The sequence below is a fragment of the Triticum urartu genome, chromosome 2A (genome assembly GCF_056163025.1).
Source record: "Triticum urartu cultivar PI428250 chromosome 2A, HENAU_Tu73, whole genome shotgun sequence".
Lineage (NCBI taxonomy): Eukaryota > Viridiplantae > Streptophyta > Magnoliopsida > Poales > Poaceae > Triticum > Triticum urartu.
The window spans coordinates 551,666,789-551,738,877 of record NC_141874.1 but is presented as its reverse complement, the minus strand read 5'-3'; the positions used below and the strand labels follow the sequence as shown (position 1 = coordinate 551,738,877).

The window sequence follows — 72,089 nt, the reverse complement described above, 5'->3', positions numbered from 1 at the left end:
TCTCTCATGCTTCACTTAGATTATTTTGAGAGTCTTAAATAGCATGGTAATTTCCTTAAAATCCTAATATGCTTGGTATGCAAGATTAATAATAAAAATTCTCTTATGAGTGTGTTGAATACTATGATAAGTTTGATACTTGATAATTGTTTTGAGACATGGAGATGGTGATATTAAAGTCATCCTAGTTGAGTAGTTGTGAATTTGAGAAATACTTGTGTTCAATCTTGTGATTCCCGTAGCATGCACGTATGGTGAACCGTTATGTGATGAAGTCGGAGCATGATTTATTTATTGATTGTCTTCCTTATGAGTGGCGGTCGGGGACGAGCGATGGTCTTTTCCTACCAATATATCCCCCTAGGAGCATGCGCGTAATACTTTGCTTTGATAACTTGTAGATTTTTGCAATAAGTATATGAGTTCTTTATGACTAATGTTGAGTCAATGGATTATACGCACTCTCACCCTTCCACCTTTGCTAGCCTCTCTAATACCGCGCACCTTTCGCCAGTATCATACACCTACCATATACCTTCCTCAAAACAGCCACCATACCTACCTATTATGGCATTTCCATAGCCATTCCGAGATATATTGCCATGCAACTTTCCACCGTTCCGTCTATGACACACTCCATCATTGTCATATTGCTTAGCATGATCATGTAGTTGACATAGTATTCGTGGCAAAGCCACCATTCATAATTCTTTCATACTTGTCACTCATGCATCATTGCATATCCCGGTACACCGCCGGAGGCATTCATATAGAGTCATATCTTGTTCTAAGTATCGAGTTGTAATTATTGAGTTGTAAGAAAAATAAAAGTGTGATGATCATCATTATTAGAGCATTGTCCCAGTGAGGAAAGGATGATGGAGACTATGATTCCCCCACAAGTCGGGATGAGACTCTGGACGAAAAAAAAGAAGGAAAAGAGGCCATAAAAAAGAAAAGATAAAAGGCCCAAATAAATAAATAAATAAGAAAAAAATGAGAGAAAAAGAGAGAAGGGACAATGTTACTATCCTTTTACCACACTTGTGCTTCAAAGTAGCACCATGATCTTCATAGTAGAGAGTCTCTCATGTTGTCACTTTCATATACTAGTGGGAATTTTTCATTATAGAACTTGGCTTGTATATTCCAATGATGGGCATCCTCAAATTGCCCTAGATCTTCATGAGCAAGCAAGTTGGATGCACACCCACTTAGTTTCTTTTTGAGCTTTCATATACTTATAGCTCTAGTGCATCAGTTGCATCGCAATCCCTACTCACTCACATTAATATCTATTGATGGGCATCTCCATAGCCCGTTGATACGCCTAGTTGATGTGAGACTATCTTCCCCTTTTTGTCTTCTCCACAACCACCACTCTATTCCACCCATAGTGCTATATCCATGGCTCACGCTCATGTATTGCGTGAAGATTGAAAAAGTTTTGAGAATGTCAAAAGTATGAAACAATTGCTTGGCTTGTCATCGGGGTTGTGCATGATTTAAATATTTTGTGTGGTGAAGATAGAGCATAGCCAGACTATATGATTTTGTAGGGATAACTTTCTTTAGCCATGTTATTTTGAGAAGACATAATTGCTTTGTTAGTATGCTTGAAGTATTATTATTTTTTATGTCAACATGAACTTTTGTCTTGAATCTTTCGGATCTGAATATTCATACCACAATTAAGAAGAATTACATTAAAATTATGCCAAGTAGCACTCCGCATCAAAAATTCTGTTTTTATCATCTACCTACTCGAGGACGAGCAGGAATTAAGCTTGGGGATGCTTGATACGTCTCCAACGTATCTATAATTTTTGATTGCTCCATGCTATATTATCTACTGTTTTGGACATTATTGGGCTTTATTATCCACTTTTATATTATTTTTGGGACTAACCTATTAATCGGAGGCCCAGCCAAGAATTGCTGTTTTTTGCCTGTTTTAGGGTTTCGAAGAAAAGGAATATCAAACGGAGTCCAAATGGAATGAAACCTTCGGGAACGTGATTTTCTCACCGAATACAACTCAGGAGACTTGGACCCTACATGCAGCCAACTAACAGGAGGCCACGAGGTAGGGGGCGCGCCTGCCCCCCCCCCCCCCCGCCCTAGGCGCGCCCTCCACCCTCGTGGGCCCCCTGTTGCTCCACCGACATACTTCTTCCTCCTATATATACCCATGTACCCCAAACGATTAGATACGGAGCCAAAACCCTAATTCCACCGCCGTAACTTTCTGTATCCACGAGATCCCATCTTGGGGCCTGTTCCGGAGCTCCGCCGGAGGGGGCATCGATCACGGAGGGCTTCTACATCAACACCATAGCCTCTTCGATGAAGTGTGAGTAGTTTACTTCAGACCTATGGGTCCATAGTTAGTAGCTACATGGCTTCTTCTCTCTTTTTGGATCTCAATACAATGTTCTCCCCCTCTGTTGTGGAGATCTATTCGATGTAATCTTCTTTTTGTGGTGTGTTTGTTGAGACCGATGAATTGTGGGTTTATGATCAAGTCTATCTATAAATAATATTTGAATCTTCTCTTAATTCTTTTATGTATGATTGGTTATCTTTGCAAGTCTCTTCGAATTATTAGTTTGGTTTGGCCTACTAGATTGATCTTTCTTGCAATGGGAGAAGTGCTTAGCTTTGGGTTCAATCTTGTGGTGTCCTTTCCTGGTGACAGTAAGGGAAACAAGGCACGTATTGTATTGTTTCCATCGAGGATAACAAAGATGGGGTTTTCTTCATATTGCATGAGTCTATCCCTCTACATCATGTCATCTTGCTTAAGGCGTTACTCTGTTTTTAACTTAATACTCTAGATGCATGCTGGATAGCGGTCGGTGAGTGGAGTAATAGTAGTAGATGCAGGCAGGAGTCGGTCTACTTGTCTAGGACGTGATGCCTATATACATGATCATACCTAGATATTCTCATAACTATGCTCAATTCTGTCAATTGCTCAACAATAATTTGTTCACCCACCGTAGAATACTTATGCTCTCGAGAGAAGCCAATAGTGAAACCTATGGCCTCTGGGTCTATCTTTATCATATCAATCTCCTACTACTTAGTTATTTACTTTGCCATTTACTTTGCCTTTTTTTACTTTGCATCTTTATCATAAAAATACCAAAAATATTATCTTTATCATATATATTAGATCTCACTCTCGTAAGTGGCCCTATAGGGATTGACAACCCCTATTTGCATTGGTTGCGAGGATTTATTTGTTTGTGCAGATACGAGGGACTTGCGTGTAGCCTCCTACTGGATTGATACCTTGGTTCTCAAAAACTGAGGGAAATACTTACGCTACTTTGCTGCATCATCCCTTCCTCTTCGGGGAAAACCAACGCAGTGCTAAAAGAGGTAGCACCGGCCACGACGCTCTGCTTGGAACTACACCAACTTACAGCTCCATCATTCAATATAAATACGTATCCGGTTTGTGACTTCGAGTCATCCGGATCAGTGTCAAAGCTTGCATCAATGTAACCATTTATGAAAAGCTCTTTGTCACCTCCATAAACGAGAAACATATCCTTGGTCCTTTTAAGGTATTTCAGGATGTTCTTGACCGCTGTCTCCACACCTGGACTACTTTGGTACCTCCTTGCTAAACTTATAGCAAGGCACACATCAGGTCTGGTACACAGCATTGCATACATGATATAACCTGTGGCTGAGGCATAGGGAATGATTTCCATTTTCTCTCTATCTTCTTCCGTGGTCGGGCATCGAGTCTGACTCAATTTCACACCTTGTAATACAGGCAAGAACCCTTTCTTTGACTGATCCATTTTGAAATTTTTCAAAACTTTATCAAGGTATGTGCTTTGTGAAAGTCCAATTAAGCGTCTTGATCTATCTCTATAGATCTTGATGCCCAATATATAAGCAGCTTCACCGAGGTCTTTCATTGAAATTTTTTCATTCAAGTATCCTTTTATGCTATCCAGAAATTCTGTATTATTTCCAATCAACAATATGCCATCCACATATAATATTAGAAATGCTACAGAGCTCCCACTCACTTTCTTGTAAATACATGCTTCTCCAAATGTCTGTATAAAACCATATGCTTTGATCACACTATCAAAGTGTATATTCCATCTCCGAGAGGCTTGCACCAGTCCATAAATGGATCGCTGGAGCTTGCACACTTTGTTAGCACCCTTTGGATCGACAAAACCTTCTGGTTGCATCATATAAAACTCTTTTTAAGATATGCATTAAAAATGCAGTTTTGACATCCATTTGCCAAATTTCATAATCATAAAATGCGGCAATTGCTAACATCATTCGGACAGACTTAAGCATCGCTACGGGTGAGAAAGTCTCATCGTAATCAACTCCTTGAACTTGTCGAAAACCTTTTGCAACAAGTCGAGCTTTTTAGACAGTAACATTACCGTCAGCGTCAGTCTTCTTCTTGAAGATCCATTTATTCTCCATGGATTGCCGATCATCGAGCAAGTCAACCAAAGTCCACACTTTGTTCTCATACATGAATCCCATCTCAGATTTCATGGCCTCAAGGCATTTCGCGGAATCTGGGCTCATCATCGCTTCCTCATAGTTCGTAGGTTCATCATGGTCAAGTAACATGACCTCCAGAACAGGATTACCGTACCACTCTGGTGCGGATCGTACTCTGGTTAACCTACGAGGTTCGGTAGTAACTTGATCTGAAGTTTCATGATCATCATCATTAGCTTCCTCACTAATTGGTGTAGGAATCACTTGAACTGATTTCTGTGATGAACTACTTTCCAATTCGGGAGAAGGTACAATTACCTCATCAAGTTCTACTTTCCTCCCACTCACTTCTTACAGAGAAACTCCTTCTCTAGAAAGGATCCATTCTTAGCAACGAATATCTTGCCTTTGGATCTGTGATGGAAGGTGTACCCAACAGTTTCCTTTGGATATCCTATGAAGACACATTTCTCCGATTTGGGTTCAAGCTTATCAGGTTGATGTTTTTCACATAAGCATCCCAGCCCCAAACTTTAAGAAACGACAGCTTAGGTTTATTGCTAAACCACAGTTCATATGGTGTCGTCTCAATGGATCTAGAGATGGTGCCCTATTTAACGTGAATGCAGCCGTCTCTAGAGCATAATCCCAAAATGATAGCGGTAAATCGGAAAGAGACATCATATATCACACCATATCTAATAAAGTACGGTTATGACGTTCGGACACACCATTACGCTATGGTGTTCCAGGTGGCGTGAGATGTAAAACTATTCCACATTGTTTCAAATGTTTCAGGGTTATGTTTCATTAAGTAGATATACCCATATCTGCTCAAATCATCTGTGAAGGTCAGAAAATAACGATACCCGCCGTGAGCCTCAACGGTCATCGGACCGCATACATCAATATTTATTATTTCCAATAAGTCAGTGGCTCGCTCCATTGTTCTGGAGAATGGAGTCTTAGTCATCTTGCCCATGAGGCATGGTTCGCAAGCATCAAGTGATTCCAAAAGCCCATCAGCATGGAGTTTCTTCACGCGCTTTGCACCAATATGACCTAAACGACAGTGCCACAAATCAGTTGCACTATCATTGTTAACTTTGCATCTTTTGGCTTCAATATTATGAATATGTGTATCACTACAATCGAGATTCAACAAAAATAGCCACTCATCAAGGGTGCATGACCATAAAAGATATTACTCATATAAATAGAACAACCATTATTCTCTTATTTAAATGAATAACCGTCTCACATCAAACAAGATCCAGATATAATGTTCATGCTCAACGCTGGCACCAAATAACAATTATTCAGGTCTAAAACTAATCTTGACAGTAGATGTAGAGGTAGCGTGCCAATGGCGATCACATCAACCTTGGAACCATTTCCGACACCCATCGTCACCTCGTCCTTAGCCAATCTACGTTTAATCTGTAGCCCCTGTTTCGAGTTGCAAATATGAGCAACAGAACCAGTATCAAATACCCAGGCGCTACTACGAGCATTAGTAAGGTACACATCAATAACATGTATATCAAATATACCTTTCACTTTGCCATCCTTCTTATCCGCCAAATACTTGGGGCAGTTCCGCTTCCAGTGACCAGTCCCTATTCAGTACAAGCACTCTCTTTCAGGCTTAGATCCAGACTTGGGCTTCTCCCCTTGAGTAGCAACTTGCTTGCTATTCTTATTGAAGTTCCCCTTCTTCCCTTTGCCCTTTTTCTTGAAACTAGTGGTCTTGTTAACCATCAACACTTGATGCTCCTTCTTGATTTCTACCCCTGCAACCTTTAGCATTGCGAAGAGCTTGGAAATTGTCTTTTCCATCCCTTGAATATTATAGTTCATCACCACTACTGCACGATGCTGCTAACGTGACACTACGATCAGAGACCCTTTCAGGAAACTGTGTGCAATGCATTAATCACAAACAGAGATGTAAAAAAACTGTCAAAAAAGGTACAAAATGTTTGCAATAGAGGATGCATCAAACACAGTTCAGATTTTAGTTGTGTGTGCGATCTAGGGTATACGGTTCAGTCCAATGAACTGTTTATGATGAGGCGGAACAAAAGAAACGGGTAGCCTGATGAAGGTGTGTGCGATATAGAGCATACGGTTCACTCGGATGAACTGTTTGTGATTAGGCAACACAAAAGAAACGGGCAGCCAGATGAAGGTGTGTGTGATATATAGCATACGGGTCACTCGGATGAACTGTTTGTGATTAGGCAACACAAAAGAAACGGTCAGCCAGATCAAGGTGTGTGTGATTGAGGGCATACACTTCAGAAGGATTAACTGTTTGCGATTAGGCAATAGAACAGAAATGGGTAAGCCAGAGCAAAGTGTCTACGATTGATGGCATACAGTTCACATGGATGAACTGTTTGTGATTAGCCACAACAAACTGAAATAGTTAGATAGATCAATGTGTGCGCGCTAGACAGGCACACCCATTCTAATTAAAAGAAGCGTGCGCGGTGGTAATAACGAGCGTGCATGGTTGTTGGAACAAGACGTGTGCTGACATTGCCTATTGCGGTGCACCCTATGGTGCAAACACCACGTACGTGGCCGAGAAAGCGTACGTGCCCACGTGACGCCTTTCAGGAATAGTGCCGCACTTATAACCGTCAATAAATTTTGAGCATGCGTCCCGTCACATTCCAAATTGCAAACCTGTTCACACCGATCAAAACCTAAACGGTTTCCCACTTAGGAGCGTATTACTATGCGGTTATAAGTACTACTACTCCAAGATGACTGCACATTCCTCCTCAACTCCTCATCCACAAAAAGTAAAAAAACAAACAAGTCATTCATCATCGTTCCCTTGCGGCCGCCATGGCCAGCGTGAGTTCTAGGTCAAGAGATTGCCACCAAGGAGAGGCGAGCCTGGAAGCGGGAGCACGAGAGATGTACCGCCGCGCCGCGAATGCAGCAAAGATGTTCTCCCACACCGCGGCGGCCTGGGAAAATGCCTCGCGGGCAGGCAAGGACTCTTAGAGGCGCATGCGTTCCCTCGTCCTTAGGCGGATGGATCAGATCTCCAGGTGGGCGAGGTTGCAGGATGACCTGAAAGCCTTGTTTGAACAATCTACCGATGTCATCCAGAAACTAAATGAGAGCAATGCGAAGCTCCGGGCCGAGCGCAACCTGCTGAGGGCGAAGATCGTCGGAAGTGCGGAGCAGCAGGAGCAGACCACTGCCTTGTTGAAGAGGACTGGCGTCATCGTCGAGAAACTTATGGACGGGAATGCCATGCTGCGCATCGAGCGCAGAAGGCTGGTGGAGAAACTTATGGCAGTGCTGCTCGCGTAGAGGGACCTTACGGCAACGGTGTCCGGCCTCGGCGCCGCCCTGGCGTTGTATGACACGCCATTCCGTATCAAGGCTATACGTGGTCCATCGTCCATGGGCCGCTGGCAACTTCTTCAAGAGGCTGCCTTCCGGAGCAGCTTGATCATGCTTGCATCACATATGATGTTTGCTTAATTCTTCAGTTCATTACCGTGGTCTGCCACTGCCAGCACAACTGACAGCTACATTCTGGCCACTGACCAGCCACTCACCAGCACGATCAATATATATAGCAGCCCATGGCTAAAGATCCACGATGAAACTGCCTCTGTACAGCCAGAAAGAATAGACGAACCTTAGTTAAGACAGCAGAGTGCTCTGACAATCCATCAAGTACCAAAAAGCCTTGATACATGGTTAATTATAATAAAGTAATTAAACCCCAACAAAATAGCTGATATTTATCACAGCTTGTACGTGGCTTCGAGATTTATGCCCCTTCTACATTCTTCTGTATGTATATCTCACCAAATCATGCAAAGACTTCTTTTCATTGCCAGATCTTAACCCGTTTCACAAAACCTGCATTCATCCCATTGTCTTAAATACAGGAAGCCAGACATGCATGCAATATTAACAAGACTTGCAATCAGATGGTCAACGAACAAAAGGCAATTCATATCAGCAAACATTTGCAAACACGTTCATGTGTTCCACTTTAATCCTTAGACTGGTGCCTGAATCCTTAGCATGGGTTTCCTGCGGAATTCTATAAGAAATATTGGCATATTATAAAGGATGATCTTATGCCTATGTTTCATGATTTTTTCAATGGTCGCCTGGAACTCTTCCATCTTAACTTTGGTACAATAACGTTGTTGCCAAAGAATGAAGAAGCAGTTCGAATCGAGCAGTTCAGGCCAATTTGTCTTTTAAATGTGAGTTTTAAAATATTCATGAAAGTGGGTACTAATAGACTGACACGGATCACCCATTCAGTAGTGCAATCGAGCCAGACGGCTTTCATGTCGGGAAAACATATCCTAGAAGGGGTTGTTGTCTTACATGAAACACTCCATGAAATCCACTCGAAGAAACTAGATGGGGTCATCTTCAAAGTGGATTTCGAGAAGGCAGATGATAAAGTAAAGTGGCCTTTCCTTTAGCAGGCAATGCGCATCAAGTGATTTAGTGAGACATGGAGGGATCAGGTGGATTCCCTGGTCCAAAAAGTTAGTGTCAGAGTAAAGGTTTAGTGACAATATCGGTCACTATTTTCAGACTCATCAGGGCTTGAGACAAGGAGATTCGATGTCTCCTCTCTTATTCAATATAGTGGCTGATATGTGTTTGCACATGAACACATCACCGTGTACCCTCGACGCCGGGGGTGATTCACCGTAGCTCGCGTCGAAGGAGATCTGACCTGCAGCGCGATACGCAGGACAGCCGACAGATGCTTTTGTAGACCCGAAGCCCCGCTTGCCCGGGAGGGACCCCGTCAGGGCTCGCGGCGGCTATGGGCTGCTCCAAGTCGATTCGCTCGCCCCTAGAGCCTCGTGGATCCGCAGCCCTCCAGCATGAAGAACTAGCGAAGAACGAGAAGAAAGATACAAAGGAGAGATAAAAAGTAGATGAACATGAGAAAGTAGTAGATGTGTTTGTTAGATTGGTGTTGTTCAATCGGCCGTCACCCCAACATATATAAGAGGCGGCTGGACTTCCCGTACAAGAAAGGATTCATCTAGGCTTTCCTTACAAGAAATTTACATCAATTCACATCCTAGAGTCCTAGTTCTAGTCCCACTCGGATTCAGCTCGAATCTGGCCCAATCTTCTATCTTGCTCCTTGCGTGGGACGTGGAAACCGCATACTAACTCGGATGGGCTCGAGTTCATTCAACATCAAACTTGTCTGCCTCGATAATCTGCATAAGACAACGTGGGAAACTTCTCCTTTTAAGGCCATCTTTATGACTTTCAAGGCCTATCTTTAAATATGGGTCAGATCCAATTATGCAGTTTTCTGGACTGTCCGAGTCTTGTAACAATTCTGTAGGCTGTATACTATCTCCGATGATGATGACCCCAAAAGAAAAGTTGACTGTTTCTACAAGACACACAACTTCCATGTAGAACACTTTTCCATACGAGGCCATCTGAATAACCTTTCGAGCTCATCTCCAACTTCTGGTCGGATTGACTTTGACAGCCTCCACCCCGGCAAGCTTTCCACACTGGCACGGTTTCTACCCGGCAAGCTTTCACCCCGGCAAGGTTCCACCCCGGCAAGGTTTACACCCCAGCAAGGTTTCTACACCGGCACGGTTTTCTACTTCGGCAAGCTTTCACCCCGGCAAGGTTTCCACCCCGGCAAGGTTTCTACCCCGGTAAGCTATCACACAAGCACGCCGGCAAGGTCTCCACTCCGGCAAGATTTTTCATGCCGGCAAGGTCTCCATCCCGGCAAGCTTCACTCAGCCGGCAAAGGCCAAATAACTCACGCGACCCATCAGACACCACCTAGGTGGGTGTCTGGTCCCTTGCGTCCACTCAGGACCGGTCCGTGAAGTGTTGCCTCTAACTTTTGCATACGAACTCGGATTGGGTGATTTATATATCAAAATCGATTGCCTCGACGATACGAAGACAATTCCTTTAGAGTGCTCCTTCATCCGAGGTCGTCTTGAAGGCATAATCGGCCGAAAAGCACTCAGAACACTAAATTCTACCACTTGGAGTACAATTTCGGCCCCTAAGATGAGGTCGGATGTCGATGACTTAAACATCAAAGTTGTTCCACTCAATGACGTGAAACTTTTCATGCTGAAAAACCTTTCACTCGAGGCCATATTTTTTGCTTTTTATGTTGTGCCAAAATCCGGTGTCAACACATGCCCCCCTGTTTTCTGGCAGAGCTTGCATGCCAGAAAATACTTCATCCAAGCACGATGTGAACACTACATCGGCTGTGCATGCTAAGGACGATAATTGTTATCGGCCATATGCTTAGGCTTGTTGATGATTGGGTAGAGCCTTTTCAGATAACAGTCATCTGAGAACAACCATTGGATGCCACGAATGCCTTCAGGTAAGTTTCTCATGTCAATCCTGACTTGGCCTTTATCCAAATAATCCATGGGGATATGAGAACCATTTGGCGATACCGGCTGTCGAATAATTATGTCTATGCTCCTCAAAGGAACTTTCAACTATTCTGTGACTCAACTCATTATTGATCAAAATGCTCTGTCAAGCCTCCGCCGAACAACGTCTGTCTCCGAACTTGGATCCTACAGATAATAGATGCTTTCTCCAGCCGGCTATATGACTCGCACTAGATCCATCAGTGGTCGAGTCAACCCTAGAGTTGGTTGTAACTCCTCATGGACCAACTTTAATAGCAAGTCAGTTGTGAACTTGCCCTACACGATCCAGTTACAAAAAACATTGGTTGTAATAACCAGATGTGTATTGTATTAACCCGTTTGGCGAGTCAACAAGGTCAACATTCAAGTGATTCGTCGATGCATATAAAGATGACATTCGTTGGAGAGCTGGCAATGAATCATTGTGAACCTTGATGCATGCAACCCCTATAGTGATTAGAAGTCCTTTAGTCTGAATAGCACATCATATTCGGCTTGATTATTAGCGTGTAAGATCTAGTCGGCATGAAGTCTTCAAATCCAATTTGACTTGGCATCCAGTGAGCGCCGACTGATAAATGTGATGTCACGCCCCCCTTCGGTCTCCTGAGTCAACATTTCTTCTCTCCTCGAGTGAATAGAGCTTCGTTCATCTCAGTGACTCACTTTCTCTGGATCCTGCAATAAACCAACAATAGGAGTCGACAACTTTTGCTGCACTAGACCCTCGATTAGTGACCGAATAATTAGTCGTCCTTGCCGGTGTTGGCAAAACTAAGAACCGGCTTTTGGAATATGAGATACACCGCAATGAGAACTATTAGCCAGATGCCAGCTTTGTCAACACAATGTACTCTTTAGGGCGATATGCAAATATCGGCCATATGTCCTTATCTCATAGGACCTGGTGCACCCGTCCACCAAAGTGTGAATAGCCAAAGTAATTCTGATGTTTCGGCTAGGGATAAGTTTTGAGATGCTGGCTTTGATGGAACGGTTGAAGAACATGGACGATGTGCCATTTGGAGTCTCCTATAGTGAGATGAAAATTGTCGACTCCGCTTACCGGCTTCACACTTGTCCTCCTTTACTCCTGCCAACTTCGCAACAGGAGATGTGATGCCACTCTTAATATTGAGAGTTTCCCTTAGGAATCCAAGCCATGTTCCTCTTCTCCAACTCTCTGGACCTAAGCCACTTCAGCTTTCTTTCTTGCCAATGTGATAAGCCGAGTGAGCGTCCCGGCTGTGACTTTGTTTTATGCACTGGCAATTTCTTTCTATCTTTGGGCATCTCCGGCTTGGCCTGTCCAAACTCGGCGATTATATCCATGAGTGTTACTGGCTTCACTTTCTTTTCCTTAGTAGCCACCATAGACTCGGTTGATTTTCTGTCATCTGGAGTCGGATCTGAAATAGCACATTTGCGGCCATCCTTTTTCACTCGGTATACTTGCTTGACCGCTTCCATCTTCTTCGTTGAGCTCCGGGCCAATTCTTTTTGGTTGAGTCGGTCTTTAACATGTTGTTGTTGAACAAACGACGATCCTCTCGGAGCTGCATAATTTTGCTGAGGTGGTTTAGAATATGATGGATGGTGTGCCCTTGATTTATACTTGTTCCATGATTGATATGAATAATAGTCAGCATGGGGAGCAATCCATGACACTGGTATTGGTGGCCCAAAAGGAGGATATGGAGTCTGCTTGCTCAACTTTTTCCTTCGCCAATCCCGATCTTCAAATTCATGCCTTGGGGGTGACTTCAATGCTTTTGTTTCACTCGGCCGATAATCACTCTTTGCCTCACTTATCTTCTGATATTTTTCTAATAACTGCGCGAAAGTGACTTTCGGCTTTTTACCTTTGTGCTTACCATTGCCTTTGCTTTCTTTAATTGTGCGTGCATCGGTCTTTGAATTTTCTCGTTGCCCCCCAGTGCTAGATGTCACCATTGTAGCTTTGATGGAATTTCCATCTTCAAGATTGTTGTTGATGCACTTTTTAACCATATCCTTGCTCGAAGACTTGACCCCATCATCATTGGTGTGTACCTGTTGACCTTTAGGTGAATCGGCTTGAGATAGCCGAGTCAACATTTCATCGCCATCAAAACTAATCTGATCCGACTGATCATATGATCGTGCCTCAACAAACTTCAATCGTCTCGATTGTGCGGCTTGATGAATCACATTGTTGTCTTCGATATTCTCTTCAAACAAACATTGCATTTGTTCTTGTCCTGATGGCTCGACATCATGATCAATTATAATAGGATTAGTCGATGATGCTCCAACGATGTGATCAACTATGCCCGGACTGAAGGTACACTACTCGTCCATTAACTGATACTGTGATACTATAAAACAACCGAGCAGTGCTGGCTTAGCATCATCCAACTCGGCTATGCATTGATTTTCATCCTCTTTTCCTGATGCTTTTGAATCGACTTCGAAGGACTTTGGACCTGGCTTTATGTTACTGCAACCAAAATAATTACAGAATATACGTCTCATCTGAGACCAAATGTTAGACAAGCATGAAACAAACAAAGTTGTCCATATGAATACAAAGTTCAGTTGGCATGACAGGAACAACTTTGGTTTTGATAAGTTGTCACTATTAGCCTCTATGAATGATACCATGTGTTGACTATCATGATTAGTGACAAGATCATTCCTAACAAATAGATTGCTCATTTCAATTGGTCTTTCAAAATTAAATAGAATCTTACTAACAGGTGCATCAACAATATGATTTTGACCGAATCGAAAATTGAGTAAACTATCTGCTAGGTGTACCTTTGTGAAGACGTTGGAAGGAGAAGATGGTTGCACCACTGGAACAATACATTGCTCCACTTCTGAATAATTCTCCAACGCCTCTTCCTCTTTTTCTGGATCTCGTGCCTCATCACTCGGATTGCCCAAGTATATTTCACTCGAATTGCCCGAGTATATTTCAGTCGGATTGCCCGAGTGGATGTCACTCGGACGCTCTTTGTCAGTTGAACTTTGCTCGGACGCATTTTCTTGGTCTTGATGCTCATCGTTAACTGAACTGTGTTCAGCCATATTACTTTGTTCTTGATGCTCATCAATATCTTTAGCACGAAAGTCATAGGGTAGCATGTAAGCTCCCTTACATACAGCAAAATCGAGCACAACCAATTTGTTGCGTTTGTCGTTCCTTTGCTCAGCGAAGCTTGCATCTTCTATTTTGGTACACGCGGCAATAGTTGGCTTGACGCACTCGGCTTTAGCCGGCGATGCACTCGTCTAGAACGATGCACTCGGCTGGCACGATGCAACACACTCTGCCTTAAACATCTCGGTGCTCAATCTGGTTTCAACCGAATCCACCGTATTAGCCGAATGAATCCCTTTTTGCTGGTTTGCTTGCAAAGCTTCTTTTTTATCTTGCCTCAAAAGTGCAAAAGGGCCAACATGGTAGCTACATGGAGGAAGGCACTTGACGTATTCTTGCAAATATCCCTCTCCACGCTTCTTCTTGAGTGCTTCGTAGGCCTGTCGATATTCTGCTGGTAATTCCTCAAGGGTAGGTGTAGTAAATTCATTGACTCTATTCCTTGTGAGCTTTGGCTTGATCTTGTCCACTTGGGCCAGATATTTTTCTTTAGACTCAGCCCTACTTGGATTTGCTTGCCCCCCAATGCTTTTAGGATCTTTCGGCAATGAACTGATGTTGCCAAAATTGTGCAACTGTACAAGGGGTGTATAACATGCTGCAATGATAGGTGAAGACGTATGCACTGTTGTCGAATATTTTATTTCGCTAATTTGATCACTTGGTAATACTTCGTGTTCTTTCAAAACCCTAGCTCTTATTGCCTCATAATCAGGAACCAATCCCTTTTCATATTTCTCAAGGCAAATAGCACTAATCTTCTTATTTCGGGCTAAACTTTTTAATGCAGCCAGAGCCACCTCATCTCCTACAATATTGGGCACATACGCTCCTGCAGAATTTCCATTCACTCGGCCAGAACCGCGAAGGCAAGCCGAGTCATGAATATTTTTAGTTTCATATGCCACTGAACAATTAATCTCATGAGGTGTAGTATATGATGTTTGAGGATAACCGGCCAAATAGCTAACAGAAGCATGGCTGATTCTCCCATCCATCAGCATGTTTGGGGATGAACCCGCATATTGCGAGTCAGCTGCCGATGGATAAAAGTTTGAGACGCCGTCCTGCACATGAGGTGTCATATATTTATCATTCGAACAAATCGTGTTGTTCACCGGCATATTGAAAGATGTTGCCGATGCAGGAAAGTTCAGATGCATAAGTTGCATGTCGTGATTCTGTAAATTCCAAGTTTCTCCAAGGAAACAACTAGTCGGCCTTTGCTCGTTAGGGCTAGCCGACATTATATGTCCATCAAAAGATCTAGTAACATCAACATAATGGCTATTTGCATCTACGTAAGGAGATTGATGATACATGTTACCGTTGTAGATTGCAGCTGCTTGATGACGCTCTCCTCATAGCAAGAACAGGCTGGAGACTGTTCAAAGCTTCGTACCCAGCGGAGTCGCCAAAAGTGTGTTCGCACACGAACACGTCACCATGTACCCTCGACGCCGGGGGTGATGCACCACAGCTCGCGTCGATGGAGATCTGACTGGCAGCGCGATGCGTAGGACAGCTGATAGATGCTTTTGTATACCCGAAGCCCCGCTTGCCCGGGAGGGACCCCGTCAGGGCTCGCGGCGGCTATGGGGTGCTCCAGGTCGATTCGCTCGCCCCTAGAGCCTCGTGGATCCGCAGCCCTCCAGCATGAAGAACTAGTGAAGAACGAGAAGAAAGATACAAAGGAGAGATAAAAAGTAGATGAGCACGAAAAAGTAGTAGATGTGTTTGTTCGATTGGTGTTGTTCAATTGGCCATCACCCCCAACATATACAAGAGGTGGCTGGACTTCCCGTACAAGCAAAGGATTCATCTAGGCTTTCCTTACAAGAAATTTACATCAATTCACGTCCTAGAGTCCTAGTTCTGGTCCCACTCGAATTCAGCCCGAATCTGGCCCAATCTTCTATCTTGCTCCTTGCATGGGCCGTGGAAATCGCATACTAACTCGGATGGACTCGAGTTCAACATCAAACTTTTCCGCCTCGATGATATTCATAAGACAGCACGGGCAACTTCTCCTTTTAAAATCTTTATGATTTCCAAGGCCTATCTTTAAATGTGGGTCGGATCCAATTATGCAGTTTTCTGGACTGTCCGAGTCTTGTAACAATTCTGCAGGCCGTATACTATCTCCAATGATGATGACTCCAAAAGCAAAGTTGACCATTTCTACAAGACGCACAACTTCCTTGTAGAACACTTTTCCATACGAGGCCATCTGAATAACCTTTCGAGCCCATCTCCAACTTCTGGTCGGATTGACTTTGACAGCCTCTACCCCGGCAAGCTTTCCACCCCAGCAAGCTTTCCACACCGGCACGGTTTCTACCCAGCAAGCTTTCACCCAGGAAAGGTTCCACCCAGGCAAGGTTTCTACACCGGCACGGTTTTCTACTCCGGCAAGCTTTCACCCCGGCAAGGTTTCCACCCTGGCAAGGTTTCTACCCCGGCTAGCTTTCACACAAGCACGCCGGCAAGGTCTCCACTCCGGCAAGCTTTTTCACGCCGGCAAGGTCTCCATCCCGGCAAGCTTCATTCAGCCGGCAAAGTCCGAATAACTCACGCGACCCATCAGACAGCACCTAGGTGGGTGTCTGGTCCCTTGCGTCCACTCAGGACCGGTCCGCGAAGTGTTGCCTCTAAGTTTTGCATACGAACTCGGATTGGGTGATTTATATATCAAAATCAATTGCCTCGACGAGAAGAATGCAATTCCTTTTGTAACACCCTCGATGCGACTATAGCTCCCACGTGTCGAGGCACGACTTAGAGATATAATCACATTGAAGGCATATGTCGCAAGTTAGGCAATCTTCACAACATCCCATGTAATGTAAATAATAAAGGGGAGATAACATAGTTGGCTTACACTCGCCACGTCAATCAAGTACATAAATAACATTACATCATCCAAACACTCATGGCTCGACTACGGCGCCAAAATAAAAGAGAACCCAACATGCGACACGGTCCCAATCACCCCCAACTGGGCACCACTACTGATCATCGGGAAAGGAAACGTAGTATCATTGAGAGTCTTCGTCGAACTCCCACTTGAGCTCACACGCGTCTCCTGGAGCATAATCATCAGGCCCTGCATCTGGTGTAATAGTAATCTATGAGCCACATGGACTCAGCAATCTCGCACCCTCGCGATCAAGACTATTTCAGCTTATAGGTATGGCAAGATAAAATATGAGTGGAGCTGCAGCAAGCGACTAGCAAGTATGGTGGCTAACTTATTCGCAAAAGAGAGCGAGAAGAGAAGGCAAAGCACGAGCGAGAAGCTAGAGAACAACCTGTGCAAACATTACTCCAACACCGTGTCCACTTCCCGGACCCCGCCGAGAAGAGGCCATCACGGCAACACACTCAGTTGATTCATTTTAATTAATTAAGGTTCAAGTTATCTACAACCAGACATTAACAAATTCCCATCTGCCCATAACCGCGGGCACGGCTTTCGAAAGTTCAATCCCTGCAGGGGAGTCCCAACTTAGCCCATGACAAGCTCTCACGGTCAATGAAGGAATAGACCTCCTCCCAAGACGTTCCAATCAGACTCGGTATCTCGGTAATTCAAGACACTTCGACAGGTTAAAACAAGACCAGCAACACCGCCCGAATGTGCCGAAAAATCCCGATAGGAGCTGCACATATCTCGTTCTCGGGGCACACTCAGATGAGACTAGCTACGAGTAAAACCAACCCTCAAGTTTCCCCGAGGTGGCCCCGCAGGCAGCTCAGTTCGTACCAACACTCAGAGGGAGCACTGGCCCGGGGGGGTTAAAATAAGATGACCCTTGGGCTCCGGTAACCCAAGGGAAAAAGAGGCTAGGTGGCGAATGGTAAAACCAAGGTTGGGAATTGCTGGAAAAGCTTTAATCAAGGTGAACTATCAAGGGGTTCCCATTATAACCCAACCGCGTAAGGAACGCAAAATCCGGGAACATAACACCGATATGACGGAAACTAGGGCGGCAAGAGTGGAACAAAACACTAGGCGAGAGGCCGAGCCTTCCACCCTTAATCAAGTATATAGATGCATTAAGATAACATGGAAATATAATGATATCCCAACAAGTAAATAAGAGATGTTCCAACAAGGAACGGCCTCCAATCTTCACCTGCAACTAGCAACGCTATAAGAGGGGCTGAGCAAAGCGGTAACATAGCCAATCAACGGTTTGATAGGACAATGGTGGGTTAGAGGTTTGACATGGCAATTTGGGAGGCTTGCAAGCAAGTGGTAGGCATCGTAGCAATGGCATAGCAAAAGAGCGAGCAAACTAGCATAGCAAAGATAGTAGTGATTTCGAGGGTATGATCATCTTGCCTGCACAGTGGTCAGAGTTGACTGGATCCACAAAAGCAAACTCAACGGGCTCCTCGTTAGCGAACTCGTCTCCCGGCTCTACCCAAACAAGACAAACAAGTAACAAGGATACAATCAACCACGTGCAAACTCAAACAACATGATGCAAAGATGATATGCTATGCGGGATGTGATGCGGGATGCCAAATGCAAGATATGACAGGGAATGCATGAAGCTGGCCTCAACTTGGAATTCCAAGTGTGCCACTAGAAAGATGAGATGAAATCGCTTGAAAACGATATAAATAACGCCGGAATCAGAGTTACGGTTTGGAAATGGCAAGCGATTCAAAATTGACACCGGTCTGCGATTTACAGCAAGTAGGCATCTAAATGCAATGAGATGAACATGCTACAGCACCCAAACATGACAACAAAATACATGGCAGGGATGCACACAAGATTCTTAACAAAAGTCTAGCACTGAGCTACGGCCAAGTCATCCATTAGGAGGTCCAAACAAGCATGGCAAAAACGCAAATGGTAAAACAGATCTCGGACTTAGCGAAATTAACACTCGTCTGGAATTTCAGATCATATAGCCCTCTTCGGAGCAACAAAACAACATGCTACAGGACCTGAACATGACAAAGAAAGACATGGAATGGAGCTACTCAACAAGCTTAACAAAAATTCCTTACTGACCTTAGTGAAAACAACCACACGAACATAGCAAAAACATAATCAGTTTTCAGACTTAGTGAAAACTAGGACATGCCGAAACATGACTCACGAAGGCATGTTTACGAGCTCGATGCACTCACCACGGTGCAAGTCATGGAAAGACAAGCATACACCCATAAATAAGGCATAAAATACAAGCTAGACATGGCAAGAACAATGGCATAGCATGCACGGATCAACTACAATAACATCGGCAAAATCGCAAACAAGTTGACGATCTGCCCAGATTCGCAACGAAGCAAAAGTAGAGCTCGATTGACTCAAGCTAGGGTGCTCCATAATTGCAAAAAAAGACATGGATCGAAAGAGCACTACAAGATTAACAAAACTCCCTTACTGATCATCCTCAAAAGAGGCACAGATCACTAGGAAACAATAAGAACATATGGCATCATGAACTAAACAATCCCAGGACTTAGTGAAATCACTAAGTCCCTGAAAACAGAATTAGCAAGTGCACCTCTTTGCAAGCTTGCACAAGTCACCATACACATCCTAAAAATACATGGGTTGCACCTCTGGAAAGATGACAAAACCCTTAACAAAACATATGAAGAACTCACGGGCATATCATGCACACAATAATCATGGCAAAAATGACAAAAGTGCTAAACGAAGTAGCAGATCTGACAATTAACTCAAGTTGCCCTCTTCTAACGGCATTTCGGGCATCAAGATGAGCTCAAATGAAAATGATGCAATGGAATGAAATGATGTAATCTCTGAGATGAACATTTTGATATGCTATATGCATGAATCGGAGCTACGGATGCAAAGTTACGGAGCCGCGAACAGGAGCACTTGCACTAAAATATCCGGGACTTAGCAAAAAAACAACCTCTGGATCTGGATCTAGGGTTCGCACGAAAACCGAGGCGCGGCGCTGCACTGTAGCTGTTCGAGGACCGCCGGAAGAAAAGAGCCGCGGCGGCCGGAGCTCTCGCCGGAGAGGCCGCCAGCGACGAGGAGGCGGGGCGCTCGGAGCTCCACGGAGGCGGGGCGACGGCCACCGGGCGGCGGGGCGGCGAGCACCGCGGTGGGGCGGCGAGCACCGCGGCGAGGCGGCGAGCGGCTGCGGCGGCCGGGCGAACTCCGGCGACGGCGGAGCAAGGCGGCGGGCGGCGGAGCGCGGGCGGCGCTGGGGAGGCGGAAGGCGGCGCGGGGCTCGGCCCGGGAGGCGGCGCGGGAGGGCCGGTCTCGGGCCCCTGCGGGCCGCGGCGGCGGCGGGCGCCGGGCGCCACATGGTGCGTCCTAACTGGGCGGCGGTGGCGGCGGACGTTGTCCGGCTCCGCCCGGACACGTCCGGAGCGGCGGATCTGGGATTTTTTTAGGGTTAGGGGGGAGAGGATCCGCGAATTTGGAATGGGGGGTGTATATATAGGCATAGAGGGAGCTAGGAGAGTCCAAATGAGGTGCGGTTTTCGGCCACGCGATCGTGATCGAACGCTCTAGGACATGGAGCAGAGTTTGGTGGGTTTTGTGCCAAATTGGAGGGGTGTTGGGCTGCAACACACACGAGGCCTTTTCGGTCCCTCGGTTAACCATTGGAGTATCAAACGAAGTCCAAATGATACGAAACTTGACAGGCGGTCTACCGGTAGTGAACCAAGGCCGCTTGGCAAGTCTCGGCCCAATCCGGCAATGTTTAATCCCCACACATGAAAGAAAGCTAGAAATGACCACCGGAGGAGAACGGAGCGCCGGAATGCAAAACGGACAACGGGGAAAATGCTCGAATGCATGAGATGAACACGTATGCAAATGCAATGCACATGATGACATGATATGAGATGCATGACAATGACAACAACACACGGAGACAAAGACCCGAGCCCGAGGAAAATAAATATAACTTAACGCCGGAAATGGCAAGAGTTGGAGTACAAATTGGGAAAGTTACATCCGGGGTGTTACAACACTCCACCACTACGAAAGGATCTCGTCCCGAGATCTAGGACTGAAAGAACGCCGGGTACTCAGAACGGAGGTGATCCTCGCATTTCCAGGTAGCTTCACGGTCGGAATGGTGTGACCACTTGACTTTGAGAAATTTGACTGACTTGTTGCGAGTCTTGTGTTCAGTCTCTTCAAGAATAGCAACTGGGTGCTCACGATAAGAGAGATCTTCTTGGAGCTCAATGTCCTCGAAGTTGACGGTGCGGTCAGGAGTCTTGAAGCACTTTCGAAGCTGAGAGACATGGAACACGTCATGAACATTTGCAAAGTTTGAAGGAAGCTCGAGTTGATAGGAGAGGTCGCCTCTCTTGCTGACAATCTTGAAAGGTCCCACGTATCTAGGGGCAAGCTTCCCTTTGATACCGAAGCGACGAGTACCTTTCATAGGAGAGACACGGAGGTAAACATGATCTCCGATCTCGAAAGCCAAATCATGGTGCTTACTATCATAGTAGCTCTTCTGACGGGATTGGGCTGCTTTGAGGTTATCACGAATGACTTTGCACATTTCTTCTGCTTCTGTGATTAAGTCATTACCCAAAAGCTGACGTTCGCCGGTTTCAGACCAGTTGAGAGGGGTACGGCACTTCCTGCCATACAGAATTTCAAAAGGGGCCTTGCCCGAACTTGCTTGAAAACTGTTGTTGTAGGAGAATTCAGCATAAGGAAGACAATCCTCCCATTTCATGCCAAGGAGATCACACAAGCCCTGAGCATATCTTCAAGAATCTGGTTGACACGCTCGACTTGACCGCTTGTTTGGGGATGGAAAGTTGTGCTGAAGCGGATGTTGGTGCCCATGGCCTTCTGAAAAGAATCCCAAAACTTCGAGATAAAGATGCTGCCACGGTCTGAAGAGATCACTTGAGGAATACCGTGCAGAGAGACAATGCGAGAGGTATAGAGTTCCGCCAATTGAGCTGCAGTGATCGACTCTTTGATAGGCAGAAAATGAGTCACTTTGGTGAGTTTGTCAATGACAACGAATATAGCATCATTGCCACGCTTGGACTTTGGAAACCCAGTCATGAAGTCCATCTCGTGGTCAAACTTCCATTCTGGAATGGCAAGAGGTTGGAGGAGACCAGCTGGCCTTTGGTGTTCTGCCTTCACTCTTCTGCAGACATCACATTCATTCACGAATTGAGCGATCTCGCGCTTCATTTGAGTCCACCAATAAGCTTGCTTAAGGTCCTGATACATCTTCGTGCTCCCAGGGTGGATGGAGAGGAGAGAATTGTGAGCCTCGTTCATGATCACTTTACGGAGGTCACCTTTGGGTACAACAATACGATCCTCGAAGAAGAGAGTGTCTTTGTCATCCAGGCGGTAGCACTTGTACTTGGACTGACTCTTGGCAATCCCAATCTTCACCTTTTTCACCATAGCATCAAGAAGCTGGGCTTGGCGAATCTGGTCTTCTAAGGTAGGAGAGACTTGAAGGTTGGCGAGGAAACCTTGAGGAACAACTTGCAGATTAAGTTTGCGGAAAGCTTCACAAAGCTTGGGTTGATAAGGCTTAAGAATCAGACTGTTGCAGTAAGCCTTCCTGCTCAAAGCGTCAGCAATCACATTAGCCTTGCCTGGAGTGTACTCAATACTCGGATTATACTCTTGAATCATTTCAACCCATCGAGTTTGCCTGAGGTTGAGATTAGGCTGAGTGAAGATGTACTTGAGACTCTTGTGATCAGTGAAAATGTCCATTTTTCTTCCCAATAGAAGATGTCTCCAAGTCAAAAGAGCATGCACAACTGCCGCCAACTCGAGATCATGAGTGGGATAGTTCTTCTCATTAGGCTTCAACTGGCGAGATGTATAAGCAACAACTTTCTTCTCTTGCATCAATACTGCGCCAAGACCTTGGAGAGAGGCATCACAAAAGACCCCGTACGGCTTGGATTCATCAGGCGGAGTCGGAACTGGAGCAGTGATCAATTTCTCTTTCAAAGTGTTAAAAGCAATATCACACTCCGGAGACCAAACGTACTTGACATGCTTCTGAAGAAGATTTTAGAGAGGCTTCACGATCTTAGAAAAGTTTTCAACGAATCTTCGGCAATAGCTTGCGAGACCGAGAAAACTGCGGAGTTGCTTCACATTCTGAGGAGGTTCCCAATTCACAATTGCAGACACCTTCTCAGGATTCACGGCAATGCCCTTGGTAGAGATGATATGACCAAGATAAAGAACCTCATCGAGCCAAAATTCACACTTGGAGAACTTGACGTAGAACTGATGTTCTCTGAGCTTATCAAGAACCAAACGCAAGTGCTTGGCATGATCTTCCTTGTTCTTGGAGAAAACCAGAATGTCGTTGAGATAGATCAAAACGAAGTCATTGGTGTAGGTGTTGAAGATGAAGTTCATCATGCGAGAGAACGTCGGAGGAGCGTTGGCGAGGCCAAAAGACATGACAGTGTATTCATATGAACCAAAGCTTGTTCTGAATGCTGTCTTGGGAATATCTTCTTCACGAATGCGAATCTGGTGATAACCCATACGGAGATCAAGCTTGGAGAATACTTGGGCACCTTTGAGTTGTTCGAACAGCTCATTGATGTTGGGAAGTGGGTATTTGTTCTTGATGGTCTTCTTGTTCACTGGACGGTGATCAACACAAAGTCGGTCCGTTCCATCCTTCTTCTTCACAAAAAGAACACCACAACCCCACGGAGAAGAACTAGGCCAGATGAGACCCATTTTATCTTGCATATCGAGTTGCTTCTTCAGCTCCTTCAACTCTTCAGGTCCGAGCTTGTAAGGACGTTTGCACACAGGTTCCGTGCCAGGCTCAAGATCAATAACGAATTCAACTGGCCGGTGCGGAGGCATTCCTGGAAGCTCTTCTGGAAAGACGTCTTGATATTTGCAAACGACTGGAATTTGAGAGATGGCATCCAATTCACCCTTCTCATTGAGAGAAAACAGACGGATGGAATTATCCCGAGCGGCAAAGACAATTACATCCTCAGACGAATGAGTCAATTGAATCTGCCTGGCTGCACAATCAAGCTGAGCCTTGTGCTTAGAAAGCCAATCCATCCCGAGAATAAGATCAATATCCGAGTTACCAAGAACCATTGGAGAAGCCAAAAACTTGAAATCACCCATCAAGATAGAAATATTCGGAACCATCAAACTAGAACTCAGACGCTTAGCTGGAGAGACGACTTGCATAGCTCTAGGTAAAGCCTTAGTACTAAAATTGTTCTCTGATGCAAATGGGAATGAGATGAAGGAATGCGATGCACCAGAGTCAAAAAGTACCTTTGCGGGAATATCATTAACAGGAAGGTTACCCATGATCACATCTGACGAGTCCTCTGCCTGAGCTGCATTCATCAAATTGACCTTGGCATGCTTGGGGTTATGCTTGACCACAGCTGTACTTGTCGATCTGACAGGAGGAGGAGGAGGAAGATGCCTCTGGTTGAGACACTTGTTGGCATAGTGGCCCTTCTGTTGGCACTTGTTGCACGTGACCTCTGAAAGCGGACGGTGATACGAAGCACTCGATCTTGGAGGTTGAGACGAAGTCTTGTTCTGAAAGCCAGGGTTGGGTGGGTGGGAAGAACCACTGCCACCTTTGCTCTTCTGTTGATACGGCTGACGGAACGGAGGAGGAGGAAGCCAAAACTTCTGCTGCTTGGCCACTTGAGTAGAGGAAGAAGGAGTAGCATCTCTGAATCGCTTCTTGGAAGCATCACACCTCAACTGAGCAGCCTCTTGCTTCAGTGCCATGTTGTAGAACTCATCGTACCTCAAGGGCTCAAAGAGAACAAGAGCGAGCTGGATATCTTCTCTGAGACCACCCCTGAATTGATATATCATGCTCTTCTCATCAGGGACGTCCTGCTTGGCAAAACGGGCAAGCTTCCGGAACAACTTGTTGTAGTCATAGACAGACAAAGAGCCTTGCTTCAGATTGCGGAATTCCTCACGCTTGCTTTCAACCACGCTCTGGGGGATATGATGAGCTCGGAAATCTCGACGGAAATCATCCCAAGTGATAACACGTCCACCTCTGGAGTCCTTGTACTACTGGAACCATTCTGCAGCTTGATCTTTGAGTTGGAAGGAAGCGAACTTGACAAAGTCCTCAGGCCTGACGTTACTGCACTCGAAATGCTTGCACAGATCCACAAGCCAATCGTCAGCATCGGTTGCCTCAACACAATTGCCGAAAGTCTTTGGCCCATTAGCAAGGAACTGGTTGAGTGTAGCAAAGTGACTCTGATTGCTGCCTTGATTCCCTTGACTGCCTTGATTGCGCTCTTGAAGAATTTGCATGATCAGTTGTGTGTTTGCATTGGTTGCGGCCAGCACAGCTTGCCATGCCTCCGGAGGAGGTGGAGGTGGTGGCGGATCAGGATTCGGAGTCGTGCGCGTTGGAGGAGCCATCCTGAAGAGGTTGACCACCATTAGCACATTGACAGATAAATATTGAAGCTGAATCCAACGGAATGAAAATTGCAACATATAGTCTTCACATCCGAATAAAATGAACGAATGCATTCCTCTTGAAATGGTCACATATCCATAAATTGAGAAGCCACGTAGAATTAAGGTAGAGAAATAAATCAACAAGGTACGGATCAAGAACGAATAATCGGTAAGAAATCCCAATCTCAAACCAATATCCATGGAAGAAGAACTAGAGCTACTAGAATTCCCACCTATGAAACTCCCGAACCTTTCCGGTTATGCAATCAGGTGTTGGGGTTACAGGGGAAGCATAATATCTCACCCAAACTAGCAATTCCTACATCCAGCTGTATCCATCCTTCAACACATAACCAAGAAAACTTCGGAAACCATCTACCTCAACCTTCGAAAAGCATCCGTTATACAAGTTATGGCGATACTCCCGAACTCCCGCCCCAGTACTGGGTGGCGTCGAGATTATCTCACCAACGAACTGCATAAAAGAGATTTTCGATGTCGGCGTACTAGACTCAGGTATTCCAGAACTGCAACGATAAAATTATGATGACAACACCTCAGATCTCAACTCCCCGGGACACTTCCACTAAACCCCTGACAGGAGGCACCAAGACAATGTTCTCATCATAAAACCATCGGAACGATTCCAAGATACCCGCGTGATCCTAAAAAAAATTTAGTGAAATTTGAGAAGAGAAGAGTCAAAACTCTACGTCAGGATGCCTTACCAGAGCGATGAGGAGACTGGGAAATAAAAAGAATTCCTAAACTCTCCGATATATAATTCCTAAAGACTCAAAACATTTTTTCTAGACACAACTCGGCCGCTAAAAACGATCAAGAAATGGGGCTCCTAAGGTCGGGGAAGGCTCTGATTACCAACTTGTAACACCTTCAATGCGATTATATCTCTAAGTCGTGCCTTGACACGTGGGAGCTATAGTCGCATCGAGGGTGTTACACCTTTAGAGTTCCCCTTCATCCAAGGTCGTCTTGAAGGCATAATTGGCCGAAAAGCACTCAGAACACTAAATTCTGCCACTCAGAGTACAGTTTCGGCCCATAAGATGAGGTCGGATGTCGATGACTTAAACATCAAAGTTGTTCCACTCGATGACGTGAAACTTTTCATGCTGAAAACCCTTTCACTCGAGGCCATCTTTTTTGCTTTTTATGTCGTGCCAAAATCCGGTGTCAACAATATGCTGACCGTTCTGATAGGCCGTGCCAAGGAGCACGGTCAAGTTGGTGGACTCATTCCCCATCTAGTCGATGGGGGAGTATCCATTTTACAATATGTCGACGACACTATTGTTTTTATGGAGCATGATCTTGCAAAGGCTCGGAATCTGAAACTGGTGTTGTGTCTCTTTGAACAATTGTCGGGACTAAAAATTAATTTTCACAAGAGCGAATTGTTCTGCTTTGATGGGGCTAAAGAGGAACAAGATGCATATAGACAATTATTCGGATGTGAATTGGGATCACTGCCCTTCAGTTATCTGGGCATCCCGATTCGTCATCACTTACCAACAAACAATGGAAATGCATCGAAGATCGATTTGAGAAAAAACTAAGTTGCTGGAAGGGCAAGCTTATGTCTTATGGAGGTCGCCCGGTGCTCATTAATTCAATACTAACTAGTATGCCGATGTTCCTATTATTTTTCTCCAAAGTACCTAAAGGGGTGCGGAAGAGACTAGATTTTTATCGATCTTGATTTTCTTGGTAGTCAGATGATGTTAAGAAAAAATATCGTCTGGCAAGATGGGATATCATTTGCCGACCCAAGGACTAGGGGGTCTCGGAATTCAGAACCTGAAGATTAAAAATAAATGCCTAATGAGTAAATGGCTATATAGGTTATCAGTAGAGACTGATGATATGTGGGTACAGATATTACGGAACAAGTATTTACAATCTAAATCTCTAGCCCAAGTTACCACAAGACCTAATGATTCGCCATTCTGGAAGGGACTTATGAGAATGAAAGATATGTTTTTTCATAGGGCCAAATTCTTTGTTGGCAATGGGACGACAACAATTTTTTTGGAGGATACGTGGTTAGGGGAGACGCCTCTAGCTCTATAGTACCCCACCTTATATAATATTATATAGCGTAAGGAGGATTACATGGCTACAGTATTACATGTGGTGCCCTTAAATATACAGTTTAGGAGATCTTTAATTGGGGAGCGTTCGAATTCCTGGCTACACTTGGTGCGGAGGTTGATGGAGTTTCAACTATCCGATCAACCTGATTCCTTTCACTGGAAGTTAACTGGAAGCAGAGTGTTCACGGTCAAATCTATATATATGGATCTAATAAATTCTATCCTAATCCCGAGATCGATACATATTTGGAAAATTAAGATTCCCTTGCGTATCAAAATGTTCATGTGGTTTGTCCATAAGCAAGTGATCCTTACAAAAGATCAATGTTGAGGATATCACTTATCGTTAGCGTCTCGGTCAGCTGGGGATTAGAGATTAATCGGAAATCGGCCGATTAATCGATTTTATCAGTCGACTATTAATAGGACTTTTTTGCAAATCCCAGGTTGCCAACACTAAAATATGTTATATTCAACACCAAAACAATATTGGACAGAAGTGTTACCTTGATTCCTAGTCTTTGAATCATCATATAGTGACAAACAAAATAGGACAACGGTACATATTGCATAACAAGGTCCATAAAACACAAATAAACATAGTTTTGCAAACATAGTGCTATGAATAGGCCTGATTTATGGGTATATTCCCGATGAATTGCTTCTCAGAGAGATAAATCAGCTCAAACAATAAACGGTGAAGATAAGGCATAATCTTATTGGTCACCCCAAGAGTAGCAATAAATCGGACGATAAATCGCTGAATAAGATTTTTTTGAACAGTGCCAAAGATAATTTACTAAAGCGACGTTGGGTATGTAATGCACGATGTTGTTTTTGTGATCATGACGAAACAATACAACACCTATTCATAGATTGTCCTCTCGCGAAATTATTTTGGCGAACGATACATGTAATCTTTAACATTATCCCTCCAGCTAGCATTGAAGCGTTATTTAGGACGTGGCTAGCTGGAGTAGACCGTATTACTGCGGATCGTATTTGGATTGGAATATGTGTGCTTATTTGGGCTATATGGAACTATAGGGACGATATAATTTGTAACAGACAACATAATTTAACTTTCTTGCAGGTCATCTGCAGAGCTACGGCATGGATCCGTACATGGTCCTTACTCACTCCTACGGACTCCGGGAAGCCTTTGGTTAACTTTCTTGCAGGTCATCTTCAACCGGTTTGGATGGCGGTCTCATAAGGATAAGCATTTAGTGATCTTGTCCTATTATCCTGCCAGTTGTGACAATGAGTTTTTCTTGTTCCTTTTGCTCCCTTTGCGAGCTGTAATAGATCTAAGACTATGAAAATAAAATGCAATTCATGTCAGCACATTTGTACTAGCAGATGGAGTACCAAGCATTGCAGCAAATTCATGTGTTCTACTTTGATCATTCCCACTATTGCTATAATACAAGGGTTACAATTAATGCACTTCTACGGCATGTAGGAAATCTAATAAACCTTGCTACAAGTAGACAACACTCAAAACTGTCTTCAGTGCATCGTCATCGCAGAGTGAATGAAACAACATAGTCAAAATGAACAAAATGAAATATTGCACGGAGGAAAGAACTAGTTGCACATAATACATTACAGGCCTCAAAATGAGCTAGCACGTATCAAGCAAACTGCTCATAAACTCTTTCCTGCCCTAACGCAGAACATAACTAAACTTCTCTCTGTTGGGACAGTTAAGAGTTATTGCTTCTTGCTCGCTATTATAATTAGGTAATCATATCGTATGCATCAATATTGAAGACACTTGTGAAAGTAAAGAACACGTTTGTTTACGGGAAGCACGACTCTTAAATCCTTTGAATAATATGCAAAGCTATGATACTGTCTTCCAAATTCAAGAATCAAGATCGACGCAGAATGAACAAAAACAATGTGGCACTTACAACCTATCGAAGTAGACAGGTATGAAGAGATTGTTAATCATGGATCATGTTCCGGCTGCTCCTAAAGAGCCTTGGCCATCTCCCCGTTGTCAGGGACCTCCGCCTCCACTCCCTCATTCCGCAAGGCTACCTTCTCGCCTACGTCGCCATCCACCACCCCATCCTCGTCCTCCGGCTCGGGAAACACCTCCCTATCCTCGATCTCCACCTCCCCATCCTCATACTCCACCTCAACGAACACGCCCCCGTCCTCAACCTCCACCTCCCCGTCCTCGACCTCCACCTCATCAGCTCCAGAACCGGTCCAAACCATTTTTGGGCCCGGGGCTATGTGAAACCATTATTTTTATACCAAATATTTATACTTATTTTAAACTAAGTGTACCATATAACAATTTTAACTAATATAATTTTCTATTACTTAGCCACATAACACTGTTTTCAAATAATAGTTATATTATTCGTTGTTATACAATTGTAATACATCTTTGAGAATTTTGATTCTACGAAATTTGAATTGTAAGATATACCAAAAAATATATTCTTTGTTTTCTAATTAATTTTATATTATTGCATATATTGTATAGTATATATACATATATTGCATATCCATGCGTGTGTCCATATATCTTTCAATATTATTAAATGTCATGGTAGAGATTTCTAAATCATAAATATTTTAATAGAGGTTTCTACTGTATATCAGTCCAACCATATTCGTAGAAACTTCTAGGGTATATCAGATGTGACATGCAAGTTGGGCTCAGTAATAGAGTGAGCTAAGAACCAATTATGTTCTTGAGTGTACTTCTGCGTATGATTCGATTATACCTGACATGATCATCTATATTCACTTAGTTTGATTTGGTGTAAATGAAAATTGTGGATTGGTTTCAATAATGAAAACTAATTATCATAAATTTCATTATGATATTAAGACATCTATCATAAAGAGAGACTAGCGTATCTAAACTTTCCGAGGCGAGTTGGTTTGCCTCCATGTGGTATAAACTATTAGTATGTGTTGTGACCTTACGCTCCTACAAATTGAGCCTCTATTTTATGCATTTAATAATCTTTCAAATGTAATTTATAATTATAGTGTTTACTAGTATAATTTATAGTTGGGGCCCGGGGCGGTCGCCCCTTTTTCCCGACCTATGGGCCAACCCTGTCAGGGCCCAGGGCAGTAGAAGTTCAACCCGTCAGCTCCTTGAAGCCCCTGGTAGCTCGCAAGGGAAGCCCGCGCGAGAGCCTCCTGTCCGCCGACGTCGAAGTGGGGCGGCGGTGTGAGGGGATGGTCGACATCGACGTCGACCCGTCTCCAGGCAGAGGCGTCACGCGGGGACTCCAAGGCCGACAAGCTCGCCATGGGGCACGGCAGGGCCCGCCTTCTGGGAGCGGAAGGCCGTCTGAGGCATCCGGACCACCGTCCGTTGGGGACGACGACGGCGAGGGGAGTCGGACGGGGGCGGGGGCTGCATCCTCTCCTTTCAGCTTCGCTCGTGTGCTTGCTGCTCTGTGTTGTGGCCTCTCACTCGCCTCACTCCATGTTGTGGAAGCGTGTGAGTGCAACCGACTGGATCTGAAATAAATTTTTCTGTTTTGGAGGGGGGCATCTGAAATAGATTTGCAGTGCTAGTAGTGAGCGGGTGGGAGGATGAGAGGCCGTGTTGGGCTGGTTAAGCTTTGCCTTGCGGCGGAAGATAGGCCACCAGGCTGGAAGAAATAGATTTGCAGAATGTGCAAGCAAGCCCTACAAACATGGGCCCTGTTGGGTCGAATTCTTTTTTATATTTCGTAGAGATGTCTCGACAAGATGCAAGCTCAATGGGTTTTTTCTTTTCAAAACTGATGTGGCTTTGATGGTTGGTAGCCACGTTTGAATTTGAAGTTAAAGCCTTAGGGTGGCATCTGATTTGGCAGCATTGGAGTTGGAGGCTCTCACACGCGAACTCTTCTCTCCTGTATTGTTTGTCATTTTGTTCTTCGCAAACTAGTCGGTTGCGAGATTTTTTTTTCAAAACAGAGGCAAAGTTGTCTCAGCGATTAATTAAGAAGAAGAGAATTGCCCAGTTAATTTACGAAAAACCAGGCGAAAACCAATACAAACAAAGCACGAACAAACTACTCACACGACATGAAACCCCAACACCACACAGGCAGCCCGCCAAACTCTCCGAATACACAACCTCCACAAACCCTGACATTGCTACTGCACCAAGTGACTCCGCACGAGAACACCTCAACACAAGACATCAAGCACCTCCCAACCCACAAGGACAACCCAAACCAACAGGACAAGCCGAGAGACCGAAGATCATCCATCAAGCAGCCGGAGACACCTTGCCTTTGGCATCACTTTTTGCCTTTGCCCACCTTTTTTTGTTTGCCCCTTATTGGCGTCCCCGTCAGGTGGCAAGAAATTGACCTGCCCAAACTAGGTCTAGCAACCTCCACGCTGGCTAGAAAAATCATAAAGTTCCTTCGTGAAAAGAGCATTTGGATTTGGAGTAGGTGCCAACACAAGTGGGTCAATGGTCATGCCACTCATAGGCATCACCTGCCCGACGGTTGCAGACGAGGGAAGGACAACAACATCTAAAACTCGGCGCTCCACGACGTCGAGAGGTAGGTTGTCTGACCCCTAACAAGGCTCCACGGCTGGTGGTGAGGGCACCAGGTCCACCTCCGAAGCCTGACAAGGCTCCACGGGGGGTGGTGAGGATACTTGGTCCACCTCTAAAGCCTAGAGAGAGCCCAACTTGAGTTGCTCCATCGACACACGAGAAACAGGTTCCCCACACAACACCTGCAGCTCGGGCATGATCTGCAGCATCGGAGACATAACCTTAGCGGAGGCCTCACCCTCGGAGTCCGGCAACACAAGGGGCGTTGAACTAGACCCAACACAGGGAAGAAGCTACCAAAGAGCTACGTACCCGCCTCATCCATGAAGCCAACAGAAGACTCGGCCATGGGAGCTTGTGCAAGAGGGAGCCTTTGCAAAGCAGTCTCCACGCGCTCCAGAAAACTCCCAACATGCACCATCCTACCCTGCAAGGAGTCAGCTACCTCATGAAGCGTATTAATTGCCTCCTCCATCTGTGAGGAAGTCATGCAGTGAAGATCAGATCTTGACAGATTGATGCTTGATTTCGGGGCTTGTTGTGCCGCTCCCCCATTAAGACTTATGTAACTTGTACCTGTGTGTGTGTGTTCGTGTTTGGTCTAGTTGTCGGAGCCTTGCTACCGTAACTTTGTTCTATGGTCATTGCTTTATATAATATAAAGCAAGGAGGTCAATTGCATAGAGTGCACTCATTTGGGTGGGACGGTGGATCTTGCATCTTCTCATTCCAACGCCAATGGGAATGGGCCGACAATACCCATTGGGACATTGGTCCGGCCAAAATTTCAACGCCAATGGGTATTCTAGGTCAATGTCAGTTCTTGCATATCCTTGACCCCCGGTATCTCTTTCCTCCTCCACAAAAAAGCTCTTCTCCTCCCGTCAGCGTCGCCGCCGGTCTGCCCCATATTTGATGGCCTACAGGCTATGGAGGTGCGGGGGATCTCGTCCCCCCCTCCCGACAGATGAGAGGGATCCTGTTCTTGTTCTTGTTCTTGTTAGGTTCAACGTCTTGGTTGGGGCTGTGTGGCAGCGGCGATGTCTCTTAGTAGGAATAATGTCTCCCATGTTCTATCCACGTCTCGATGGTGCTTCTAGCATTGTCAGAGGGCATGTAGAGGTGTTTCTCCGTGATCTCGCGGGATTTGGCCGATGCTAGTCTTGGGTGGACCTGTTTGGACCCGGCCTTCGCCCGCCTTTGTTCGGGTGTTTACAAGTTTGATCCTTTTGATCTACGAATTTCTTCATCGGTGGTGGTTGCTACTCTGGTGTGCCAGTCCTATGGAGCCTTAGCACGACGACTTTCCGTCTGTCTACTAGAATAAGGTTTGTCCAGCTCCGGTGAGGGAGGAGACGACGATGGTGACATGCCTTTGGCTCGTTCCAGTGCTTGTAGTCGTCGCTAAGTGGTCCATAGACATGGTTGTAATTTTTATTACCTCTGTTGTTTTTTTGTACTGCCATGAGTGAAGATGAATAAAATGGAGTTTCTCATAAAAAGGGTATTCTGGGTTGGCCTCATATGCAAACAGGGCAGGTGAGCCGGCCACCACTGGCCCATCGAGACAACCGGGTCAACCTAAATTTGGTTGCCAAAGGTTGTATTATGTCGTTACCATAGCATATGCCTTTGAAAGGGATCGTTAGCCTTGTGTTTATCGGAAAAAAAATAGGTACTCACCAAAATTTCATTTGTTCTAGAATTACAAATTGTGATGCTAACGCTTTGATGATAGAAATGAAGCTGCATATATACCCTGTTTTTCTTTGAACAAATGACATCTAAACATCATGCTAAAAAGTTCTACCACTAAATAATGCTATTTGAAAAGATGTTATTGTATTATTACTCCCTATTTTATGCAACACTACTAGGAAAAGACCTACTAGTGGCGCACTAGTTTTGCCTACTAATGGCACACTACTGGTGCGCCACTAGTACCACGCCACTAGTATTTTTTTTACTAATGACGCACTAGTGGTGCGCCATTAGTATACCAGATACTAATGGCGCACTACTGGTGCGCCATTAGTATAGGCCACGGTGCGCCATTAGTATAGGTCACTGGTGCACCATTAGTATAGACCACGGTGCGCCATTAGTATTTTTGAATTTTGAAGGCGGGAAAATAGTAGTGGCGCACCGTCTAACCCCCACCGTGTGCCATTGCTATTTTTGAATTTTGAATTTGGATCTGGATCGCGATTTTTTTTGCTCATTTTTTTCTCTTTTTTTTGCTCATTTTTTTGCACGATATTATTTCAAATTTTGTTCCCGTTTTTGGATCTTGTACGTTCTTTTGCCGGAGAGGAGTTCGCCGGAGAGGAGGAGGAGGTGACCGGAGAGGCGCTCGCCTACATCGTCGGAGAGGAGGAGGAGGTCGCTGGAGAGGAGTTCACCGGAGCATCGGAGAGGAGGAAGGAGAAACCATGAGGGGATGGGAGGAGAGGAGGGAGGAGGAGCTCACCGGAGACGAGGGAGGAGGAGCTCACCGAAGATGAGGGAGGAGGAGCTCACCGGAGAGGAGGGAGGAGGAGCTCACCGGAGAGGAGAGGGGAGAAACCGTGAGGGGAGGGGAGGATAGGAGGGAGGACGAGGTCGCCGGAGAGGAGGAGGAGGAGGTCGCCGGAGAGGAGGAGGAGGAGGTCGCCAGAGAGGAGGAGGGTAGTATGGTGGAGGAGAGAAGGGAAAATGGAGTGGAGGAGAGGAGGAGATAGAGTGGAGGAGAGATGGAGTGAAGGAGAAGAATGAAGAGGTAAGGAGGAGAGGACACGCCCAGCCATATATACGGCATAGTAATGGCGCACCGTGGGCAAATGCGCCATTACTATTTTTTTAATTTTTTTGATTTATTTTGAATTTTAAAGGCGAGAAGATACTAATGGCGCACCACGGGCAGGTGCGCCATTAGTAACTTTTATTATTATTATTATTTTAATTTATTTTGAATTTTGAAGGCGGGAAGATAGTAATGGCGCATCATAGGCAGGTGCGCCATTAGTAAGTTTGAATTTTTTTGCCTTTCCAGATCTTAAAAGCCCCGTATCTTTTTTCTGTTAGTTTTTGAGGATTTTGAAAATGTTTAACGGGGTTCCCCCGGTTAAATTCGGATGTAACTTTTCGAGTAGATGATTTTTCATATAAAACACTTTTTCATCCGAGTTCGTATGCAAAAGTTATGCCTATTTTTACAAATTCTCGAGAGATTTTGCAAAAAAATTGAAAATTCATGTTTGTAAATTTTGCTAACAACTAGACCACATATCACATGGGAATATTATTTTCTTTTATTTTTTGACATGTCTATCATTTTCTTTTTTTTTGAAACTAAAAAGACGGTCCACGGGGGAGGGGGTGCATTCGGGAGAATGTTTGGGCCAAATTACTAATGGCGCACCACTCCCACAGTGCGCCATTAGTAGTTTAAAAAATAAAAATAAAAAAAATTGAAATTTTTTTGAAACATAATTACTAATGGCGCACCGTGGGAGTGGTAATGGCGCACCACTCCCACGGTGCGCCATTAGTATTTGCACACTAATGATGCACCAACATATGGTGCACCATTAGTATTTAGTAATGACGCATCACATATACATCGCGCTATTAGTATCTATATTGACTATAGCTTTTTTTTGTAGTAATGTAAATATAGTATTAGAAATGGGTCAAATCATGTTACCCAATGGGATATGAGGCTAACCGCTACTGAACCATTGAGCCGGCTCCATGACTCGTCCTTAAATGGACCACTTTGTGTTTGTTTTTTATGTGGTTTTTTCCTTATAGATTGGATCAATTTCTTTTAAAATATATTCAGGTGGACAATCTTTCCTTGGTGACTGTTTAAAAGAGAAACAAGTTGCATATACATAGAAAACATTATTATGCATGAAGAGATTTTTTTGATGGTGATTAGACGTGCCAAAATCACAAATTAAATAGGAGCATACTCACAATAAAAGATTGAGGGCCTCTTTGATAGTCCCTCTATCCCTATAAAGTTGAGTCACTTATTTTGAAACGGAGGGAGTACAAAGAATTTATAAAGGAATTTTTTAAGGATTCAATTCTTAGGATTTTTCTTCTACGCGCATTGTTTTATTCACATGAATGCAATCCGTAAAAAGAATTCGTTAGGATTCATTTGTTCTAGATTTCACAGAAATATTTTCATCCACTCCAATCTCATGTGAAAATTCCTCTGTTTTCCTGTCCTCAATCGAACTTTCATGCACATGGCATCCTTTTCCTGCATTTCTTGTTTCCATTTCTGCCTTTCACAAATCAGAGAGGGCCTGAATGGGATCGGACGGTCAGCGCTCCCTCTGACGCCTAGGCCTAGCGTCTTCACCGGGAGAAAAGGAAAGATAACTTCCCGGACAAACATCCCTTCTCCTTTCTTCGTTTCGTGCTTTCCTCTCCTTCTTCCTGGCGCGCGCAGACTTGTCCGCCACTTCACGGAAATTCCCCCAGGAATACTTCTACATATATACACGCCGCCCGCCTCCATTCCGGTGTTCCTAGTTTCCACTCATCCGCCGCCGCACCCGAATCCCCGCCCCACGAAGCTTCGTCGCGCAAGGTACGTAATTTTCCCTCCGCTTCCTCCAATTCGGTGCGATTTTCCATGGAAACTTCGCCTGGGGCGCACCATTCTTGGTGCGGATGGCAGCTTGTGGGGTAGTTTCTGGGATTTGCCGCCCCGCCCGGGGATTCCTCGGGGTGCGAAATACTCTTGCTGCCACCAGGCGTATAAATTGGGGTGTTTGTTAGGAGAATCATAGCCAAACCCTAGAAATCTAGCTGCGTGTGGCCGAATTGAGCTTCTTCTTCTTTCGCGTAGGATTGACCGGTTGTGGTTAAGGATTCTGGAATTAGTATGGATAATTTGGGGTTTACAGCTAGGGGCAGGGATTTGGGCCAGCAGCCTGCAAGGCTGCTTCTAGATTCCTCTCCCGTTGGGATTAGAGGGGGGGATTTAACCGAATTGCAGTGTACACAGGCTAAAATTGCTTCTAGCTTGAATCGTGCTGCTTGGGAGCAGAATCCAAGTGGATTTCTTCCAAAGTCGCCTTTCGACGACTATGCTGTTGCGCACAAGTTAGCTCTGCCATGCTTACCATCACAAGGAAAGTATCTTGTCCACACATCACCAAGGAAAGCATATCGACCAAGGAGGTGGAGAAGATTGGGGAGGGAATTAAGAGTCAACCCATTAGATCTAGATGTCAATTTCTTGGTGCTAGCCACTGGCTACTCATTAGGGATAGTATCAAAGAATATAGACCAAAGGATATTAAGTCCCAGCTTTATTGCAAGAAAATTCTTAGTGGGGTCAATGATAGATGGACATCGGAAGGGGAAAAGGATTAGGGTGAAGGATTTTTGTTTGGGTGGAGTAGGTTGCAAGACACGTCGACGGGCTATTAGGACCAAGGGAGAGACTTCCTTCGGTGAATCTTACCTGATGGCATCTGATGCAGGTGATGCTTTTAGCAACAACAGGCATCAAACAATGTCGATGAGTTACGATGGGTCTCAAAGTGAGGATCGGCAAAGTGAGGAGGTTCAGTCAGCATACAAAAAGTTCAGTGCAGGGGATGAGGACGTGGTAAGGGGTTTTGTAAATTTGGATGAAACCGAAGAGCAAAATGAAGAAAATGAGTGGAGTTGGGTGCCCCAAGAGGAGGATCCTCTTGCTGAATCAGCTTCTTCGCTTGAGAAAGCACAAGAAGTTCTTGAAAAATTCTTCAAGAAAAATGAAGATCTTGAAAGTGGTATGTTCTTTTCTTTGTTATGTTATGCACTTTCTTTTTCATGTTACTGTGTAGTACTAGTAATCAATAGGCACCTTTTCCCACTGTGCTTTTGAACCATCGACAGACTATGATAGCTTGTTTGGTTTACTACTACACTTTGGTAAGTGCTTGCAATCTTTAATTGCTTTTGGAACTTAACCTATGCTGAGCGGTATCAATAGCCCCTTACAACCTGATGCTGCTATGTTTCAGATTTCGTAAGAAATCTGTTGATCTTTACTGGGCAATTGACTACTAATTTAAGGGCGATAGGTAGTTTATCCAGGTTTATGTGGTAATAGTTAGTTATAGCTCCAGTCCTTGCAATACATTTATGTCTTATTGAGTGATGTTAATGGATAAATACACTGTTAAACAATTATGTTATGGTATTTTTATTTTTATTTTGAATGTCATGCCCTGAAGATTTCTGACCGTGTTAAGAATCCTTGCACAATATTGAAAGTTTTTTGTCATGACATAATTTTGTAAACGAACTCTTCACAGCATAACTAGGTTTATGTGTTATGTGGATACCAATGCATGCACTTCTGGAAGTGTTTTTTCGGCTACTTCATGTTATAAGGAATCATTTAACTCCCATCACCCTTGGTTATAACTGTGTTATTCCTATGTATACTGGTTAGGTTTTCATCCCTCTGGCCTCTATTGTGTGCGATTCTGTTGAATTACCTGTAATAAGTGGTTTGTTCTACCTGTGTTCTTTTTCAGAGATGCTGAAATTGTCAGAACTTGGCAAGGAGTTTGTGGCTGAGGATTCACATGATGGCAACATAGGTTTGCCTTATATAGAGGCTGATGTACTGGGGATGAATCAAAAGATGGAATGTCTTGAACAGAAACTGAAAGAAGCGTCAGATACTATCACAGAGAAGGATTCAAGATTATCCGAGCTCCAGTCACTTATCAACAGTGCACATACACCAACGCTGCAGACGGAGCCCGTCAACATTGATGAGTTGGAGACCGAGCTTGAAAGCCACCTTCAGGACAAAATCGAAGCCGAGATTCAGTGTCTGGTCATGGTGAAAGCGAGGCAAAACTGGCAAGCCCGGGCCGAGGACCAGATCGCGTTGGAGGAGCACAGGCTCTCCGCCGGAGATGACACGACGATGTTGCTCAAGCTACAAGACACGGAGAAGAAGATTGTGATGCTGAAAGAGCAGGTGGACAGACTAGAGGCCCACGAGAAGGAGCTGTCGGTGACGACGGAGGTCCTGAGGATGCAAAGCAAGACCTTCAAGATCGGCCTCTTCGGTCTCCTCCAGCTGATCATGCTGTTCCTTTCCCTCAAGATGTTCTTCGCCCAGGACTCTGCCCGCTTCGGCGATCTCGTGCCGACATGATGGCTGACTAGTTAGCGCTTGTTTTAGTCAGTCTGTATGTAAATTCGGTCGATTGATTTGCGTCGTGTTAGGCCTGACCTCGGCACAGTGAAGCTGCTGCCACGCTGTGAAAGTGTAACCCGTGTGAAACTACGCGTGCCCTGCTGTAAATTATGTGTGTGCATAAATATATATGGTATATCTAGGTTTGCCTGACTAAGCTCATTGGCTGTTTGCATCTACTGGGTGGTGTCAGCGGCAGTTCCGTTTGGCAACCAGTTCCATTCTGCTCTCCGTTAATTCAGCAGAAGGACAGGAAGGGCCTTGTTTTGACTGCACGTTCCTGATGTGTAACGTCTGAAAAACTACAGCGTGCTGTGTAAAATATCTGCTGTTTTCATCTACGACAGTTTCTTTGGGAGCCCTTCGCTGAAGAAAAGCTCACTCCTGGTCTCCATTTCTTCAGCAGCAGGACCGGAAGGTCCAGGTTTGACTGCCCTTTGAGTGAGTCTTCAATGTACTACTCCCTCCGTTTCAAATTACTCGTCGCACAAATAGATGTATTTAAAACTAAAATACATCTAGATACATCCATATCTGTGACAAGTAATTCGAAACGGAGGAAGTACTCATTACGGATAAGCAAGTAATTAGCTTCTAAACTTCGCTCTGGGCGGTCAGAACTGAGCTCCTGTAACGGCGATGCCTAAGGGAAACCCGGAGGAAACACAGGCAGCTCTGACCCGGCGTTTCCTGCTCCCATCCTTTCTCGCTGCTTCGTTCAAGGACCAAGATAGAGAAAGAAATTATGAGTGATTAAGCACTGCTACGCCAGTAGCATGTTTCTTATAGCATCTCCAGCCGTTGGCCCCCCAGGGAGCGTCTAAAAGCGTCGCCTGGGGTGAGCCGGCGCAAAAAATGGCCCTGGGGCGAGTCGGTCCCCAGCCGTCGGCCCCCAGGGCCGCCCCAGGCGCGTATTAAAATAAAAAAAGAAGGACCGTTCGACGAAATTATGATAAAAACTAGTTAAATTTCGGCCAAACATGGCAAATTTTGGTTAAATTCGCGCATTTTCATTACATTAACCTAATCTAAAAAAGAAATAGGCTGCAGTCGTCGCCGCTGTCGCCGCCATCGTCGTCGTCGGCCTTCTCCTCCTTAACGCGGGCGCCCCTGCTGAACCCCTGCCCGGCGTCGCCATGGCGGACTGGCGGCGGCGCGTCATCGTCGTCGTCGCTGTCGCATAAGACGACGACCCCGTCTTTATCGCGGCCGCGTCGGCGCTCCTCGAAGCGGCGCAGGGCGGCGCGCTGGCGCTCCTTCTCCTTCTCCCGGTGCGTCTTCTCCATCGCAATGGAGTCCTGGCGCGCCCATTCTAGGGCCGCGTCGTCGTCGTCGAACTCCGCCTTCACAGAGGGAGTATTACTCAAAATAGTTGCAAAGTGTTTTGCTAACAGATTAAGGCCACTGCTTTTCAAATGTTTTCAAGTGGGTGTATCGAAGAAAGCCTGACTTGAGCAAGAGGTTCCAGAAAAAACAGGAAGAAAGGGGAAAAATATTACTCCCTCTGTCTCAGTTTACAAGGCTTGCACGTGTATCTAGGTCGTCAATTTAACTTATATAAAATAAATTGTTTAACATAAAAATCATATCATTAGAAAATAGAATATCTAAAGTTTCTAATGATATATTTTTTGTAATGCATACTCTTATTAAGTTGGTCAAATTAACAACCTAGATACACGTGCATGATTTGTAAACTGAGATAGAGGGAGTAACACTCACAATATCAATTCAGTGCCACTAAATGCATCATGGAATAAACTTTTATGTTGTATATCTTTAGTATTGTAGATGTTGATATTTTTTACTTTAAATTTGGTCAAACTTTACAACGTTTGACTTAAGACAAATCTTATGTGCGGAGTAAAAAGAAACCGATGAAGTACTTTAATTGTCCAATATTCCTCTTCCTAAAGAATCGATATTTTATTACATACAATGCAGAAAAGGCAAAAAATGCATATACTTCTTGTTTGTTCTAGACTCTTCTATACTAATGTTCTCCTAAGTTTCGACCAGGTAAACATTGTCCAACAAAAACTGCATGCGAAAACTGCCTTACCTCCTGCATGCAGATAACCCCACCTCTTTACCCCTCATCCATGGCTTCCAATAAATACTTTGGACAACTTCCGAGGGACAACTTTCAAGATGTTGAGATTGTTGAAATACATTGCCCGCCTCTCTTCATCAGTTCGGACTTTTGGATGAGTTGGCTCGAGTATGAATTCAATATGGTATCCGACCCAAGAGGTCTTGAGTTCAAGACCCTGTCAACACAGTATTAAATAAAATGATTCTGCGGTCTACATCGCTACATCGATCCCACGTCTAAGAACTAAAATAGTCTAGACGTGAGGGGGGGGGGGGGTGTTGAAATATATTGCTCGCCTCCCTCCATCAGTTCGGACTTTTGGATGAGTTGGCTGGAGCATGAATTCAATAGAGATTTCAAAATTTTGAGAAAATTTCAATTTTTATGAAAATTCAAACTTTAAAAACTGTAAACTTCTAAGAATTTCTACATTTGAAACTTCCAAATGTTTTGAACTTTTGGAGTATTTCAAACTTTCAGAAATTATGAAGGTTTGTAATTTTGAAATTTCAAGCTTCCAAAAATTTAAATTTAAAGGTACGAGTGATATAAACACAGGAGGTGGGCCTCGCTGGTTTGTCACCGTCTACATGGTGGCAAACAAAGTGTTAGAGAGATGAAATAAGTGTTGTGTGCGCGGGAGATAAGGCATGTGAGATGAGAAGTCAAATTGGTGGATTTGATGCGCATGTGAAGGAGGCGCGAGAGTGGTGACCGTACCTGCCAATTAGCAAATCCACAAAATGAATATTTATAAAGATAAGTTGAACTGTTATTCGCAAATGAAAATGTTCTCTAGCTCAAACTATATACTCGATTCACAATTGATTTTTAACAAGCGTGGGTTTCAGTAAACATTTTTTGCCTCGAACTCTTTTATTACCAAGCGGTAATGCACTAGTTACGATTCTATTTTACAACAAGACACCATGAAAGCCGATGAGTCATTATAGTACACAACTGCCATGTTCACAACTATTAGTAGACAATCTAATCACTATATTGTCATAGTTGCGGTAAGTAAGCATAATAAGAAGTAGTTACCGTTCTACTTTTGCAAAAATTGTGACGCAATTCAATAAGTAAATCACTAACATGAGTGTACTTTTTTATCATACAACATGACAAATACATCACTAAGTACAACAACCATTGATTTTGTGCACTCTTTGTCAGAAGAATTAAGAGTGTCAACTAGAAGGAGGGGTGAATATGCGACTAACAGTTTTACCAAAAATAGTTGTTCGGTGAAATTTCATAATTAAGGAGTTCACTAGAATGCAAGTCTAGTTGAACACCCCTAAATGGTGTGAGAATTCTAGCAATTCTAATAGCACACTAGGTAAAGCTAGGGTTGCCATTGTAGAAGGAAAAATAATATAATCAACCAAGAGCACATAGAGACATGATATAGACCCGAAGTTCAAATCCTTGGTCGAAGAGGGAGGGAAGGTTCTACGTATCCGTTGGAGAGGCATGCAGACCATGTCCCATCACCACGAAGGCCTACCCTTCTTCTTCTTGAATTTCAGCAGAATGTTTGAGCTCATCCAATAAGAAGGTGATCTTGAGGAGCTCTAGAACCTTCACAAACATCTAGGGAAAAATCCACAAGATTGGATGTTCCCCAGCGACTAAGACATCCAGGAGTCCCCACAACTTCATCAGTTACAAGCCCGATGAAAAACTCCAATGGAGATCAAAGTTTTGCCCAATCTGCGCAAACTTTTCTTCTCCTCACTTAGATGGGAGCTTGAGTCTTTGTGGAAGAATCTTCCTACCATTGGGGACATAACGGTATATACATATGTGTCTTCATGAAATCTAACCCTTGGATGTCTCTATGCTATCTCAGAGCCCGAGTTCAAAGTTTCGAGGGTCTGGGAGTCCTAATCTCTCCATAAATTCTAGGTTATCCAACACCTAACCTAGCAATTCAGAGGTCCAAGCCATTATAGAGTTCTGGAGCTCCAAGGATCTCTGGACTAATTGCTAGGCTATCAAGTGTTAAATCTAGGTAGTTTGGAGCACAGCTCAAAGTCTAGAACCACTGTAGGTCTGGGGCATAGAGAAAACAAAAAAAACTTTCTTAGAAGGGATTTACGATAGATTTTCTTGAAGCACACTGAATGTATTTGTGAAGTGCTTTAAGCAATAATCCCCACTCCTTAACCAATACGACGTCCCTATGAGTAAACACTTAAACATTAGCAACTTAAATTTAAAATCATCATCTTCTTCTACCCTTTTTGCTAAGGGGTTCTTTGAACACCTTCCTTTCCATTTCCCCGGGATTATTGTTATTCATACAATTCATGCACAACATAAGCCCCCCACTACTTGTCATTAACACAGACACCCACTTGGATAAAATATTCTCTTTAATTTTCATTTGACCTCCTAGGGAAAATGACATGCAAAGGTTATTTCGTAAAATACAAAATTGTTGACTGCTAGCCCAAATTTAGACTTGAGTTCTTTATCTTCTATGTGACGGACAAGTACTTCTGTTCTGAAACATCTCATATTCCGTTCCTTCCATATCTCCCATGAGACAAGGATAGCCATGGAAACCCTAGCTTTTTCTAGGTTCCGTTATATGTACCATGCACACGACGATGAGCGATTTTTCTTCTTCCCGAAAATGGATACATGCAGCAATTAATGATGTTTGTGCTCGTTCGAACCCGCACATGCTCACGTCGGAGGTAGGTTAATAACCATGCCAAGCCAATACCACACGTGGAGAAAACCGTTCTAGTGAAACGACAATTGTATTAATCGAAGGTGGGTAACTGTGTGACGCTTCGGCTCCCGTTTGCATGAAATGTACACCGAGTCATTGGGCGAACCACAAAGTTAAGCATGTTCTTCCTCCAAAGATGATTCAAGACTGCCAACCATCCAAGCGTAGAATTTGTGTTTAGCTGGAGTCCAAACCTTCAAAGAGAAAATTCAACAATTTCTAAGAACGCTTTCTTTTAACATAATAAAGAGTATCTGCGTATAAGACCTCATATGAACCATCTCATGAATCTTTGATAGCACAAAATCCCCAAATATAACCACTAAATAGGTGTGCTTTGTAGGTGGAAACAACCTGCTAAGCCCCATCAGTCATGATAAGGTAAAAATAAAGGTACCTGATATGAGGTGCTCAAGCGAGAAACCACTTATTTGCTGCCATAGCGGCACAAAAACTATGTTTGGCATTTCAGTGGCTTTTTGAAAAGGACTTTTTGTTTCTATTTAAGAATATAATTATTTATTCTGCAAGTTTTTTTAAGAGTGAGTTTTTCTTTTTACTAGAATTAGAGTTTTTTTCCTTCCAATCTAACCAGATTGTATATTTTTCGCAAAAAAGAACAAACTAGATTGTATATATGGTTAAGCACAGTTCAGCATAGCAACTGCAAACTGAACCGAATTCTTGGATTTGGTGCAAGTGTTTGTCAAACCAACAAGCATACACGATCTACCACAACGTTGCATATATGCGTACGTGCTACCTGCTCCTGCTGCATCCTGCATGTGAAGCTAGCTAACAACGTCTACGCAGGGGGAAAAAAGTCAGGGCATTTTTTCATGTGAAGCTAGCTAACAACGTCTACGCAGCAGGTGCTATATATATGTAGCACTGCAACTAAAATTTCATGGGAGCTAAATAAGCTTGTACAGTGATTTATAATTATGTGGTACTTGGAACATGAGTGGAAGTAGATTTGCACTGCTAATGAACTAATCAACCTAAAACTTGATAAGAAAGTCATGTCGCGGCAATCATGTTTTTAGCTTACATTGTACTATATAGGAAGTCAGCTTGATTACTCTAGTGAACCTGCATTACCAAGAATAGAAAATGTATGAACAGTATAACAGCGCAGCTAACTAGGGGCAACAAAGAACTCTGACTGAAAGAACTACATTTCGATCTGACAATCATTTAACTACACACACCAATATTAAGGGGATGTGTATATCCAAAATTCTCAATTAAAAGTGAAACGAAGCCAGACATTACAGTCTTGCTGCTTATAGCTTGTACAATGTTCAATGTTCAGAAGAATTTTACTTGCAGCTATCTATATCTCCAGTCCAGATCGATCGTACTCCAGAGAGACCATGGATCGACTGGGAAACCCAAGTTCTACATTTCCAAGCAAGATGAATGGACTGACTAGCTAAACACTGACAAACCACACCAAAATTAAAATGACACTGACAGACACTGACACTGATACACCACTACCACATGCTCGCTGCGTAGTAGGCGTAGCTCGGACTCCAAAGCAGACAAATGTCCCATGGCTGGCTAGGGTTTTGCTAGCTCTCCCGATCACTCCCAAGGCATCATCTCGTTGAGATCAAAGTCCCGGCCGGGAGCCCCATCTTGGGCCGCTGGCACTGCTGCCGGAGCAATGGCCAGCGCCACCGCGGCTGCTGCAGCTAGAGCAGGCGGAGCAGTGCCCGGCGCCGCGGCGGCAGCGGCTGCCTGCAGCCTGTCCTCGAGAAAGTGCTTCCGCATGTGGCCGCCCAGCGCCTGCCCGGTGGAGAAGATCTGACGGCACCGGACGCATGTGTGCGACACCGGCTTCGGCGGCCGGAGGCTGATCCGGAGATCCTCGCCGACGACGATCCCGCTGGCGCTGGCGCTGGCGTTGGCGCCTTCTTGGCGCTGGCGATGGGCCAAGATGTTTTGGACGGCCTGGGCCACGGCGAGCCCGTCCACCTGCTGCGCGGCGGCGCACCTGATGGCCCTGTTGTGGCTCGCCATGTGGCCGCCTAGGGCTTGGTGGGTGGGGAACGACTTGAAGCAGGACGGGCACCCGTACCTCCGATCCGACGCCGGCGACGGTATGCGCCTCACTGACGGCCTGACGTCCTCGGGATCTGGCGGCGGCCGAGAGGAATCTGGACTCTGGCTAACTGGATCATGGAGCCGTCGCTTCTTTAGCTTCTTGACGCCGGGGGAGATGGACTTGTCCTCGTCGCGGACCACGACGGGCGCAGAATTGTTCACAGGCTCCGACGCTGCGATGAAGTTGGACGGCTCGACCCCGGGCGCCTGGGGCTGCAAGATGATGCCGAAGATGTGCTCCACCGGCGCACGCGTCTCAGCCTGCTGATGCACGCGCTGCAACGCGTCGGCGCCGGCGGCCATGTCTGGTATCACAGGCTGCTCGGGCTCCGGCGCGACGGGGTCGGCATCGGCGACATGATCAGCTGGTAGCTCGGGCTGATCGGCCCGTGGCATCTGCATCTCCTGCTCCGCAACGGCGGCGTTGCGGGCGTTCTGGGCCAAGTCCAGGAGAGTGTTGGCAGCCTCCTCCTCGGCGCTGTAGGTGGACTCGAGCACGGACACGGGGTGCACGGTGACGGAGGTGGCCACGGTCGGAGTGCGGCCGCGCTTGGCCGTCAACGGCCACTTGGTCGGGAGGTCATCCTCCATCCACAGCACCTTCCTCGCCTTGGCGTCTCCGCGGGTCACAGAAGAAGCGGAGGCGACCGGCGTCGGCGGGCGGATCGCCCCCTTGTTTCTCCTCCCCGGGTGGCACCTGAGGTGCCCGTACATGGCCTTGTCCGACAGGAAGGCCTTGCCGCACTCGGGGCAGATCAGGTCGCGCGCGCCGCCGCTTCCCTCGCTGTTCATCCCCACGGCCACCGGGGAAGCGCCGCCACTGCCCTGGCCTTCCCGCTGCACCGCTGCGCTGGGGGAGAGCTTGGGTGTCGTGACGTCGTCGTCCTCCGTGGCCGTCACCGTCGCCGTCGCCGCCGCCTCCGCCGCCTGGAAGTAGAAGGCCCGCAAGTCCATGAGGGTAGTGCCGGTTGTGGTGGTGGTGGTGGTGGTGAGTGGTGTGGGCTTCTCAGCTGGATGGGCACTGTATCCGTTTCTCTTCAAAGAGCCGGCCGGGCGAGCGAATTAATTAAAACCCAATCTCCTCCTTCACGCCGCAGACAAGAAACGGACTCTCTGACTCCCGTCTCAGTACAATTCCTTCTCTTCTCTTCCACCTGGAAAATCAGGATCCGAAAGTGGCCAATCAGATAAAGAATACCAAAAGTGAGCTTCCGAATATCTGGACATGCATGCATGCATACACCAAAAAAAAGAGCTCACATATGGGAGTATGTCACTACCAAATAAGGTAGATACATATGCCCAATTTTTGTTGGACGAAAAAGCATAAAATCATGAGCAATTGCAGCTGAACAAAAATATATAGATCTCGAGCTAGCTGATGCTAGTGATACTAGTAACACTCCAAGTAGCTAGCTAGCTACTTCGAGTGAAGTAAACATGCAATGCAGTGTGACAGAAAAAGGAAAGTTCTATGCATGCACACCCAGGTGACAGGGGGTGATCTCCTGCAGCTTTTCTCTGTCAAAAGCGTAACAGAAAACCCAGAGATAAGAACCACCACTCGTACTGGCTACTAGCAGCAGCTGGCAAGTAAATGTGGGCACTACATACATACCCTGTGCCTGCGGCAGCATCGGGAGAGGATTAATTAAAGTTAACGAAAAAAAGCTAACGATTCCTAATTAACGTGCATGTGGAGGAGCTAATTAACCATGCAAATTAAGGGAATAAGTGGAGTAATCCCACAATTAACCTGCTGATGGGAAACAGATTTCACTATATCGGAAGAAGATCGGCTACGCATTACACATGGGCGATGATCGATGGATACAATGCGATGCAATTAGGAAGAAAATCAATAAATCGAGAAGGATTAGATCCAGGGCGCTTATTACACAGGGATCCTGTGCATAAACCTGTGATTTTTACCAGCTCCAGATCTACCGCGCGCAAACAAAGAAACAAATCACGATTTGCAAAATAACTAGGCAAACACGTACATGCAGTAACCGAAATTTAGTCGGCATTGAAGCAGTGACACCACACCACCAAGACAGCAGCAGCAGCAGCAGCTCCGGGCGGGGTTTAAATAAGTAAACAATGGACATAAAGACCCACCCGAGAGAAATAATAACAGGGAAAAGAAGCAGCTGAAACTGATCAGAGTTCGGAAAGACTGGGAAAAGAAAATCTCGCAGTGAGCCTAAAATAGAGCAGCAGAGAGACAATACGGAAGGAACCTCGCCCAAATTGTCCCTACAGGATGAAAAGATGTGGCAAGTACTGGAAGTAGTACAGAAATAAGAAGGGCAGCTCAAGAAGCAGATAACTTGCGCCGGAACCGAGCCGATCCTAAGAAAAGAAAACTGCAGTATGGTATGCAGATTGATTGAGTAAAAAAAACGGCTGGTATTCCCCTGGAAATCACTCGTTCGTTCTACCCAAGGAAGCTGAAGAGAGGCCGAATCCATGGCGCACGGGGACAGAAGACGCAAGAAACCAAATCGTAAGAGCAGATTCGAAGTTTGGAACCCCTACGTGCGTGCGGCGGGACGAGCAAGCAGAACCTGGGCGAGAAGAGAAGGGGGCGGGGAAACCAATCTCACCTGACCTCAAGAACACCTGCAGCAGCTAAAACCCTCGGCGTCTCTGGAGATGACGCGATGGGGGAGGGGTTGGTAACCACCAGAATCGTCGATCCGCAGGAGAGAGAGAGACCACGAGGAGGGGAGAGGAGAGGGGGGGCTGGTTTGGTAGCTCGATCACACCCGCACGAGATGACGCACGCACGCACACCGCCTCACCTCAGTACTAGTAGCATAGAGTACTACTGGGGAGTAGAAGAGGGGCACTAGTAGAAGAGGGAACGCTGATAAAGGGTAGGGGTGGGGTGGGACCCCGGGGCGAGGGGGGTTTGTGGGGATCGCGATTCGCGACGCGAGCTCCGAGATTGTAGGGTACGGACGTGGGGAGGATGGCACGATGATTCTCTCTTGTCTTTTTTTCTCTACTATACGCCCACAGGCCACAGGAGGATCAATCGCTCGGTTGCTCTCGCTCGCTCGCGTGCTTCCCTTTGCTTGCGTTGTAGTTTCTTTTTTCTGTTATTATTACCGGCCGCGTTTATCTTCTCTTTTTCGCCACTTAAACCTCTCCGATCGACTGCCCTGGTTATGCATGTAACCTCCTCGCACAAGTTGCTGATTTCTGGTCTGGGAGAATTTCAACAGCTAGCGCAGTAGCTGGCGCTTTGCAAAACGACTTGCTTGACGCAGGTTTGTTACGGTGCAAAGTGCGCTCCAGTCCGTTAATTATTTTTTATTTACGCTGTTGTTGAAGACGGTGGGGCTGAGAGAATGCGATCAGAAGTATCATCTGTGCCCCTTATTTTAGAGGGCATTAAAAACCTACCCCGTATATGCTCTCAGTGTGCATCTCGTTAATTAACGCGTGGCAACAGGCAGTATATGCTCACTGTTCTGCTCATTTAATCTGATTATTGGTAAAATTCAGTAAAAGCTTCCAAACATAGCATTGCTTTCTGTAGCGGCATGGCATAGTATTATCTTGCCCGTGAAATAATTTATTTTGGACAGTTGTTGCGACCATGTTGTCGGAATAGGGGAAGAGAGGAAATTTTAAGGCGCGAAAAGTGGTGTACCCACCGATGGCAATTTTTTTTCTTTTACTTTGTGTCAGTCTGGGCGAGGGAGATGGATCGAGAGTGCATCGATGACCCCGCCCTACTCGAGGGATGCACGAGAAGCGTTCTAGCTAGCAGGACAAACTCAAGGTCAACTGGGGGGGGGGGGGAGGGGGGCTGAATGTGTAGACAGTTAGAAGGTTGTCGGAGTCCCCCTCCCCTCTCTAAAAAAGTGAAGGTTGCCGGAGCAATGACTAATCCGTTGATGGCAACCATCGAAGATGGGGTACAAGGGCGGGACACAAAGACAACATGGTATGAGAGGACATGATGTGGCTACTTGAATATGATCAATGTTTTAACAACCCATAGATTTTCTGAAATGGAGACCATCATCTACGCTTGTTTGGAGGCGAATCATGATATGTTATCCATGAAGGGAAGAGTAATAAACTACTCCCTCCGTTCCTAAATACTTGTCTTTCTAGGCATTTCAACAAGTGACTACATACGGAGCAAAATGAGTGAATCTATACTCTAAAATATGTCTACATACATCCGTATGTAGTAGTCATTTGAAATGTCTAGAAAGACAAATATTTAGGAACGGATGGAGTATAATGATACAGTACACCTCAAACGCGATAAAAGGTTACCATTATGTTACCATAAACCAGTCATGCGCTACCATGTCAAAAATGGCCACAAAGAGTTTGTAGCGATATGAATACTAACCTACAAAAACTTGTAGACTATGAGTTAACCATGGAGACCAGCAAAATTTCACATACTCTCTCAAGTATGGGTGCGGGTAAGGTTGTGCCCAACCTAGATGAACAATGCTACATTGATATGCTTATTTCATGGAAATGTTTGATTAAGCACTAAGGCTTAAGATGTTCTTATTAGTAATTACAAAGATGAGTTGCATTGGAATAGATGAAGGTTGCAATTTTGCATAGATGCTTGATGGTGATCTATAGTTCGATACCCTATCTCTTTAAACACTCATATATGTATCTTAATTTCACGTGCCCTCGTGAATTATCTGTCTAACCCCTGTCCTTTCTAGAGTAAGATGATGTTGTGCTTATTACTAATTACAAAGATGAGTTGCACTGGAATAGATGAAGGATGCAAGTTTGCATAGATGCTTGATGATGTATCTATAGTTCAACACCCTATCTCTCTAAACACTCCTATAGATATCTTGAATTTCACATACCCATGTGAGTTATCTGTCTAACCCCTTTAGTTTGGCCAGTACGCCCCTTCTAGAGTAAGATGATGCTCTTAAAGTTACTTGGCTAGCTGGTATGCCAGTATATTTTTTGAAGAGAGCGAGCAAATTTGTTGTGGTGCAAAATTTCATCGAGTTTAGTAAAATATATTTCCATAAAAATAAAAGTAGGAAAAGACTTGTGAAAGAGAAGATGGATTTACGTTCTTCTCTTTTCAAATGCATACTAAGTTTACCACACACATTTTTATCTTGCTTTAGATATGTCATTACAGGTGACAACCAGTAGGTCGGTGACCAAAGTAGTAACTCCTCAAATGTTCTACACATTGAAATGCATTCACATACAACATGAGTAGTTTTGCTTGTGAAACGACATGTCTTCTGTCAATTTATTAGTTGTGGACAATTGATGGGACGGTTGCTTTCGATAGTGATCCGACAATGTCATTGTTGGGACAAAGCTGAGGCAGAGGTAAATTAACGCACAACTAGATCGTATGTCGTGGCCTACCAAGAAAATTAATAAAACCTTACTGCATATTGTTTTGTACTGCTTTGGATATGTCATTACACATGACAACTAAGAGGCCAATAAGCAATGTAGTCAATTTTATAATAACTCCTCGGATGTTCTACATTCAAATGCATCCACATGCAAGGTGTGGCATTGCTTGTGAAGCTGCATATCTTGGCCGCTAAATTATTAGTTGTGAACAGTTACCGTGGAATCTATTTTCGGGAATGACATTTCGAAGACTAATCTGTCCACAACTAGAGTCATATGACTTGGTGTACTGAGCTAATAAAAATCTTACCACACATGATGTTATCTTGCTTTTGATGTGTCATTACATGTGATAACTAGTTGGTTTCTAAGAAATGTAGTCACTAATGACCCCTGAGACGTTCTACACATTGAAATGCATTCAAATGCAAAAAAACTAGTAGCATTGCAGAAGCACCAAATCTTGAATGTTGTGCTGTCAGTTGTGAGCAATTTTTGGGACGACTCGTTTCAACAATGACATTCCAACAATGTCATCGTCGAACAAAGCGGGGCAGTCAAATTAAAGCACAATTGCAGTCATGTGATGTGGCGAACCAAGACAAAAATCTTTCGACACATGGTTTTATCTTTCTTTGGGTATGTAATTACAAGTTACAGTCAGGAGGTTAGTAAGCAATGTAGTCATCTTTACTAGTAACTCCTCAAACTTCTACGTGTGAAATGCGTCCACCTACAAATTGAGTAGCATTCTTAATGAAGTTGCATATATTGACTCCCAAATTATTAGTCATGAACAACTTTTGGGATGGATGAATTTGATAGTAACATTACAACAACATCATTTTCGGAAAAAAAGTGAGACACATGCATGGACAAATTAAGGCACAACTGGAGTCATATGCCATGGCGTATCGAGCCAACAACATTACAGTCCTTTAGAATGTTTTTTCAAAGATGGGAAGAGGGTAGGGGAGTTTACTTATGCAACATAGCCTCCAAGGATGGCTCAAATAATGGTTAGGTGGTTTTTAGAGTGTCAACTCATGAGGGATCAAATATACCCTGTTTTTTAGCTCGTCCAGAAGCTAAATGCTCAATTCTTCCTCGAGATACTGAAAAATAAATGACATAAGGGATTTGTACAGGTTCAGGACGTGTTGTGGCGCAATACCCTACTTTCTATTTTTGGTTGGTTGATGTGACTAATATGGTGGGGTTTGCATATGCTCAGGAGAGCTTTGGGTATGCTCGGGATAGCTTTGGTGGTGCTCGGGGTCTAAGGAATGGTGCAAGCTACTCGCCGGAGCACCCTTTTTATCTCCTATCCATGCTCCTTGCTTTTTCTCTAAGTGTGTCCTCTGCTTTTGGATGGCCATGTTGGGGGCACCACAATAGTTGCTTACACATGTGTGAATACACAATGAATAGGTGGGTTGTAACCCACGTGACACCTTGACTTTATAGCTTTGGACCTTCGAATGATCCTACGAGCCTCAGTTTGGTCCTTGGGCAGCTCTTTGCGAAGTAGGTATGCGAGGAGGGGTTCGGTCCATGGCGCAATAACTGCCATTATCTCATGAGCCGACGATGTTTCCTCGACAGCAGGGCCCCCAATTATCCCCTGATACGTCTCCAACGTATCTATTATTTTTTATTGTTCCATGCTATTATATTATCTGTTTTGGATGTTTTATATGCATTAATGTGCTATTTTATATTATTTTTGGGACTAAGCTATTAACCTAGAGCCCAGTGCCAGTTCCTGTTTTCCCCTATTTTGAGTTTCGCAGAAAAGGAATACCAAACGGAGTCCAAACGGAATAAAACATATGCGATGATTTTTCTTGGACCACAAGACAATCAGGAGACTTGGAGATGAAGTCAGAGGAGCCACGAGGCGGCCACAAGGACGGAGGGCGCACTCCCACCCTTGTGGGCCCCTCGTGCATTCCCTGACCTAATTCTTTCGCCTATATATACCCAAACCAACAGAGGCATCGACGAAAACACTTTTCCACCACCGCAACCTTCTGTACTCGTGAGATCCCATGTAAGGACCTTTTTCGGCGTCCTGCTGGAGGTGGATTCGATCACGGAGGGCTTCTACATCAACTCTATTTCCCTTCCGATGAAGCGTGAGTAGTTTACCATAGACCTACGGGTCCATAGCTAGTAGCTAGATTGCTTCTTCTCTCTCTTTGATTCTCAATACCATGTTCTCCTCGATGTTCTTGAAGATCTATTCGATGTAATACTCTTTTGCGGTGTGTTTGCCGAGATCCGATGAATTGTGGATTTATGATCAGCTTATCTATGAATATTATTTGAATCTTATCTGAATTCATTTATGCATGATTTGATATCTTTGTAATTCTCTTTGAATTATCGGTTTGGTTTGGCCAACTAGATTGGTTTTTCTTGCAATGGGAGAAGTGCTTAGCTTTGGGTTCAATCTTGTTGTGTCCTCCCAATGACAGTACGGGCAGCAAGGCATGTATTGTATTGTTGTCATCGAGGAAAAAAGATGGGGTTTTCATCATATTGCTTGAGTTAATAATTCCTCTACATCATGTCATCTTGCTTAATGCGTTAGTCCGTTCTTCATGAACTTAATACTCTAGATGCATGCTGGATAACGGTCGATGTGTGGAGTAATAGTAGTAGATGCAGAATCGTTTCAGTCTACTTGATACGGTCATGATGCCTATATTCATGATCATCGCCTTTGATATCGTCATAACTTTGAGATTTTCTATCAATTGCTCGGCAGTAATTTGTTCACCCACCGTATTATTTGCTATCATGAGAGAAGCCTCTAGTGAAACCTATGGCCCCGGGTCTATTTTCCATCATATAAGTTTCCGATCTACAATATTAGTTTCCAATTTAGTATTTTGCAATCCTTTACTTTCCGATCTATAAACCAAAAATACCAAAAATATTTACTTTACCGTTTATCTATCTCTATCGGATCTCACTTTTGCAAGTAACCGTAAAGGGATTGACAACCCCTTTATTACGATGGGTGCAAGTTGTTTGATTGTTTGTGCAGGTATTCATTGACTTGTGTGTTGTCTCCTACTGGATTGATACCTTGGTTCTCAAACTGAGGGAAATACTTATCTCTACTTTGCTGCACCACCCTTTCCTTTTCAAGGGAAAAACCAACGCAAGCTCAAGAAGTAGCATCCCCTCATCTTGTTCAAGGACTAAGGAAGTGGCCTTTCCGGAGTCTTTTGATTTGGGTACCGTATCACCATCGTGCCAGACCACGGATGGCTTGAAGAGCCGTTCCAGGAAGGTATTTTTCGGGACTGGGTCGCATTTAGCACCCATTCTGGCAAGAATATCTACAACTTGATTGCTGTCTCTTGGGATATGGTGGAATTCTAAACCCTCAAATTTGGCCAAGATTGTTAAGACAACGTTTTGGTATGTTGTCATCTTTGGGTCCTTAGCGTCGAATTCTCTGTTAACTTGAGAGATGGCGATGTTAGAATCTCCCCGAACCTCAAGACACCGGACTCCCATTGAGACTGCTATCTGAAGTCCATGTAACACAACCTCATATTCGGTTGCATTGTTGGAATCGGTGTACATAATTTGCAGTACATACCGTATATTGTCACATGTTTGCGATGTGAGGACCACTCCAGCCCCTAATCCCATGAGCATTTTGGAGCCTTCAAAGTACTTCGTCCAATGTGAATATGTACTATGCTCTCTAGGGAGCTCGGCTTCCATCCACCCTACCATGAAATATGCCAACACCTGAGATTTAATAGCTCGGCGTGGTCGTATCTGATTTCGAAAGGGAGGAGTTTGATGGTCCACTTGGCTATTCACCCCATGGCATCCCTATTGTTGATTATATGCTAGATGTGGCTTAGCTCTCGAAGGGCTCTTTTCCTCTGGTTTATTGACGTGTATGTTTCGTAGAGCATCAGGATCTCCTCCTCATCCGAAGATGCTGCTGGATGATTGTGTGTGCACATGTTTCCGAGGAGTGCTTCACGTCCCTTGGCCACTTGTTTGACCACCTAGCAAGCTTGAAGGCTAGGAGTTGGGTTGGCGTTTAGCAAAACAGGGATTGGGCATTGCTTATCCAGCAGACCGCCAAGGGCGGTTTTAGGTCCTGTTACGGGTTTCCTTTTCTTTCATGATGGCTCGACTGACATGGGACGGAAAGATTGTTACTTTTGGTGGGTCTTCCCCTCCCATCTTGATGTTGCGGTGCATATCGAATCTGCTTGTGCTTTTTGAGCCGTCCACGTGTTCGCATTTCATTGAAGGAAACGTGGGTTGTACCCACATGAAGAAAAGGGCTGCTCGTCTTCCATGACGCAAAACCTTGACACCAGGTCTGATAGCTCTGAGAAGGTTTGAACTTGGTGCCAAGCGAGGGTGTTTGAGATGCCTTCATCTTGGCAATTATGCAGGAAGGTTGCTAAGATATCTGAGTCGCAACAATTTGGTATTCTGTTTTTGACGAACGAGAATCTTGTCCAAAATAGTCGGACTGTCTCAATAGACTGTTGTTTTATGTAGGTTAGAACCCAGACATCGGGAGACCCTGAATTATTCGGGCAATAATCTATGTGGGGGTGGGTGGGAGTAAAAAATCAATCGCAGCCACCTGCGGGCTTGAAGCTCCGACATGGACCCCGCCGAATTAGTTTTAAGATATGAGTCCTCGACTCCTCCCAACTGCCTGACTTTATGGTCATCAGATAGCTAGCACCTTGTGTTGGGAACGTAGTAATTTCAAAAAATTTCCTACGCACACGCAAGATCATGGTGATGCATAGCAACGAGAGGGGAGAGTGTTGTCCACGTACCCTCGTAGACCGAAAGCGGAAGCGTTAGCACAACGCGGTTGATGTAGTCGTACGTCTTCACGATTCGACCGATCAAGTACCGAACGTACGGCACCTCCGAGTTCAGCACACGTTCATCCCGATGACGTCCCTCGAACTCCGATCCAGCCAAGTGTTGAGGGAGAGTTTCGTCAGCACGACGGCATGGTGACGATGATGATGTTCTACCGACGCAGGGCTTCGCCTAAGCACTGCTACAGTATTATCGAGGTGGACTATGGTGGAGGGGGGCACCACACATGGCTAAAAGATCAAAAGATCAATTGTTGTGTCTATGGGGTGCCCCTGCCCCAGTATATAAAGGAGCAAGGGGGGGTGCGGCCGGCCTAGAGAGGGGCGCGCCAGGAGGAGTCAGGGGGGAGGGGGCGCGGCCCATGCCCTGGCCGCCTCTCCTCTCTTTCCACCAAGGTCCACTAAGGCCCATTAAGTTCCCGGGGAGTTCTGGTAACCTCCCGGTACTCCGGTAAAATCCCGATTTCACCCGGAACACTTCCGATATCCAAACATAGGCTTCCAATATATCAATCTTCATGTCTCGACCATTTCGAGACTCCTCGTCATGCCCGTGATCACATCCGGGACTCCGAACAACCTTCGGTAAATCAAAACATATAAACTCATAATATAACTGTCATCGAAACGTTAAGCGTGCGGACCCTACGGGTTCGAGAACTATGTAGACATGACCGAGACACGTCTCCGGTCAATAACCAATAGCGGAACCTGGATGTTCATATTGTTGGAAATATGCCCTAGAGGCAATAATAAAATGGTTATTATTGTATTTCCTTGTTCAAGATAATTGTCTATTGTTCATGCTATAATTTTATTAACCGGAAACCGTAATACATGTGTGAATACATAGACCACAACATGTCACTAGTAAGCCTCTAGTTGACTAGCTCGTTGATCAATAGATGGTCATGGTTTCCTGACCATGGACATTGGATGTCATTGATAACGGGACCACATCATTAGGAGAATAATGTGATGGACAAGACCCAATCCTAAGCCTAGCACAAGATCGTATAGTTCGTCTGCTAAAGCTTTTCTAATGTCAAGTATCATTTCCTTAGACCATGAGATTGTGCAACTCCCGAATACTGTAGGAATGCTTTGGGTGTACCAAACGCCACAACGTAACTAGGTGGCTATAAAGGTGCACTACGGGTATCTCGAAAGTGTCTGTTGGGTTGGCACGAATCGAGACTGGGATTTGTCACTCCGTGTAAACGGAGAGGTATCTCTGGGCCCACTCGGTAGGACATCATAATAATGTGCACAATGTGACCAAGGAGTTGATCACGGGATGATGTGTTACGAAACGAGTAAAGAGACTTGCCGGTAACGAGATTGAACAAGGTATCGGGATACCGACGATCGAATCTCGGGCAAGTACTATACCGGTAGAGAAAGGGAATTGTTTACGGGATTGACTAAATCCTTGACATCATGGTTCATCCGATGAGATCATCGTGGAACATGTGGGAGCCAACATGGGTATCCAGATCCCGCTGTTGGTTATTGACCAGAGAGATGTCTCGGTCATGTCTGCATTATTCCCGAGCCCGTAGGGTCTACACACTTAAGGTTCGATGACGCTAGGGTTATAGGGAAAGTATGTACGCGGTTACCGAATGTTGTTTGGAATCCCGGATGAGATCCCGGACGTCACGAGGAGTTCCGGAATGGTCCGGAGGTGAAGATTGATATATTGGACGAAGGGTTTTGGAGTCTGGAAGTGTTCCGGAGATACCGGGTGATGACCAGCATGACCGAAAGGTGTTTCGGGAGCCCCGACAAGTGTTGGGGGGCTTCATGGGCCAAGGGAAGGGGGAAAACCAGCCCACTAAGGGGTTGTGCGCCCCCCTCACCTATTCCCACGTGACCAGGGGGTTTGGGGCGCCCCATCTAGGGTTCCCACTTCCTGGCTTGGGGGCCAAGTCACCCAAGGGGGAGATCCCATCTGCCCTGGCCGCCGCCCCCCCTAGGGGAAACCCTAGGGCGCCTCCCCTTGCCCTTGCCCCTATATATAGTGGAGGTTTTGGGGCTGCACAACACATGAGTCTCTCTCTCCCAAGGGGCAGACCTACCTCTCTCCCTCCTCGTCTCTCGTAGTGCTTGGCGAAGCCCTGCTGGAGTACCACGCTCCTCCACCACCACCACGCCGTCGTGCTGCTGCTGGACGGAGTCTTCCCCAACCTCTCCCTCTCTCCTTGCTGGATCAAGGCATGGGAGACGTCACCGGGCTGCACGTGTGTTGAACGCGGAGGCGCCATTGTTCGACGCTTAGATTGGAATCGACCGCGATCTGAATCGCTACGAGTACGACTACCTCATCCGTGTTCTAGTAACGCTTCCGCTTAGCGATATACAAGGGTATGTAGATGCACTCCCCTTCCCCTCGTTGCTAGATTACTCCATAGATTGATCTTGGTGATGCGTAGAAAATTTTAAATTTCTGCTACGATCCCCAAAAGTGGCATCATGAGCTAGGTCTATGCATAGATTCTATGCACGAGTAGAACACAAAGTAGTTGTGGGTGATGATTTGTTCAATTTGCTTGCCGTTACTAGTCTTATCTTGATTCGGCGGCATTGTGGGATGAAGCGGCCCGGACCGACCTTACACGTACACTTACGTGAGACAGGTTCCACCGACTGACATGCACTTGATGCATAAGGTGGCTGGCGGGTGTCTGTCTCTCCCACTTTAGTCGGATCGGATTCGATGAAAAGGGTCCTTATGAAGGGTAAATAGCAATTGGCATATCACCGTTGTGGTTTTGCGTAGGTAAGAAACGTTCTTGCTAGAAACCCATAGCAGCCACGTAAAACATGCAACAACAATTAGAGGACGTCTAACTTGTTTTTGCAGGGTATGCTATGTGATGTGATATGGCCAAAAGGATGTGATGAATGATATATGTGATGTATGAGATTGATCATGTTCTTGTAATAGGAATCACGACTTGCATGTCGATGAGTATGACAACCGGAAGGAGCCATAGGAGTTGTCTTAATTTATTTATGACCTGCGTGTCAATGAAAACGCCATGTAATTACTTTACTTTATTGCTAACCGTTAGCCATAGTAGTAGAAGTAATAGTTGGCGAGGAAACTTCATGAAGACACGATGATGGAGATCATGATGATGGAGATCATGGTGTCATGCCGGTGACGATGGTGTTCATGCCGCGCCTCGAAGATGGAGATCAAAGGCGCAAGATGATATTGGCCATATCATGTCACTTTATGATTTGCATGTGATGTTTGTCATGTTTACATCTTATTTGCTTAGAACGACGGTAGCATAAATAAGATGATCCCTCATTAAAATGTCAAGAATTGTGTTCCCCCTAACTGTGCACCGTTGCTAAGGTCCGTTGTTCCGAAGCACCACATGATGATCGGGTGTGATAGGTTCTAACGTTTGCATACAACGGGTGTAAGCCAGATTTACACACGCAATACACTTAGGTTAACTTGACGAGCCTAGCATGTACAGACATAGCCTCAGAACACGGAAGACCGAAAGGTCGAACATGAGTCGTATAGTGGATACGATCAACATGAAGATGTTTACCGATGATGACTAGTCCGTCTCACGTGATGATCGGACACGGCCTAGTTGACTCGGATCATGTATCACTTAGATGTTTACCGATGATGACTAGTCCGTCTATCTGAGTGGGAGTTCATTAAATAATTTGATTAGATGAACTTAATTATCATGAACATAGTCAAAAGGTCTTTGCAAATTATGTCATAGCTCACGCTTTGGTTCTACTGTTTTAGATATGTTCCTAGAGAAAATTTAGTTGAGAGTTGACAGTAGCAATTATGCGGACTGGGTCCGTGAATTGAGGATTGTCCTCATTGCTGCACAGAAGGGTTATGTCCTTAATGCACCGCTCAGTGTGTTGAACCTTGAGCATCATCTGTAGATGTTGGGAAACATCTGACATACACGTTTTGATGACTACGTGATAGTTCAGTACGTAATACTAACGGTTTAGAATTGTGGCACCAAAGACGTTTTTGAAACGTCACAGAACATATGAGATGTTCCAAAGACTGAAATTGGAATTTCAGACTAGTGCTCACGAAGAGGTATGAGACCTCTGACAAGTTTCTTAAGCCTGCAAACTAAGGGAGAAAAACTCAATCGTTGAGCATGTGCTCAGATTGTCTGAATACTGCAATCGCTTGAATCGAGTGGGAGTTAATCTTCCAGATGAGATAGTGATGGTTCTCCATAGTCACTGCCACCAAGCTATTGGAGCTTCGTGATGAACTATAACATATCAGGGATAGACATGATGATTCTTGAGCAACTCGCGATGTTTGACACCGCGAAACTAGAAATCAAGTAGGAGCATCAATTGTTGATGGTTAAACCACTAGTTTCAAGAAGAGCAAGGGAAAGAAGGGATACTTCATGAGACGGCAAATCAGTTGCTGCTCTAGTGAAGAAACCCAAGGTTGAACCAAACCCGAGACTAATTGCTTCTATACTGAGGGGAACGGTCACTGAAGCAGAACTACCCTAGATACTTGGTAGATGAGAAGGCTGGCAAGGTCGACAGAAGTATTTTGGATATACGTCATATTATTGTGTACTTTACTAGTACTCCTAGTAGCACCAGGGTAATAAATACCGATTCGGTTGCTAAGCGTTAGTAACTCGAAATAAAAGGCTGCGGAGACTAGCTAAAGGTGAGATGACAATATGTGTTGGAAGTGTTTCCAAGGTTGATGTGATCAAACATCGCACGCTCCCTCTACCATCGGGATTGGTGTTAAACCGAAATAATTGTTATTTGGTGTTTGCGTTGAGCATAGACATGATTGGATTATGTTTATCGCCACACGGTTATTCATTTAAGGAGAATAATGGTTACTCTGTTTATTTGAATAATACCTTCAATGGTCTTGCACCTAAAATGAATGGTTTATTGAATCTCGATCGTAATGATACACATGTTCATGCCAAAAGATATAAGATAGTAATGATGGTACCACGTACTTGTGGCACTGCCATTTGAGTCATGTTGGTATAAAACGCATGAAGAAGCTCCATGTTGATGGATCTTTGGACTCAGTCGTTTTTGAAAAGATTGAGACATGCGAACCATGTCTATTGGTAGATATGCATGAAGAAACTCCATGTAGATGGATCGCTTGGACTCACTTGATTTTGAATCACTTGACACATGCAAATCATACCACATGGGTAAGATGACTGAAAGGCCTCGTTTTCAGTAAGATGGAACAAGAAAGCAACTTGTTGGAAGTAATACATTTTGATGTGTGCAGTCCAATGAGTGCTGAGGCACGCAGTGGATATCGTTATGTTCTTACTTCACAGATGATTTGAGTAGATGCTAAGTATATTTACTTGATGAAACACAAGTCTGAATTATTGAAAGGCTTAAGTAATTTCAGAGTGAAGTTGAAGATCGTCGTGACAAGATGATAAAATGTCTATGATATTATCATAGAGATGAATATCTGAGTTACGAGTTTGGCACACAATTAAGACATTGTGGAAATTGTTTCACAACTAATAGCGCCTGGACCACCATAGTGTGATGGTGTGTCCGAACATCACAACTGCACCCTATTGGATATGGTGCATACCATGATGTCTCTTATTGAATTACCACTATCGTTTATGGGTTAGGCATTAGAGACAACCACACTCACTTTAAATAGGGCTCCACACAATTCCATTGAGACGACACCGTATGAACTATGGTTTAGAGAAACCTAAGCTGTCGTTTCTTAAAAGTTTGGGGCTGCGATGCTTATGTGAAAAGTTTCAGGCTGGTAAGCTCGAACCCAAAGCGGATAAATACATCTTCATAGAATACCCAAAAATAGTTGGGTATACCTCCTACTTCAGATCCGGAAGCAAAAGTGATTGTTTCTAGAAACGGATCCTTTCTCGAGGAAAAGTTTCTCTCGAAAGAATTGAGTGGGATGATGGTGGAGACTTGATGAGGTTATTGAACCGTCACTTCAACTAGTGTGTAGCAGGGCACAGGAAGTTGTTCCTGTGGCGCCTACACCAATTGAAGTGGAAGCTTATGATAGTGATCATGAAGCTTCGGATCAAGTCACTACCAAACCTCATAGGTCGACAAGGATGCATACTACTTCAGAGTGGTACGTAATCCTGTCTTGGAAGTCGTGTTGCTAGACAACAATGAACCTACGAGCTATGGAGAAGTGATGGTGGGCCCAGATTCCGAAGAATGGCTCGAGGCCATAAAATCCGAGAGAGGATCCATGTATAAAAGAAAGTATAGACTTTGAAAGAACCACTTGATGCTCGTAAGGTTGTTGGGTGGAGATGGATTTTAAAAGGAAGACAGACAATGATGGTAAGTGTCACCATTAAGAAAGCTCGACTTGTCGTTAAGATGTTTCCCGACAAGTTCAAGGAGTTGACTACGATGAGACTTTCTCACTCGTAGCGATGCTAAGAGTATGTTGGAATTATGTTAGCAGTTACTGCATTATTTATGAAATCTTGCAGATAGGATGTAAAAAACATTGTTTCCTCGACATTTTTCTTGAGGAAAGGTTGTATGTGATACAACCAGAAGGTTTTGTCAATCCTGAAAGATGCTGACAAGTATGCAAATCTCCAGCAATCCTTCTAAGGACTGGAGTAAGCATCTCGGAGTTGGAATGTACGCTTTGATGAGATGATCAAAGATTTTGGGTTTATACAAAGTTTATGAGAAACTTGTATTTCCAAAGAAGTGAGTGGGAGTACTATAGAATTTTTGATGAGTATATGTTGTTAACATATTGTTGATCAAAAATGATGTAGAATTTCTGGAAAGCATGCAGGGTTATTTGAAAAGTGTTTTTCAATGGAAAATTTGGATTAAGCTACTTGAACATTGAGCATCAAGATCTATAAGGATAGATCAAAAACGCTTAATAGTACTTTTGAATGAATACATACCGTGACAAGATTTTGAAGGAGTTCAAAATAGATCAGCAAAGAAGGAGTTCTTAGCTGTGTTACAAGATGTGAATATTGAGTAAGACTCAAGACCTGACCACGGCAGAAGAGAGAGAAAGGACGAAGGTCGTCCCCTATGCTTTAGACGTAGGCTCTACAGTATGCTATGCTGTGTATCGCACCTGAAGTGTGCCTTGCCATGAGTCAGTCAACGGGTACAAGAGTGATCCAGGAATGGATCACACGACGTCGAACTTATCCTTAGTAACTAGTGGACTAAGGAATTTTCTCGATTATGGAGGTGGTAAAAGAGTTCGTCGTAAAGGGTTACGTCGATGCAAACTTTGACACTAATCCGGATGACTCTGAGTAGTAAACCGGATTCGTATAGTAGAACAGTTGTTTGGAATAGCTCCAAGTAGCGTGTGGTAGCTGCATCTACAAGATGACATAGAGATTTGTAAAGCACACATGGATCTGAAAGGTTCAGACTCATTGACTAATAAACCTCTCTCACAAGCAAGATATGAACAAACCCCATGGGTGTTGGATTCATTGCAATCACATAGTGATGTGAACTAGATTATTGACTCTAGTGCAAGTGGGAGACTGTTGGAAATATGCCCTAGAGGCAATAATAAAATGGTTATTATTGTATTTCCTTGTTCATGATAATTGTCTATTGTTCATGCTATAATTGCATTAACCGGAAACCGTAATACATGTGTGAATACATAGACCACAACATGTCCCTAGTAAGCCTCTAGTTGACTAGCTCGTTGATCAATAGATGGTCATGGTTTCCTGACCATGGACATTGGATGTCATTGATAACGGGATCACATCATTAGGAGAATGATGTGATGGACAAGACCCAATCCTAAGCCTAGCACAAGATCGTATAGTTCGTCTGCTAAAGCTTTTCTAATGTCAAGTATCATTTCCTTAGACCATGAGATTGTGCAACTCTCGGATACCGTACGAATGCTTTGGGTGTACAAAACGCCACAACGTAACTGGGTGGCTATAAAGGTGCACTATGGGTATCTCCGAAAGTGTCTGTTGGGTTGGCACGTATCGAGACTGGGATTTGTCACTCCGTGTAAACGGAGAGGTATCTCTGGGCCTACTAGGTAGGACATCATCATAATGTGCACAATGTGACCAAGGAGTTGATCACGGGATGATGTGTTATGGAACGAGTAAAGAGACTTGCCGGTAACGAGATTGAACAAGGTATCGGGACACCGACGATTGAATCTCGGGCAAGTACTATACCGGTAGACAAAGGGAATTGTATACGGGATTGACTGAATCCTTGACATCGTGGTTCATCCGATGAGATCATCGTGGAACATGTGGGAGCCAACATGGGTATCCAGATCCCGCTATTGGTTATTGACCAGAGAGATGTCTCGGTCATGTCTGCATTATTCCCGAGCCCGTAGGGTCTACACACTTAAGGTTCGATGACGCTAGGGTTATAGGGAAAGTATGTACGCGGTTACCGGATGTTGTTTGGAGTCCCGGATGAGATCCCGAACGTCACGAGGAGTTCCGGAATGGTCCGGAGGTGAAGATTGATATATTGGACGAAGGGTTTTGGAGTCCGGAAGTGTTCCGGAGGTACTGGGTGATGACCAGCATGACCGAAAGGTGTTTCGGGAGCCCCAGCAAGTGTTGGGGGGCTGCATGGGCCAAGGGAAGGGGGAAAACCAGCCCACTAAGGGGTTGTGCGCCCCCCTCACCTATTCCCACGTGACCAGGGGGTTTGGGGCGCCCCATCTAGGGTTCCCACCTCCTGGCTTGGGGACCAAGTCACCCAAGGGGGAGATCCCATCTGCCCTGGCCGCCGCCGCCCTAGGGGAAACCCTAGGGCGCCTCCCCTTGACCTTGCCCCTATATATAGTGGAGGTTTTGGGGCTGCACAACAAACGAGTCTCTCTCTCCCAAGGCGCATCCCTACCTCTCTCCCTCCTCGTCTCTCGTAGTGCTTGGCGAAGCCCTGCTGGAGTACCGCGCTCCTCCACCGCCACCACGCCGCCGTGCTGCTGCTGGACGGAGTCTTCCCCAACCTCTCCCTCTCTCCTTGCTGGATCAAGGCATGGGAGACGTCACCGGGCTGCACGTGTGTTGAACGCGGAGGCACCGTTGTTCGGCGCTTAGATTGGAATCGACCACGATCTGAATCGCTACGAGTACGACTACCTCATCCGCGTTCTAGTAACGCTTCCGCTTAGCGATCTATAAGGGTATGTAGATGCACTCCCCTTCCCCTCGTTGCTAGATTACTCCATAGATTGATCTTGGTGATGCGTAGAAAATTTTAAATTTCTGCTATGATCCCCAACACATATTGGCTCCCACATATTCTATGAAGATCTTTATCAGTCAGACCGCATAACAACATACGTTGTTCCCTTTGTCATCGGTATGTTACTTGCCCGAGATCCGGTCGTCGGTATCTCAATACCTAGTTCAATCTCGTTACTGGCAAGTCTCTTTACTCATTCCGTAATACATCATCCCGCAACTAATTCATTAGTTGCAATGCTTGCAATGCTTAAGTGATGTGCATTACCGAGAGGGCCCAGAGATACCTCTCCGACAATCGGAGTGACAAATCCTAATCTCGAAATACGCCAACCCAACAATTACCTTCGGAGATACCTGTAGAGCACCTTTATAATCACCCAGTTACGTTGTGACGTTTGGTAGCACACAAAGTGTTCCTCCGGTAAACGGGAGTTGCATAATCTCATAGTTATAGGAACATGTATAAGTCATGAAGAAAGCAATGGCAACATACTAAACGATCGGGTGCCAAGCTAACGGAATGGGTCAAGTCAACCACATCATTCTCCTAATGGTGTGACCCCGTTAATCAAATGACAACCCATGTCAATGGTTAGGAAACTTAACCATCTTGGATCAACGAGCTAGTCAAGTAGAGGCATACTAGTGACACTCTGTTTGTCTATGTATTCACAGATGTATTATGTTTCTGGTTAATATAATTCTAGCATGAATAATAAACATTTATCATGATATAAGGAAATAAATATTAACTTTATTATTGCCTCTAGGGCATATTTCCTTCAGTCTCCCACTTGCACTAGAGTCAATAATCTAGATTACACAGTAATGATTCTAACACCCATGGAGCCTTGGTCCTGATCATGTTTTGCTCGTGGAAGAGGCTTAGTCAACGGGTCTGCAACATTCAGATCCGTATGTATCTTGCAAATTTCTATGTCTCCCACCTGGACTAAATCCCGGATGGAATTGAAGCGTCTCTTGATGTGCTTGGTTCTCTTGTGAAATCTGGATTCCTTCGCCAAGGCAATTGCACCAGTATTGTCACAAAAGATTTTCATTGGACCCGATGCACTAGGTATTACACCTAGATCGGATATGAACTCCTTCATCCAGACTCCTTCATTTGCTGCTTCCGAAGCAGCTATGTACTCCGCTTCACACGTAGATACCGCCACAACGCTTTGTCTAGAACTACACCAACTGACAGCTCCACCATTCAATGTAAACACGTATTCGTTTTGCGATTTAGAATCGTCCAGATCAGTGTCAAAGCTTGCATCAACGTAACCATTTATGATGAGCTCTTTGTCAACTCCATAAATGAGAAACATATCCTTAGTCCTTTTCAGGTATTTCAGGATGTTCTTGACCGCTGTCCAGTGATCCACTCCTGAATTACTTTGGTACCTCCCTGCTAGACTTATAGCAAGGCACACATCAGGTCTGGTACACAGCATTGCATACATGATAGAGCCTATGGTTGAAGCATAGGGAACATCTTTCATTTTCTCTCTATCTTCTGCAGTGGTCGGGCATTGAGTCTTACTCAACTTCACACCTTGTAACACAGGCAAGAACCCTTTCTTTGCTTGATCCGTTTTGAACTTCTTCAAAACTTTGTCAAGGTATGTGCTTTGTGAAAGTCCAATTAAGCGTCTTGATCTATCTCTATAGATCTTGATGCCCAATATATAAGCAGCTTCACTGAGGTCTTTCATTGAAAAACTCTTATTCAAGTATCCTTTTATGCTATCCAGAAATTCTATGTCATCCACATATAATATTAGAAATGCCATAGAGCTCACACCCACTTTTTTGTAAATACAGGCTTCTCCAAAAGTCTGTATAAAACCAAATGCTTTGATCACACTATCAAAGCGTTTATTCCAACTCCGAGAGGCTTGCACTAGTCCATAGATGGATCGCTGGAGCTTGCACACTTTGTTAGCTCCCTTTGGATCGACAAAACCTTATGGTTGCATCATATACAACTCTTCTTCCAGAAATCCATTCAGGAATGCAATTTTGACATCCATTTGCCAAATTTCATAATCATAAAATGCGGCAATTGCTAACATGATTTGGACAGACTTAAGCATCGCTATGGGTGATAAGGTCTCACCGTAGTCAATCCCTTGAACTTTTCGAAAACCTTTTGCAACAAGTCGAGCTTTATAGACAGTAACATTACCGTCAGCGTCAGTCTTCTTCTTGAAGATCCATTTATTCTCAATTGCTTGCCGATCAACGGGCAAGTTACCCAAAGTCCACACTTTGTTCTCATACATGGATCCATCTCAGATTTCATAGCCTCAAGCCATTTTGCGGAATCTGGACTCATCATCTGTGACGCCCCGAGACCGATGTGCCAGGTGTCTTCCTGTTATTCGTTGTTGTTGCAATGTCATTTGCTTGCATGTTGCATCTTATCATGTCATCATGTGCATTGCATCATCATGTTTTAAAACTTGCATTCATCTGGATTCTCCGAGTTCTCTCCGTTGTCCGTTCTGAGCCCAACCACACCTGCACGCGCCCGCGGTATGTCCGAAATAGTATTTTATAAGTGGTCGGAAAATGTTCTTGGAATGGGATGAGAGTTGACATGTGGTCTTATTATAGTGTAGATAGACCGCCTATCAAGTTTCATCGCATTTAGAGATCGTTTGATGCCCCAACGGATAACTATAGCGGCAGTATAGCCGGTCTAATGTCGGACGTTTTTGGTCTCCGAAAACCGTGTCGGGTTGCATCTCTCCCCTCTTCTCTCAGACCAACCCGCTCTTCACAATCCTCCATACCCAACCTAACCTCTCTCGGCAGCCCGCGGCCCTCCTCCTGCGCGCGTCCGAAATCTGTTCCGGACCCGACCTGGACTGTCGCCACCGCTGTGTCCGGATCATCCCCAAACATCTACAAAACATCACAGTTTTCCTATTTGGCCTCCTCTAACCTTTTATTCTCGATCATACGATTACGATCGGAGGGATCCGTTAGCCCCTAACCTAATCCGCAGGCCTATATATAAATTAGTCCAACCCTAATTTTGAGGCAGCTTGTCCCATCCTCCTCATTCCGCCGCCGCCACTCCTCTTGTCTTCCTTTCCTCGGGATCCCCTCCCGATCCAAAAATCCTCCCAGATCCCCTCCTCATCCTTTCCACCTACAGGCCATCGTTCCCTGCCTCGAGCCAGGAGCTCGTCCTCGACCCCGATCCACTTCTCCCGCCGGCGACCGAAGTCACCGACCAGGCCGCCCCCTAACCTTCCTATTTTTCTTCCCATCTTCTTTTCTTCTCTGATCTCTCTCACGCGCAAGCCTCTCTCTTTCCCCTCGCAGCAGAGTCAGCCATGGACGACCCCATCCTGCCGTCGCTTCATCTGGACGGGAAGCAGCCTCCTCAACCGGCGCCATGCCCGTGCCTCCTGAGGAGTTCGTCGTCGCCCCGTTCCCTGCTAGGAGCGCTGCCGCCTGTCTTCGTCGCCACCAACTAGGATCACCAATGTGGCGCCACCTTGACCACGCCTCTCCTCCTCAAGTTTTCGTCGGCGAACCACGCTGGAGACGAGAGCCTCCAGTAGAACCCCCACGAGCCCGCGCCAAGTCCCTATCTCGCCGGAGAGAGTCGTCGCGCCAGTCCGCCAAGTCCCTCTGCAGCTCTGCCCGTCGCCGCTGCTGCCTTGCTTCGTCTGAACCCTCCTCCCCGCCGGCAAGTCCTGCTGCAGCCGCCTCGCCCTGCGTCGCGTCTGTCCAGATCCGGTGCTGGCTCGGCATCGTCAACCTCCCAGCCGCGTGCCCGCAAGCTCGCCGCTGCTGGCATCCTCGCCAAGACCTGTCGCTGCCGTTCTTCGTCAGATACGAGCAGAGTGCAGCGCCCCTGCCTTCGTTGACCGATTCCTGTCGAGCCGCTCGCCCCAGCGCCCCGTCAATCGCCCGCACGCGCGTGGTCTGGCCCATCGCTCCAGTTGGCCACGGTGAGGCCAACCCCAACGCGGCCTGGCCTGCTTCCCCTCCTACCGGGCCGAAGCCCATGAGTGAGCAGCCCCCGCCCCTGTTGCTTGTTGGGCCAGCCTCTGTTTTGGCCCATTCATGTTTTTTTCTAGATCTACGTATTTCCTATTTTTTTCCAGAGAATGCCTGTTTTATAGAAAAGTCCCTAGTCAACATGCATATAATAACTCACAATCTAAGCATCACATGGAAAAACTTAATATATGAAACTTGCTTAGAATTTTGTGTAGGTTAATAATTTGCAACTTTCATCTATGTTTAAAATGATTAAATTGATGTTTGTTTAAATTTTCTCCTATGCCATGTTAATATGATTTATTTCATAACCAATTAACCGTAGCTCCAAACCTAACAAACTTTATATGTAAATGGGGTGGAAAAATGCCTAGTTTAACATGGTGGTTTTATTTTGCATGTTTAATAACTCTAAAATTGTGTTTAGGGCAGAACAGTACCAAATCTAATTTATGCACATGAGGAGTTTCCGGATTTGTTGTTCGTTGCTTCCGGCCTCATTTAACCTTGACTAGATAGGTAGTTTTACTTTGCTTCACCCTCTTGCCATGTTTAACAACATTTAATATTGTTGGGTACATAAACGAGATCGAACTAAATAACTTGTCATGGTGTTTCATCAATATGCAACTTGTTGCATATTGAGCTTCACTTAATTTGTAGGGTTGCTTGTGCACTTTTCCATGCCATGCTTCATTAAACCGGACATGCATCATACTTGATTGTGCATCCTGCCATGTTCATGTCGTGGTTGTTTACTATGTTGTTTGTTTCTTTCCGGTGTACTTCTCGGTAATCCGGTAACGTTGCGTTTGTGAGGATACATTGGCTACGTCCGTTTGTCTTCTTCATGGACTCGTTCTTCTTCCTTGCGGGATCTTAGGCAAGATGACCATACCCTCGAAATCACTTCTATCTTTGCTTGCTAGTTGCCCGCTCTTTTGCTATGCCTATGCTGCGATACCTACCACTTGCTTATCATGCCTCCCATATTGTTGAACCAAGCCTCTAACCCACCTTGTCCTAGCAAACCGCTGTTTGGCTATGTTACCGCTTTGCTCAGCCCCACTTATAGCGTTGTTAGTTGCAAGTGAAGATTTGAGCTTGTTCCATGTTTGGAACATGGATTTTTGTTGGGATATCACAATATCTATTATTTAATTAATGCATCTATATACTTGGTAAAGGGTGGAAGGCCTGGCCTTATGCCTGGTGTTTTGTTCCACTCTTGCCGCCCTAGTTTCCGTCATATCGGTGTTATGTTCTCGGATTTTGCGTTCCTCACGCGGTTGGGTTATAATGGGAACCCCTTGACAGTTCGCCTTGAATAAAACTCCTCCAGCAATGCCCAACATTAGTTTTACCATTCGCCACCTAGCCTTTTTTTCCTTGGGTTTCGCGGACCCAAGGGTCATCTTTATTTTAACCCCCCCGGGCCAGTGCTTCTCTAAGTGTTGGTCCGAAACGGGCAGCCTGCGGGGCCACCTCGGGGAAACTCGAGGGCTGGTTTTACTCGTAGCTTGACCTACCTGAGTGTGCCCTGAGAACGAGATATGTGCAGCTCCTATCGGGATTTGTCGGCACATTCGGGCGGTGTTGCTGGACTTGTTTTACCATTGTCGAGGATGTCTTGTAACCGGGATGCCGAGCCTGATCGGATTGTCTTGGGAGAAGGAATATCCTTCGTTGACCATGAGAGCTTGTGATGGGCTAAGTTGGGACACCCCTGCAGGGATTTGAACTTTTGAAAGCCGTGCCCGCGGTTATGGGCAGATGGGAATTTGTTAATGTTCGGTTGTTGAAAACCTGAAGTTTATCTTAATTAAAATACATCAACCGCGTGTGTTGCCATGATGGTCTCTTTCCGTCGGAGTCCGGGAAGTGAACACAGTGTTGGAGTTATGCTTGATTGTAGGTTGTTCTAGGATCACTTCTTGATCATAGTTTCTCGACCGTGCATTGCCTTCTCTTCTCGCTCTCATTTGCGTATGTTAGCCACCATATATGCTAGTCGCTTGCTGCAGCTCCATCTCATACCTTTTACCCTTCCTATAAGATTAAATAGTCTTGATCGCGAGG

General features: G+C 45.0%; 2 protein-coding genes and 1 pseudogene across 2 annotated transcripts; 1 reads left to right on the top strand and 2 right to left on the bottom strand.

Annotated features, from left to right (window-relative positions):
- Window positions 1-31,970: 31,970 nt before the first annotated feature.
- On the bottom strand, window positions 31,971-33,005 carry LOC147985851 (uncharacterized; annotated as a pseudogene).
- Window positions 33,006-36,611: 3,606 nt separating this feature from the next.
- Window positions 36,612-39,617, top strand: LOC125538684 (WPP domain-interacting protein 2). The gene is made up of 3 exons (XM_048701953.2): window positions 36,612-36,830; window positions 37,732-38,025; window positions 38,779-39,617. The coding sequence occupies exons 2-3, from the start codon at window positions 37,764-37,766 to the stop codon at window positions 39,411-39,413; spliced, it is 897 nt and encodes a 298-aa protein (XP_048557910.1). The 5' UTR covers window positions 36,612-36,830; window positions 37,732-37,763; the 3' UTR covers window positions 39,414-39,617.
- A 6,256-nt stretch (window positions 39,618-45,873) lies between these two features.
- LOC125533626 (uncharacterized) lies at window positions 45,874-47,362 on the bottom strand. The gene has a single exon (XM_048697006.2). It carries the CDS (start codon window positions 47,360-47,362, stop codon window positions 45,887-45,889), a length of 1,476 nt encoding a protein of 491 aa, XP_048552963.1. The 3' UTR covers window positions 45,874-45,886.
- Window positions 47,363-72,089: the final 24,727 nt, after the last annotated feature.

What these genes read in the sequence shown, in the direction of transcription:
- LOC125538684 (XM_048701953.2), top strand. Translation starts at nt 37,764, where the DNA reads ATGTCGATGAGTTACGATGGGTCTCAAAGTGAGGATCGGCAAAGTGAG. An exon ending in AAATGAAGATCTTGAAAGTG is followed by an intron (nt 38,026 to 38,778) that starts GTATGTTCTTTT and finishes GTTCTTTTTCAG; the next exon opens with AGATGCTGAAATTGTCAGAA.
- LOC125533626 (XM_048697006.2), bottom strand. Translation starts at nt 47,362, where the DNA reads ATGGACTTGCGGGCCTTCTACTTCCAGGCGGCGGAGGCGGCGGCGACG.